The sequence below is a fragment of the Nansenia antarctica genome (assembly GCF_963989245.1).
Source record: "Nansenia antarctica genome assembly, chromosome: 2".
Classification (NCBI taxonomy): Eukaryota; Metazoa; Chordata; class Actinopteri; order Argentiniformes; family Microstomatidae; genus Nansenia; species Nansenia antarctica.
In genome coordinates, this window is record NC_137675.1 from 62,899,923 (window position 1) to 62,972,011 (window position 72,089).

General features: G+C 45.5%; 3 protein-coding genes and 3 pseudogenes across 6 annotated transcripts; 3 read left to right on the top strand and 3 right to left on the bottom strand.

The window, feature by feature from the left end:
* Nucleotides 1-21,542: 21,542 nt before the first annotated feature.
* On the top strand, nt 21,543-22,034 carry LOC308152004 (transcription factor MafG; the record flags this gene model as incomplete). Its single annotated transcript, XM_080524907.1, has 1 exon — nt 21,543-22,034. The coding sequence occupies one exon, from the start codon at nt 21,543-21,545 to the stop codon at nt 22,032-22,034; it is 492 nt and encodes a 163-aa protein (XP_080381033.1).
* An 859-nt stretch (nt 22,035-22,893) lies between these two features.
* Nucleotides 22,894-25,820, top strand: LOC308150407 (activating transcription factor 7-interacting protein 1-like; the record flags this gene model as incomplete). Its single annotated transcript, XM_080523245.1, has 1 exon — nt 22,894-25,820. The coding sequence occupies one exon, from the start codon at nt 22,894-22,896 to the stop codon at nt 25,792-25,794; it is 2,901 nt and encodes a 966-aa protein (XP_080379371.1). The 3' UTR covers nt 25,795-25,820.
* A 2,278-nt stretch (nt 25,821-28,098) lies between these two features.
* On the top strand, nt 28,099-30,606 carry LOC308150408 (activating transcription factor 7-interacting protein 1-like; the record flags this gene model as incomplete). Its single annotated transcript, XM_080523246.1, has 1 exon — nt 28,099-30,606. The coding sequence occupies one exon, from the start codon at nt 28,099-28,101 to the stop codon at nt 30,604-30,606; it is 2,508 nt and encodes an 835-aa protein (XP_080379372.1).
* A 31,709-nt stretch (nt 30,607-62,315) lies between these two features.
* Nucleotides 62,316-63,410, bottom strand: LOC308150409 (tripartite motif-containing protein 16-like protein; annotated as a pseudogene). Its single transcript has 2 exons — nt 62,624-63,410; nt 62,316-62,378 (listed from the first exon to the last, which is right to left on the bottom strand). The product of its transcript is annotated as a tripartite motif-containing protein 16-like protein (transcript).
* Nucleotides 63,411-63,944: 534 nt separating this feature from the next.
* Nucleotides 63,945-66,457, bottom strand: LOC308150410 (tripartite motif-containing protein 16-like; annotated as a pseudogene). The gene is made up of 2 exons: nt 65,380-66,457; nt 63,945-63,953 (listed from the first exon to the last, which is right to left on the bottom strand). The product of its transcript is annotated as a tripartite motif-containing protein 16-like (transcript).
* A 534-nt stretch (nt 66,458-66,991) lies between these two features.
* LOC308150412 (tripartite motif-containing protein 16-like) lies at nt 66,992-69,504 on the bottom strand (annotated as a pseudogene). Its single transcript has 2 exons — nt 68,427-69,504; nt 66,992-67,000 (listed from the first exon to the last, which is right to left on the bottom strand). The product of its transcript is annotated as a tripartite motif-containing protein 16-like (transcript).
* Nucleotides 69,505-72,089: the final 2,585 nt, after the last annotated feature.

Consider the following 72,089-nt stretch of genomic DNA (forward strand, 5'->3'; position numbering starts at 1 on the left):
TACAGCTTCTACCACAGGGCCGTCCAGGCCCTGAACACAGCAAAGACCTAAGTTCTGGGCCCTGGACAGTCTGGACGGATTGTATGGCAGCTGCTGGACTGAAAAAAAAATCTGGTGTAGTGCTGAGGCACAAACATGTACATTTCAAGCCTGCAAACTGTGACACTTTAAATAACGTGAAACAATACTATTGTGCAATATGACAACCCTAGTCGTCTATCTGTACAGTATAGTACAGTGGATTGTGTACATAGCCTTTATTTATGTAAACCAGCTCCTTCCCTTCTTGTGATTTTTTTTTGTACGTTTTTTTTTTCTTTTTTTTTCCCTAACACCAGGGGAGCCACCCCTCCTAAATTTCGTTGTTTGGTACCTGTACTGTAGCAATGACAATAAAGTCCATTCATTCATTCATATAAGAGCCATTTATGAACAGCACACACACATCTGGCAGAGGTACTGAAGGAGGTAGTGTCAGAATGGAAGTTGGAGAGGCCAGGAAGCACAATTCCAGACACAACAGATAATGCTAGAAATATTGTCAATGAAATCAGTGAAGCTGGACTGGGCCCCCAAATTGGATGTTTGCACACAAAATTAATTTAGCAGCACAAAAAGCAACAGGAATCAACCAGGTGTCCAGGGTGCTAGGCGGTCATAAATGTTGTGTCTTTCTTCCACCATAGCACAACAGCTGCACATATTGCAGAGAAAATACAATGAATATCAATACAAGCTGGCATGTCCTAATGTGATGTTGAAAGCTGCTTATGTGAATACAAGTACAGTACAGTTAATTTTCTAAATGCTGCACCTTAACAGATGTTTATTTTATTATATTCTTTATTGAGAGAATATTCATTTTGATTTACATTTCAGTAAATTGTACTATATTATTAAGCATACTAGTGGAGCCTACTATGTGCCTTGTGTCATTCTGTTTATCTGCAGACTAAGCAGCCATTTGGCACTAGTTTCTGTAAAAGTTCTATAAAACATTTGGTTCTTTAAAAGTCTTTATTTTTGTATTGACTGATGCACTTTATTTATTTATTTTTTGATATTTTATTTATGCATTTTCAATTTACAGGGATAGACAAGATGCACTTTATTTTTGACACTTTTTTGATCTAATTACTCTTAAGGGCTCTGAGTCTGCACACAGCGTGCGATTTCTGTTGCGCGTCAACATTCCATTTTGAAGTTTGAATGGAAGTCTATGAGAACATCGCATTTCAACACACACGGCCCCGATTTTAATCGCACGGCGCACATTCGATTCCATTCATTTTGAATGGGACAAAGCACACGGCGTGCGAGTTTTGTCGCACTGTCAAATTTGTGCTTTTTCCCATTCAAAATGAATGGAATCGAATGTTCGCCGTGCGATTAAAATCGGGGCCGTGTGTGTTGAAATGCGATGTTCTCATAGACTTCCATTCAAACTTCAAAATGGAATGTTGACGCGCAACAGAAATCGCACGCTGTGTGCAGAGCCCTTTAGGTGAGCCTTTTTTGTTTTCATAAAAGGAGGCCAGATCTTGGCTAAAAAAAGCATTGTGCACTGTCTATAACAGATTCTGTTTGTTAGAGGAAATAATAAATGAACATTTGAAGAGTCAGAAGTGTTCTCTTTGTTGTGTTAACAATAGTGAGATTTGGTGAGATCACTATGGAATATTAAATCATCAATCTTTGCTCACTACATAGCCTTTCTTACCTTCAGGTGTGCATGAACTACAGGTTATCAACTGTGAAATTATATCTGTTCTCATATCGGTTATCATATCGGTTATCGGCCATGAGAAGCGGGTAAACATCGGTATCGGTATCGGTTGGGAAAAAATGCATATCGTGCATCCCTTATATAAAGGATTCAAGAGCGTCCTCAATGACATCGAGAGAGCTTACGCAACCCCATTCGCAGCCATCCAGCTCCCTCAGGAACAACTCTGCATCAAAGCGTTTGAAGTTCCTCTTGGTTATCACCTGAGATGTAGTCTTTTTTAACCTCAACCTATCTCTCACACAGGCAACAGGACAATGATCACTGACTCCCAGGTCAAAGACACCACTAGTATATTTGCTAGCCTTATTTGTTAAAATTAAGTCTAATAATGTAGATTTCGAGTCATCGTTGAGGTTTGGTCTAGTTGGTTCTAAAATCAATTGTGAAAGGTTTATGCTGCAAGCAAGATCTTTAAGCTGCGAGGAAATACCACTCAGCCAGTTAATATTGAGATCACCCAGAACAAGTACTTCATTGTCAGTATATTTTGAAAGCAGGTTAACTAGGGTGTCAGTGGCGTGAGAATCGGCAGAGGGAGGGCGATAGGTACCAACTACCGTCAGAGGGTCTGGGCCATGATGGATTTTCAGAGCCAGAAATTCAAAGCAGTCAGGAATAGAAATTGCATGTAAAATGGAAACTGAAAAATGTGACTTAACATACCAATACCACCCCCCCTGCCCAAACGATCCATTCTAAAGAGATTATAATCCTGAATATTCACGTCAGAGCTATCAACATTCATCCTGAGCCAGGTTTCACCCAACACAACAATATCCAGTGGCTTTCTTGGGTTTTTATCCTGTTAGTTGACCTTGTATGTAATATGTACTTTCATGTACCTACTACTGCAAATCTTCTAATAAAGTTTTCAATCAATCAATCAAAATCCGGGGAAGTTTGTTCAATTAATACAACCACGTGATCAAGATTTTTACGCAAACTACGGATATTCCAGTGAATTGTACCAAGTCCTTTCCGCATTTTAAAACTTGCCGGGGTAAGGGTAGGGAAATGGGTGACTGATTGATGTTGTGTGGTATGTTGTCTGTCTATTAATTAGATTGCGCATGTTGACACCACGTAATAGCCTACGGTCCTGCGAGGCGCGCACCGGGACATTAAAGACTACTGGGATATATTGATGTTACGTCCTCCCTCAGATGTAAGACTAGGGAGGAGGGAGGACTGCAACATAGCCTGTGTACCAGCACTGGTGAAGCAACTGACCGTGTGTGTGGTGCTCAAATACGGTCAGACCGACAACAAGGTGTACCTTAAAGAAAATGATTTATTTGCCAATGGTGAAGAAATACGCTCCTCAATGTCAATGAAGTGTTTAATGACAAAGATGAAAACGCCCTGCAAATATACAAACAATAGAAGCATGAATTGAGATAAAGTATAAGCAGGGTAAATGTAATATATATAACTTAACCAGAAACATTCGAATAACCAACTTACAGGAATAGGTGGACAGCTCAATAGACGGCCACCGTAACATGAACGTCTGACACTAAACAAATAATAACATGGCCGACTCCTGACTGAGCCGGACAGCATAGCAAACGAGATACTGCCACCTAGTGGACAGGCGGTATACCCTTCATCCCCCCCAGTCCGGAAAGCTATAAACTGAAATAGGTAACCGGACTCAGTCCCGCGTCCAACGGCCTGTTTCGGGCTCGTAGTGCTTGGGTGGCTCCCTTGTACGGCTAGGCCTCGTAGGACGGGGCAGCGACAGTGGCGACTGCGACACTAGAAGCGAAGCGTTCGGGGTGGCATCAGTGGGTACAGGGTCGCCCTGGGACCCGAGGCCAGGGGCCGCCTCACCAGCAGACGCCGGCAAGGAGGGACCCAGGGCCGCGCCACAGGGTCCATCCGCCAGCTGCTGGACGATCCCCTGGGGCACCACCGGGCACGGTTGGACAGGTAGGGAGCGGTGTACCAAGGGCGCAGGTGGAGGGGACATAGCAGCTGGCTGGTGAGGAGCATAGGGGGTGTAGCCACGGAGGAACCGCCGGTTGTGTAAAGTCAGGCGTCCAGACCCATCAACCTTAACCCGATACTGATCGTGATCACGTGACTCCACCACCACCCCTGACCTGTCCCACTTGTTAGGGCTAGGGCCCTGCTGGTTCTGGAGGAACACCCTCTCACCAAGTGCCAATGGGCGGAGTGGCTTCGAGTGAGCCTGCAGGGACTCAGTGGTACGGGACATCCGGGTCCGAAGGGCATCCTCCTTTGCCGCCCATGCTTGGCGCCAGAGCGGTCGGATATGTGGGTTCGAGAACTTCTCAAGCCTGTTGACGAAGGAAAGCGAACCTCGAAGGGGGTGACCGAAGATAATCTGCGCCGGTGAGAGGTTGCAGTCGGGGTCAGGCGTGTTGCGTAACTGTATCATGGCACGCAGAAAGCGGTCATGATCGAGACTGCCAGTCGGGCCAGTGTTGGACATCAGGAGGCGCTTCGCAGACTTCACTGCAACTTCCGCTCTTCCGTTTGACTGTGGGAAAGCAACAGAGGACACACGGTGTTTGACGCCCCACAAACGGAGGAAGTCCTGTGTCTGGCCTGCTGTGAACTCTGGACCACCGTCGCTCGAAAGTCCCTCCGGCACGCCAAAGGAGCCAAAGAACGCACGGAGGTGGCGAACCAGCCCAGCTGAGCCTCCCATATCAGTGCCTGCTGTGGAGCATAGGACCTCCACCCAGCCCGATAGTCGATCTCCGATAACCAGGAAGTGACGACCTCCATAGTCAAAGAAGTCAGCAAACACCGCCTCGAATGGGGTGGACGGTGGCGAGGATGGCAGGGGGGGCGTGGCTGCTTGTGACGGAGCGTTCCGGTTACAGTCCGCACATCCGTACCTGGCGGCTCGGATGTCCTCTGACATCCCTGGCCAGTAGACTATGGCACGGGCCTGTTGCCCCATCGCCGAGATCCCTTGGTGGGCGGCATGGAGGTGTCGAAGGACGCTGTCGCGGAGGGATGGAGGGACCACGACGCGGTCATGATATAGCAGGACGCCGTCCTGTGCGTAGATGGACTCACAGACTGGTGATAGACTCGCCAGGGCTGGGTCGTTCATATCAACCCTGTCCCCATGTTCGATCAGGTGCAGAAGGTGGCTGAGGCATGCATCACTTGCTGTTTCTCGTGCAAGGACGGTCCAAGAGACGGCTCCGAGCTCTTGTGCATCGGCGCGGATGGAAGCCATAAGTGCTGACTCCACGGCGTCAGGCACGCCCGGCAATCCCAGTGAGAGGCCGTTCGCTGAGCCTGATGGAGACGGATGTCTTGAGGTTGCGTCAGCGGCATAGTTGCTCTTTCCAGGCAGGTGCACAATGTCGAAGCGCCATGGGAGGGTACGCTGCTTGAGTCTAAACAGGCGTGAGTTCGTTATCTCATCTAGCGTACGGTCGCCAAAGATCTTCACCAGGGGCTTATGGTCCGTAACTACGACGAGGTTGTCGCTCCCCTGCGTGAAGTACCGTGCTTGCTCCAGACCCCAGGCCACGGCTGGGGTCTTCGATGGCCGCATAGCGCTGTTCAGCCGGGGACAGGAAGCGTGAACCAGCGAGGGTGATCCTCCATCCTCCCGGGCAGCAGTCTGGTATGCCCGAGGCGCAGCTACAATGTTGTTGGAGCAGGAAGTAACCAATACCGCGCTTGGACCAGGCAGGGCGGAGGCAGGTGCGCTTCTGCATGTCGTAGATCTCCACGCCCTCACGGATAGCCCCGACAATAGCACTTTTGGACGTTTGGAAGGCTTCCTCCAGTTCGGGTGACCATGAGAATTTACAGCGTGGGCTGAGGAATGGCTTAAATGGAGCCATCGTGTCGCGCAGCTGGGCATAGTTCGACACCTGGTTGACAAGGCCGAACCAGCTCCTGACATCCGTCGTGGAGTCCGGGGTGGGGAAGTCTCGGATAGCGTCCAAGTACTTGGGGAGTGGCTCGATAGTAGTGTCCGACACCCTGAAGCCAGCGAACTCGACGTCCCTCTCCGCAAACTGGAACTTGTCCGGGTTCAACACGATGCCTGCCCGGCCGACACGAGTAAGGAAGTCGATGGTCCTCCACCAGTGCTGCTCCAGGTCGGTGTCATAGTGGATGGTGTCATCCACACAACGTTCCTTACGCTCATAGTCCGAGAGGACCGCATCGAAACGGCGGTTGTAGCCATCCCCCGACGATAGGAAACCTTGTGGCGCCCTGGTGTAACGCCAGCGGCCAAAGGGCGTGATGAATGTGGTCAGATGACGATCCGATTCACGCAGGGGCACACTGTGGTAGCCATTCCAGGCGTCCGTGACAGTCTTCCAGGTGTCCTTTGGGATACGACGTGCGAGGTGGAATGGGGACTCGGTGGCGAAAGTCTCACGTAGGCAGAACTTGTTGAGAGGTGAGAGGTCCACGGTCCTGCGGGGGGAGCCATTGTGCTTCCGAGTGACCACCATACGATGGCACCATGTCACTGGTTCGCCGTATGGCACACGTTCAATGACACCGAGGGCCTCATCCCGGAGAAGGTCATCGTGGACTCTCTGCTGCCAGTGTAGAGGCACAACGGCCGCGGTGTGGCATGCTCTCGGCGTGGCTGCGGGGTCCACATGCATTTCAATGGGCGGCCCTTCCATGCACGGCAGCGCCCGATGAGGGCAAGTGTTGAATGTGGATGAGGCGTATCTCCCGAATAGCCAATCCTTCATCCGGCTGTTGTTCTCTGGTGTGACAGGGAAGGGTAGCGCCGTAGGGCGTTCCGGAGGGACCGTACGCTGGGGACATGAGCACTGGGCGCTGTGGGGGTTACTCGGGTCGCCGCAGCCGCCGTTGGTGGACCTCGTAGCATTGACGGACAGGGGCTGGTTTGGCGTGTAAGACCCACGCTCGTCGTTGGGCCCCCCTACGATGTCACCTGATGGGAAGTCCATAGACAAGAGGCCGAGGTTGAGCAGCGACTCGTAGGATAGGTACATGGCCCGGACTGAGCTGCTCACGTACACCATGGAGCGGCAGGACGCCACTCCACCGCTGCTGGAGGCTGTCGAGAGTCTAGCGAAGAATGCGCCTTCGACAGCTATGGGGGAGCGGTTGGCGGCCGACATGCTGAGATGGACGGGACGCAGGTCGTCACGTGAGAATCCGCAGGCAATGAACTCCTCTAGGGACCAAAGGTCCGACTGTGCACCAGTGTCCGCGATGGCGGATACCCTCGCCCCGTTGACCGAGCCACGGTCGCCGGTGCCTGCACTCGGTCCGACAGGCATGTCAACCGAGATAGTGATCAGCGCTCGGGGATGGTCTCTCAGCCTGGCCCTTCTCCATTCGCCCTTGGAGAAAATGTGGTGCTCAAGTCTGATGGGCGTGGGGGCGTGGCGTTGGTGGTGACTCCCACGACGTTGGCCAGGGCGGGCATCAGACTGAACCGACGAGATCTGGGAGATCGGTTCTGACTCCACGGCGGCCTGTTGACTGCTGGCAGATGGCTGCGGTCGCCCCTTGCGTCGGCGGGCCCTATAACAGTCGATACAAAGCTGGTGGGGCTTGGTATTCCATCCGCGGGATCCCTCTGTGAAGACATTAAAGGTTCCCTTACACTCTGGGCACGGGGCTCGTTTAGCCACGTCCGCTGGGCCTGGGGTCGGGGTGGGGCTTGCCTGTGGACTCTTTTTTAAGCGCTGGAATGACGACATGGCCGAAAGGGCGGATGACGGGAGAGCATTGCGGGCCATCTCTTTACTTTCTACGAGTGCAACCACGTCATTCACTGGCATTTTAAGGATGTCTGGCGTCCCTAGTACCTCTCGACGAATGTCCGAATCAGAGATGCCATTGACTAGAACGTCGCGGATGATGTGGTCGGTATAGTCCACATCCTCGCCACACCCACATACTGTAACATAGGCGCATGTCTCCGCTTTCCCCCGTACTCTGGCAGTGAAGGCGCGGAATGTCTCATCACGCTCCTGGCGTAGCTGGAGCAGCTCGGTGCGCAGGACACATGTGGCGACTGGGATGACTGCTAGTGAACGTAAGGCGGCAATTAGGTGTGGCAAAGGTTCGGAGGCGGCGTTGGGGTTGACTTTCAACAGGCTGTCACCAAGTTCAGGCCCAGCGCACTGAAACAACTGGAAAGGGGCCTCGGCGGCTCCTATGCCTGAGCCAGTGCAGAAGACGTCCCAACGACGGATGAACACGTTCCATTCCTCAATCGATACGCCTACGTCGACTTTAGGCCGATCCAGTTTCGGGCCTCGGGGGGTCAGCGCGGCTGTGACAGGCGATGTGCGTTGATGGGCAAATCCATGATTCGTCAACAGGGCAATGGCGAGTGCTTCGGACACGTTTTCAGTTCCGAAAGCGCAGCCAGGGACAGAGCATGCAACGACGACCATGGCTTCCTGGCGTTTTCATGAAGAAATACGCTCCTCAATGTCAATGAAGTGTTTAATGACAAAGATGAAAACGCCCTGCAAATATACAAACAATAGAAGCATGAATTGAGATAAAGTATAAGCAGGGTAAATGTAATATATATAACTTAACCAGAAACATTCGAATAACCAAGTTACAGGAATAGGTGGACAGCTCAATAGACGGCCACCGTAACATGAACGTCTGACACTAAACAAATAATAACATGGCCGACTCCTGACTGAGCCGGACAGCATAGCAAACGAGATACTGCCACCTAGTGGACAGGCGGTATACCCTTCAAATGGTAATAATAATAATAAAGTGAAAAACATGGACATCCATGGACATACAAATAAACATGAAACAGGGGGGGAGGATAATACAAAAACTAAACCGGGGAAAATAAACAGAGGGTAGGAAGGGAGGGAGAAGGCTGCGAACGGTGTCACAATAAAGCCACAACCCTATGCTTCCCTACACCTCTAATCTAGCATATCTACCTAGGTACAGAACTGCTAACTAATCTACCCGGAACCTAAATCTAACTGCTACAAAGGATGAGTGACATCCGCTCGTTCTTACCTAGTGTGTTTAGACAAACAGTTATCTACGTGATGTGGTGTAAACCCCAGGGTATCTTACCTAGCCCTCTCCCATGATAAGGCAACCGGGGACCATAGGTAAACCAAACAAACACTAGACACCTCTATCTTTGCTACCCGCCTGCATATGTCTGTGTGTGCTTCAATGTCTGGATGCTGCTGTGCCTGTATGTTGCTGTGTCTGTATGCTGCTATGTCTGTATATTGCTATGACTATTTGCTCTTCCTTTGTCCCCTTTGTACTGTTCTTATCTCATGTACTGTATTGATGTTGCTGCCATTTGTGCTTGAATGTCTTGTCTCCCCGGCATGTTTGTGCTTGCTCCAATTGTGCTTGATATGTTTGTATGTCCTGCTCCATTTGTTTGTGTTTGCTGCAATTGTAATTTTTTAAACTAATGTATTTTATTTTAGGGAGCCTATTGTCAACTGGCCCGGGGACTACAGCTGGAAATTAGCCATGTAGGCTAAAGCTGCTCCATTTACTGTTGTTACAGTTAATTAATGGGGACTGTCCACGACATCATAAACTAATAAACAAACAAACAGACAAATGTAGCAACCAACTAATATACTAACAAAACAGAATGAAACAGAATTACTCAAAATAGAATGAAACGAATGAAACAAACATAACCTCACCCCTCTAACCTCTAACCTACACAAGTAACAAACAGCCACATATATAGGGAACAGGTAGACAGGTGATTGGTTGACAGGACAGGAACACAGGTGGACTTGATGATGGATGATTAACAGGGAGACAATCAAGGGATCACGAACACCTGGGAGAGAGAGAGAGACACACAGACACAAACACAAAGCAAAAACAGGCAGGGACGTAACACCTGCTATTACTTTTGCTCTTTAATTAATTATGTTTTTATAGCCTATGTAAAGCACTTTGTGACTGTTGGTCTGTGATAGGTGCTATAGAAGAAGGTAAGGACCTTCGCTTTTTTTCTATTGTCTGACTATGGTTTTGATTAACATCAATACTAGCTCTAGTTTTTAGTTTTTTTTGCTAATGTTATTGTATTCCGTGTCAGAGCAGCTTCTCTTAGCTACACCGAGTCTATGGCTGTGTTTGAAATAGCATACTAGCATACTACTCATACTAGATATGATGTAGATTTGACTATGCGAGTGCGTTCACACTGTAGCCTACAGTATGTGAAATTTTAGTATGCGAGAAATCTAGTATGGGTACTAGATTTTGCAGAAGCTTTGATGCTATTCCTACTCAACATCCCCAAAATGCATTGCGCGTCTTTTCAATCTCGTCAAACTGCGTCATACAAACTCGCAGTGTTGCCAACTTGGCGACTTTGTCGCTATATCTGCCGACTTTCCATAGCCCCATCGTGACTTAATTAGTCAAAGCGACCAGCGACAAATCTAGCTACTTTTTCTGCTCATTTAGGGAATTACTGTAAAGCATTTAACATATCCTTTGTTCCGCGATTCATGCTACAACCGAGCTCACGAGAGACGAGTAGGGATACAGTCCCCCCGGAGAGCCTAGTGACGCGAGGTTAGCCTACAGAGAAGTTAGCCTACAGAGAGGTTAGCCTACAGAGAGGTTAGCCTACAGCGAGGTTAGCCTACAGAGAGGTTAGCCTACAGAGAGGTTAGCCTACAGCAAGGTTAGCCGTCTCCTCCTCTCTCCCTCAACAAACGCAGCGGAGAGACCCCATTGTGATGCTCTGAGCAAGAGCTGCCTGCAAATGAATCAAAAGTGTTAGGATATTATATTTTTCTATAGTCCTTTTGAGCACTTAGGAATGTGGGAGTCTTCTGGGGTGGAAATCTCTGTGGCCATGGCGATTTGAGCCCAGGAGCAGAGATTACTCCCCTAGAAGCATCAGAGACACACGCCTCAGCACAGACAACAATCACTATAGTTTTGATACATCTTGACCTGGTCACGAGCAGATAGAATGGGTCTGCCGTGACTCATAGTTGGCCAATCAGCGTTCTAGGACCCATCTAGGTATGGGGCATGCCCAAGCCCAAATGAACAATCATATATGCAACTGGAACTGGAGAGATCTCACTCTCTCTGTGGCGGATATCCTTCTGATGCTGTCTCACTGAGGGTCCAGCGCTGCACACTGCTTTGTAACTCGGCCTGTGATCTTCAACAAATATAAAAAATCTCCTCCACAAAAGAACTGGGGTCTAACAAAAGCTCACGTCCAATCACAACAATGATTTTGTACAGTTCAGTATAATATTTGTAGATATTTTTTTGTTTAAATAATATTCACTCTGTCTTTTAGTTTCACACTAGAAAAATCCCTCAAACGGTTCATTCTGTCTGAGTCAGTCTCTCGCACCCTCTCAGTCAGCTTAGCTAGCTGTCATAGCTCAGCTCATTAACCATAATGGCACAGTAAAAACGTATAGCAACAACAAAAACATCTAGTTTATAAATACGTAAATAGTTAGTTTGTAAACCTGTCAGCCTTTAAAAAAAATAAAAATAATAGCCTTTCAGAATTGCATATTATGCAAATTAGTTGATTGCGTCATCTAGCTACTTCTAGCTACTTTTGGGAGCCAACAGCTACTTCCATTACAGAGGAGTTGGCAACACTCTTCAGCTGCAGCACCCCAGCTAAGTGTGATCACGGATGAGCGGTGGTATTTTCACTGTATTGGGAATTTACATGGTGAAATGCATTCTTACATGACTACATCGTCATGATTACAAAGATGCCACTTGAAATGCATGAAATCCAAGTTTATTCGTGTCTTAAGGCCAATGCACACGGCGTGCGATTTTGTCGCACCGCCGAATTCGATTCCATTGTTTTGAATGAGACCCAATGAGACAATGCACACGGCGTGCGATGCGATATTGTCGCACGACAACATTCGATTCTCCATTCACATTCATTCATTCATTCATATATTTATTTTAATCCAGTTTTTTTTCTCCAACTGCTAAGACAACAAATTAAGCTAAAGATATTGGCCCACAAATCATTTTACAACTTGTTTAGCTAATATCTTCCGATGTTTCTGTCAAACCCCGCAAGTGAAGGTATCTAAGCAACGTAAAGTAGCTAGCGAATAGAAGTGGGGAAAAAAACATCAGATCAGATATATAAATGGGTTATTTTGATAAACTGGACACATTTGTCCAAATACATGTTAACACCTGTAGAGCCAAAATGACAGCTTTTACCCAATGGAGGTATGTAGTAGTATGCCTGCTACTGGTATTGGCATACCTATTATGAATTTAGTAGGCAGTATGCAGTATATACTCATTGAGTATGCTAGTATGCCATTTCGAACACAGCCTATATTAACGTGAGCTATTAGGATAGCTTAGCTGGACCTCGAGGTTTTCAGCAGGTTCGAGCAGTTCAGCATTATAGCGTTAGCTAGCTAGCTAGATAAGTTAACTTAGGCTGTGTCCACCAACAAGCTGTATATTTAGCGAAACGGCACCAAGCTGTTGTAACTAACTAGCTTAGCTTAGCTAGTAGCTTAGCTTAGCTAGTGCTAACGTTCACCATCTCTGTAATCAGCTCTAAAATACCGCTTGCCAGTGGACACACACCTCATGTCATCATTACGTTTATAACAGCAGTTAACGTTATACTGCTTTCATTTTCAGAATGAGGGAACTTGATGTATCATAAATCATAAATGATACCACTTTTCAGGGGTTTTCTGGGTCATAGAATCAGATTCTGATGTTATTTCATTTATTTGAGGTCAAGTTTGCCCCTCAAAGTTAGCTTAAAGGTCATTTGTGGGAAAAGTCCAATATGGCTGCAGGGCTCTCAAGTCTCACGCATTGGGCGTGAGACACACGCATTTCAACCCGTTCACACGCTTACACGCCACACCTTGTATTTCACACGCCACACCTTGTATTTCTCACGCAGAGAAATTACCAGGGGCGCCCACCAAGTTGCGCCGCATTTTTTTTTAAAATAGAACAGGTAGAGAATCAAGTGAGTTCCCTCTGGTTCCCCTAGAGTTCAGAAGGCCACGCACCAGCTAATCAAATAAAAAAATATAGCTACCGAACAGCCAATCAGAAAATAATAGCATTGCTGTATCTGGGTAACATTTTGTTATTCCCGCTACAACAAACAACGTTCTGATTCCAACGACACGGGCTGACTGGAGCTATTGATTCAGATGAGGACATAGAAGAGGACACACAGAAGAGGACACACAGAAGAGGACAGATTATTTTAATTGATCATCATTCACGAAGTGGCTACAGACTGGTTGACGTGGGAGAAGACTATATCCTATGAGTACAGTAAGCATAGGTGAAAGTGGGCCGGAACGGTCCGGTGCGGCGTTCCGGCAAGACTTTCTGTGCCGGAACGCCGTTGGGGGAAGAGATGCAGCTGCCTGTCAATCAAAATCCGATTGCTGCAGACTGCAGAAGCAATCACGATCCATAATTTCCAACAAGGAAACACATGGCTGACGTTATGTTTCCTTGCACGTCTATTTTAATACCTTTGAAAAGGACACGTTAACCTGCTTTACAGTAGACCCGACGCGACGCGACGTGGTTGGGTGGGCACTGAAGGCCGATTTAAAGTTATGCGTCGAATTTACGTGCGTAGCTTACGTTCCCTACGTAAGGGCTCTCGCACTTTACACTTCTGCGTAGGCCGCGCTGCAATTACACCGTCACATCGCTAGGTGGCAGTGTGTTTTTTAAATCGGCCTTAATGGGCCATAATCGCACGTGAGTGGGCGTCACCATAGTGACGGGCCTGAGGAGAAGAAACATGCAACGAACAATAAGTCAAATGTTTAAGAGAAAGGAGAGAGATAACGAAGCAGATAATGTGGCTACAGTTAGAAGGAGAGAGCAAATTGAGGGCCAGAGGGGGGAGGCAGAACCTCTGCAAAATGAAAACCCACCCTCAGATGCAAACACAGGTGATGATGCTAACTTAGACCAGAGAATGGACATGAAGTTAGCTTACTAGCAAACTAGACAGTGGCTTACTCAGAACACAGTCTGTGTGCATACAGTACAACATTTTGTATGTATCCTACACATTGTAGGATACATTTTGAGATATTTTATTTGACTAATAATCTGTTCATTAATGTATCTGCCCACTGTTCTGACAATTCAAAGACAGAGACTGTTTGACTGTCTTTTGATGAATTTAGTTGGGAGGAAGAGGAGACTCAACAAGAAGCAGCAGGTCCCTCTCCCTACTCAGAAGAAAGAACAGGCGATGCTGCTAGCCCTCCTACTGCTTACCCTAATGTATGGAAAGAAGAACAGTATAAACAGTTCAAGGAGAAAAATGAATGGCTGCACGCTGAAAATGGAAGGCTAGGCTGTAGCCATGATGCCATGATGTAAAAGATCTGGGTGTCATGTCATCCCGTGGGGTCAACATAGCTACTCAGTGGGCTGAGGGAAAGATAGCCCCAAGTGGTAATTCAAGGGAAGTACAGCTTTCATCACTGCGGAAAAAGATCCATGAGCACAGGAACTCCACAGCGCATACTGAAGCTGTCAAGATTCTTCAGACAGCAAATAAAGACATACTTCTGAACTTAAACGCCAGTAGTCAGGAGTCTGCATTTGAGTCTACTGCCAAAGTATTCATGACAGCATACTATGTGGCCAAGAATAACAAGCCTTTCACAGACTTTGAGAGTCTGATTGACCTGCAGCAAGTAAATGCTGTTAGCTTAGGGCGTGTTTTGCACAGCAAAACAGTCTGCGTTGATATAATTGAGCATGTGTCATCACAGATGAAAAAGGAACTTCTGAAAAAGATAATAGAGGCCAACTGTAAAATCACAGTATTGGCTGATGAGTTGACCAGTGTCGGGCACAAATCAACACTCATTGTGTTTCTGAAGGCTAGTATTGATGGAGACATGGAGCCCATTGCCTTTCCATTAGACCTGGTTGAGCTGGATAGTATGTCTGCTGCTCATATCAAGGAACAGATTATGGGTTGCTTGCTTAAGAACGGCTTCACTGTTGAGTTGCTGAGGGAAGTCCTCATTGGATTTTGCAGTGATGGGGCCAGTGTCATGCTGGGAGTGAAGTCAGGTGTTGGGAAGTTGCTCCAGGATGACTTCCCAGGCATCCTACTATGGCACTGTCTCAATCACAGACTGGAGCTTGCTGTGGACCAGGCCCTGGATGTGACGGGGGGAACAAAGGACTTCCAGGCATTCCTTGACAGCCTATATTCATTATATAGCCAGTCACCAAAAAACATGCGGGAGCTGAGTGAATGTGCTCACAACCTAGACATTGCCCTCAGGAGGATCGGAAAAGTGTTCAGTGTTCGCTGGGTAGCTTCTTCATGCAGGGCAGTCTCTGCAGTTTGGCAGTCTTATCCAGCCTTGGCACAACATTTCCGTGAAGCATCAGAGGATAACACAAGGGACAGCAGAGACAGGGCCAAATTCAAAGGTCTGCTTTCTAAGTTGTGCTCCATCAACTTCCTGAAAAGTCTTGCAGTGATGGCAGATGTTCTGACTGAACTTAAGAACTTGTCAGAGATTCTTCAGGACAGACAGACCACACTCCCAAAGGCCCATGACAACATGACAATCTATATCAAACGCATAGCAAACTCAACGTGTTTCTAATTTCAACACCAACACCACGATGTGTGTGTTCAGGGATGCATGAAGCTGGTGGCGGGAGGAGAACAATATGAAACCATGAAGGTTGAGGTAGCAGCCTATAGTTCCTGTAAGAAACTCAAACCACTTTCACCCCTGACAGTAAGTCATCTCATCATTGATTTCCGTTGCTGGGGAATATATGTGTCCAGGCAGCTGGTATGTTAGCTAACAGTTTGTCCAGAGTATGTGAACTAGCCTAGCTAACCGGTTGAATCCCTGCCAGTGTTGGGCAGTAAAGAGTTACTACAAAAGCACAGCCAATGTTTCCCATTAATTATCTAGACTGTGGCGGCCTGCCAGTGTAATTGGTCCCGCCACAGTTTCATAATGAACCGAAAATACTTTTACACATCTCATAATTTCCGCGCGAGTTTCTCGTTACCACGATAACGCGCGCTGAGAGAGAGCCTGACTGAGGTAACTCTGACTCAATCACGATACTGTGAGCTTTGAGATGTAGTAGCGGAGTAGTCGCCTATACTGGAACCAGAGGCAGGCAAACCTCTTCTTCCACAGGAAACATTGCATAATACTTTGTTAACAATACCCATAATAATTTGGAATATTTTTAGTTTTTCTTTTCCCACCCCTGGCACAACCTCTCCATTGTGAAAACCTTTGGCCTACTAGGCTATTTCCTTATATTTTATCCAGAAAACAATGCATAGTATTAATTATTGCATTTGTCTATTTCAAAGATGTCAGGGAAGAGGCAAATGAGCATTCTGTGCTTCACTCGGAAAGATCAGCTCCCTAAAAAGATGGCCAGGTCAGAGGAGGAGACTGTGGAGGCAGTAGATGAGTCAGAGGAGAGGACTGTGGAGGCAGTAGATGAGTCAGAGGAAGAGACTGTGGAGGACACCATAGAGGAGACAGTGGAGAAAAAGAGAGGATTAAGTGGAGCAGCCATCTATAGGTGTTCCTTTAAGAAGGAGTGGTCAACTCGATGGCCATTCATCACAATGGGAACCACCAGCTCCTTCTACTGGTGCTCAGTCTGCAGACAAGAAAGCTCCTGTGCCCATCAAGGCGTGAGGGACATAAGCAGGCATGTGGAAGGCAAGGGACATCAAGCCAAAGAACAGGCTTTAAAGTCAGCCAGCAGTATTGCACAGTTCTACACGCCAGCAACTTCTGTTGGAGGCATGAGTGTACAAGAGGCCAAGGTACATAGCACAGGAAAACTAAAAGGCTGGTGGCAATGTTTGATGAATTGCATTTTCCTTCAAATTGTTGATTATATTACCATGAAAACTTGTTTAATATTTATGAGTTATTTAATCAATTGTTTCTGTTGCAGACCAGGAGGGCTGAGGTAAAGGTTGCTGTTGCAATGGTGCAGCACAATATTCCCTTTGCCGTTGCTGACCATTTCAGCCCCTTGTACAAAGAATGTTTTAGAGACTCCCCCACGGCTCAGAGCTTTAAGAGCACAAGCACAAAAACAACGTGCATCATAAATGATGCAGTGGCACCTAATTTCAAGAAGGAACTGGTGATGAAGATGAGAGAGAATCCCTTCACACTTGTCACAGATGGCTCAAATGATACTGGTATGAGCTTAACAACTACCAGTAATCTGTAAAAAAAAAAAAAAAATCTACATGCACACTTATACAGTTTGAACATGTAGGTTTAGTTATGCTCCTTATTGTTACAGGTCTAGAGAAGATGAATCCCCTCACAGTAAGACTATTTGACATCAACAGAGTTGTGCACAGGTTCTGTCACAGTTTAGAGTGAACACCCTTAAACCTTCCTGGCACAGAATATGTGATTCTCCAACACACACCCTCACACATAAGACCAAGACAAGTCCATATATATAAAATAATCATCTTTATTATACATTTCATTGTACACATTTACTCTAAAATCTATAGGATTTGACTAACTCTAAAATCCACCCTTCCAACCCACCCCCAGCACAATCACCCTCTCCTCCCTAAACTGACAATGTGGGAAATGAGGGGCCCTCACAGGTGGGTATACTATAGGGGGGCATAAACTAATAGCAACCGTGAATACAGGGAAAACTCACACTAGACCCTGGTAGCTTGGGGAGGGCACTGCAAAACATCAATGAGAGAACACTACACTGCAAGATCATATCTGACACTGCAATCATCAAAGGGGACACTGCGACTAAAAATAAATCTGTGCGACTAGAAAAATAATTCACGAGCACACTGCGAGTACAGATTTCAACCATTTCACTCGCATTTGCGACTAAAAATAAATCTGTGCAAACCGGGAAAATAATTCACGAGTGAAAGATTTCAGCCTACAAATATATATTTTTTTAACTACAAGTCCCACATTCCACAAGCCACAATCCGCCAACCACAGTACAGCTCTCTGTGATAACGTGTGGTGTCAACTTTCCCTGAGAAGAACACGGCTGCGCTATCGAAAGTTTGACTCAAAATGAAGAAAATGAAGCCCATTCATTTGTATTTTGCGAGTCAAAGAAACAAAGAAAAAGAGGAATCCGGTGAGGGCCCAAGTAATTCGCAAGCTGGTTCAACTAACGAGAGAGATGGGGATGAGACGGCTAGTAGCAACAGTGAGGCTGAGAACAACGTTAGTAGGCCTAACGTTACTAGCGAAGATGACACCTCAGCGTCCATTGCAGCCGGCGGAGGGAAAACATATAGATTTAATCCGAAGTGGCTGAAAATCTTCCCATGGCTAGAGTTTAAAGACAACGTCATGTTCTGCAAATATTGTAGAAGGCAGAAACAGGCTGGCAAGTCGACGTTACTATCAGGAAACCCGCATCTGAAAAGGGATAGCGTAACGAAACATAACATCTCGAAGCGGCATATCAAGTGCAGAGATCTGTACCTGTTGAGACAGGACAAACCATCGGGAACGGTGACAGCAGCCTTGAGGAGACAAGTGCTGCTGTCTGAGGAGGAGAAGAGGAGGCAGCTGAAAATAAAGATTAACATTGCATACTTCATTGCAAAAGAAGAAGAACCGTTCGTCAAATTTGGGCCACTTATCCGTCTCCACAAAAAAAACGGAATTGACATTAATCCCACATACGACAATGATGTAAGATGTGCTGAGATGATCGGTCAAATTGCTGACCTCATGAGAGAGAACCTGTCAGCGAAGCTGAAAGCCGCTAAGTATCTAGCCGTTCTAATAGACGGATACACAGACATAACACCGAATGCGAGATTGTCTACGTGCGCTTGTTGGAGGGTGGGAAGCCAGTCAATCTCCTGGTCGGACAACAGACTCTTGAACACACCCATGCCATTGGTAAGTCGTTTCTCTTTATAGGCTTTATACTTGTGTAGTTTAATCATTTATTCATAATGGAGATATAATTTAGTTTGTCAAAAAGCCTTTTTGTTTAATTGTTTTTTGTGTTGTCATTCGAGGTGTTTTGGATGCAACCAAAGCTGCATTTCACACTGTTTGCCCAGAGGAGGATGGAGGGTCATGGATGAAGAAGTGCATCTCCTTCGGGGCAGATGGCGCCTCTGTGAATATGGGCCACCGTGGGGGAGTGATTGCCCACCTGCAAAGAGAGGCAGGGGGGCATATAATCCCAATCCACTGTATGCCACATAGGTTTGTAACTGAAACAAGTTTTAAATATTGTTTTATTTGCTAGCAGAGAATGTTAAACAATACTGTGTGTGTGTGTGTGTGTGTGTGTGTGTGTGTGTGTGTGTGTGTGTGTGCGCACACGCTCTTAAGTGCTGGAATGGAATACCTAAAATTATTGTTTTCTGTTGGCACAAGATAGAGGGAGAGAAGAGATGGTGAGTTGTTTGTAAGATTCTGTTCTGACTTTCACAGGCTAGAGCTGGCAATACTGATCATCCAAAAGAAAGAGCCAATGGTGTATCTGGTGTATGATCTTCTGCATCTGATATGGAAGACGTATCACTTCAGCGGAAAATCCAAAAGAGAGCTATATCATATCGGGCAAGAGCTCGGTGTGGATATATGCAAACCGTCTAGCGTCATGGGAACTCGCTGGATCCCCCATGTCCACAGAGCCCTCAAAGTGTTCCTGCGGCATGGACAAGACAAGGACCTCGCCACTGACGAAGGCCAGTACTCCGTTGTTCTGCAGCACATGGAGCACCTGGCCGTAGCATCAACAACAGCGGAGGTTCAGGGGCGGGCAAAGAAGGTCAGTTTTACGCAGTACATTTTTAAAAATAGGGTTAGGGTTGAGTTCAAGACTCAAATTAACTTTCAGGATCAAGTAATTGACAGGTGAGGTGGCTATAAACAATTTGAACTAACACTTATTGTGTATCTACTCACTACTTAACAGATAAAGAGGGAAATGGAGAATGCACTATTTTGTGTATTCTGCCATTTTCTCTCAGACATGTTTGAGGAGCTATCCTCACTTAGCCTCACCCTGCAAAAGAATGACCTGATCCTCCCCCAAGCCACGTCAGAGTTGAGGAAGACAGTGACCAGACTTGAAGCACTAAAGTCTAGGGCAAAGGCAGGAGGCATGCTGGAGAAGATTCAGACCATGCTTGCTCAGCAGCAGGATGATGATGAGAGGAGATTCCAGGTGTGTTAGGATTAGAGTTTGTTAGGATGTAAGAGAAACCATTATGATTAAGAGTTAGTGTGAGAATCAATGTAGGCCTATGCGTTGCACAATAGAACAATTGCAGTGGAGAAGTCAACATACATTTAATTGTGTGTGTGTGTGTGTGCTATTTCTGTTAAAGGGAATAACACTGAAGGGGAATCTGACAGGCTTCACGGACCTCACCAATCCCCAGCTGAAGAAGCACATGGAGACGGCCATCAACATCGGAGTGAATGATCTCAAAGCCAGGTTTGGTGGTTTGCTGAAGGATGAGGATGTCCAGACGCCAGTGGTGTCTTTCAGAGTGCTAAACCCCGACACATGGCCAGAAGACCAGACCAGCCTTCTCACCTTTGGTGATGATGATGTGGCATACCTGGTGAGGCATTTCAAGGAGCCTCTAGAGAGGTAAGAATGTATTTGACACTGCATTGCCATATGAGACAATGTTATGTTTGCATATTTGCAAACTCACTTACTCTGTTCAATCCTGCAGATCGGGGTGTGACCTGGCTGCGGTCCAGGACGAGTGGCAGGGACTGAAAATCCTGGTCAGCCACAATTTCAAGAACAAGTCCTACAGTGGCCTGTGGGAGACCATGTTGACAAAGGACCCCTACAGGCAGGATTACAAGGTAGACCAACAGTACTGAGTGGTTATGTATGGTATCCATCTGTTGTTGGTTTTAATAAGTTAATGGTAAGAGTTAAATGAAATTGAAAGATATCATATTTTCCCTAGAACATACTGGAGTTGGTGCAGCTTATGCTGGTGCTGCCCATTTCAGCCGCCCAGTGTGAGCGAGGCTTCTCTGCGCAGAACCGCATTAAGAATTCAAGAAGAAGCAGCCTTGGAGTCTCCACCACCGAAGACCTGATGAGGATCAGCCTGGAGGGGCCTTCTGTCGAGGACTTCGATCCCACTCCTGCCGTGGACCGCTGGCTGACCTCTAAGCGTGCCAGACGGCCAACATACAAAAGCATATGGACAACTGATATCCTCTGCGTCTAGTAGGGCTGTAGGCATGGGCCAATGTGTGATTTTGGTGCAAAAATTGCAAAATCACTAATAAAAATGTGTTATTATAAAAAATTTCACTGTGCTCCTAAATGTCTTTGTGTGCCCCTAAAATGTTTCATTTAGGAGCACATGTGCTCCTAGTGAAAAAGGTTAGCGTAGAGGCCTGGCCCCATCGCCTCGGCCATAGGGCCCCTCATCCCCGGGGGCAAGGTGGCTGCTACCAGCGTAATCACCATTGTCAAGTCCAAAACGGTGGCTAGGTCGTAGTATCTGGCAGGGCGGCAGAGAGAGTCGTCAGACTTCACTTTATAGTCAGTGCATGCTGGTGTGTCAGTCATGAATACTGCTTCTTAGTACATGTGCTGTCCATTTTATCACTTAATAGTGGACGTCAAGAGCTAGGGGAAAAAAAATCTTCTTAAACTTTGACCAACCAGCGGTGCAGTTGGAAGTGGCTCTCGGGGCATGACTACCACAAACAAGGGAAACAAAGCCTTGAAGGTGAAGCGGGAGCCAGGGGAGAATGGGACCAGCCTCACAGATGATGAGCTGGTGACCATGTCTGTGCGGGAGCTGAACCAGCACCTGCGGGGCCTGACCAAGGACGAGATCCTGCAGCTGAAGCAACGCCGTCGCACCCTCAAAAACAGGGGTTACGCTGCCAGCTGTCGTGTCAAACGTGTCACCCAGAAGGAGGAGCTGGAGAAGCAGAAGGCCCAGCTACAGCAGGAGGTGGACAAGCTGGCCACGGAGAACGCCAGCATGAAGGTGGAGCTGGACGCGCTGCGCTCCAAGTACGAGGCCCTCCAGAGCTTTGCCAGGACTGTGGCACGTAGCCCCGTCACCTCTGCCAGGGGCCCCATCGCCTCGGTCATAGGGCCCCTCATCCCCGGGGGCAAGGTGGCTGCTACCAGCGTAATCACCATTGTCAAGTCCAAAACGGTGGCTAGGTCGTAGTATCTGGCAGGGCGGCAGAGAGAGTCGTCAGACTTCACTTTATAGTCAGTGCATACATAGTGGAGCACAGGATTGGATATGTGTCTTTTGGGCCCAAACACATGTCTTTCGGTACTACATTTATCCATGCTAGTAATGCTCTCACAATTGGCCTCTGCACTAACGGAGCAACACTGTACGCAGAAATGTACACGTGACACGTCCTCTATATTTCACGCGCTGGAATTGAGGTTAAAGGTCCTGTGAATCAAGGTAGACCTTTTGATGCCCAGTCCTAATTGATGTCGCTCCATTTGGCATTGGAGTAAAGCTCTTGATTGATTTGTGTTGTACATTATACTTTTAAATGTGTTTTTGTTATTTATGAGCGTCTGTTTCCTCAAGATTGGCCATGTCAAGTCTCCTCCGTCCCAACACTGGATTTGAATGTTGAAATAAAGTTCTCACAACAAGCCACAAGAAGTTGGCCTTATGCTTTGCCCTTTCCTGAGCCTAAACAAGGGACTGCGTAATCCTGAGTTGAAAGCCTGTGCCTGTTATTATGCACTGACTAATATGATGATGAGAGAGATGGTCTCAAACTCTTATGTTCTGGATGTCTCCACTCGGTGGAGCCAATCACCATCAAGATACCAAAACAGACGCAGCTGCAGAAGGAGGAAGTGACAAAGAGAGGACCCATGATACAAATCAGAGTAGTTTATGTGATTTTAGTTGATTGTCTGTTTAAAAAACAAACAACTTTCTGTTGACAAGTTGTGCAGTTGTGTCACAGACTTTTATGAACTTGTGATTAGTCAATATTGGAGCTTTTTGGTGCCAAATCCATGATCGAAAACAACACTACCTCTAGGTGAAAATGGAAGTTGCCGTGGCGGAGGAGAAGAAGAAAATCTTCAGAGCGAGGAAGACCATGAAAATAAGCGACCGCCAGCAACTGGAGTCTCTCCACAGCACCTTGTCGTCCCCCGTCCCTACTCAGTTAAATCCCTCGCCCCCCCCTTCTCAGACCCCTCTAGTCAACGGCACGCATACAGCAGATGGACAGAAGGGGGCAGACAAGATTCAAAATGACACGGACCTGAAGAGCTCTCGCTCCACATCTCCTCTCTCCCAGGCCTCTCGCTCCCCACCCCTGATGTTGACCCTATCGTTGTCTCCCTCCCCACCCTCCCAAAGTTCGAATGCCAAAGAAGGCACCCCTCCCTCACCCCCGTCGCCATTCCATTCCCTAAACAGCGAACTGAAAAAGATGGAAGAAGAGGGGAGGAAAGAGTGTCCTGTGTCCCCTTCAAATGAGACTGGGAAAGGACAGAACAAAGAGCTGACCACAAAGATGGAGGACAAGAAGAAAGAAGAGAAAGAAGCCACTGGCGCGAAAAAAGAGGAGACGAGCGCTACAACAGAGGACAAAGCCGTGGATTCTGCTAAGGATTCTCAGTCCTCTCAGTCCGCTGTTTCACCTGGCACGTCTGCCAAAGAGTCCGGGAAGGACAAGGGGATGAAGGGGACGAAGCAGGATGACATTGTGGCCATGGAAACGGACAAGGACAGTACAGAGAACAAGGCCCCTGAGGAGAAGTCCTGCTCACCAAAGGTTACCGTCACAGCCGCCCCTAAGGCTACCAAGGCAGCCCCCAATCCCTCCCCAACCTCTGCCCCCGAGGCTGATCAGGACATGGAGGAGGAGGAGGAAGAGGACAAGGGAGAGAAGGATGATAAACAAAAAGCGAAGGAAGGATTAACTGTAAAGGTGGAGAAGAAAATGAAGGAAAAGTTGGAAGTCGACTCCTCCAGTGTGAAAAAGGAGATAAAAGTGAAAGCGCAGGTTCACGCAGAGTTTAATTCTACCACATCTCATCCCTCATCCACTTCTTCTTCAGCCACAGTTGTGAAGGAGGAGAAGGGCACTGTGTCTGGACTGAAGCGTCCTACACCTGAGGGCAACGTGAAGGTGGAGAGAGAGGGGAAGAGGCAGAGGGTGGACGGCGTGGAGTTAGAAGCACAGCTGGAGCTGAAAATCACTGCGAATGCGGGCAGTCGCCTTAAACTTGAAAAGGTCGTACAGCAGTTGGTGGAGGAGCGGTTGCGGGTGCTGCAACTGACTGTCTTCGACCAGAATTTACAGGAGCTGAAGGAACGCGTGGAGAAGATTGACAGTGCCACCAAACACCAGAGCACCTGTAACACATTACAGGCCAAGATTGCAAGACTAGCAAAAAAATTTGGAGAGGCCAACCAGGCCTCAGAAAAAAAAGAAAAACAGGAGCAGGTGCTCACATCCCCTGTTGCCAAGGCTGCACCTGTGACAACCACCACTCCCACACAACGGCTAGTGAGGACCACTATGGAGGTAAAGCAAACGCCCACAGCCCTGGGTCCCACCAACACTACAGTCTCTCCAGCTCAGTCCAAGCAGTTGCCCACCGCCACCACTGCCATGGTGTCGCAGACCCCCTTCCTCCACCTGATCCCCACCACCTCCAACACGTCCTCCTCGCTCGCCACCGTCTCCTCCCAGGGCCAGACAGGCACCCTGCTGCTGAAAACCATGTCGGGCGGCAACATGGTGGGCCAGGGCCAGCCCCTCCTCATCCAGCTGCCCCTGTCCGGCGTCAACGGCCAGCCCGGGACCCTGGTCAACATCCCTGTCTCTTCTTTCGGCTCGGTCAACTCCCTCAACAAGGCCATGACCACCACCCCCGGCACCACCTACATCCTCAAGGCGGCCCCCTCCACCGCCATCATGTCCACCACGGTCTCCGGCCTTCAGGCCTCCAACACCCGCCTTTCCCCGGCCCAGGTGACCCTGGCCCGGGCGGTGTACCAGGGGGGTGCGGGGGGTATTAGTACGCCCAGTGCGGGGGTGTCAGTGACTACAGCGAGGGCGCCGGCGATGTGCGCCCCCGTGGCGGGGGTGGTGTCGTCCTCGTCGTCCTCGTTGTCTTCGGCTTCAGGACCGGCAGCTACAGGCTCGGCCGCTCCAGGGACTCCCTCTGGGACCGCCATGACGTCCAAGACAGATAATCAAGCTACAGGGTCTATCCCAACCAAAACTACTGGCCAGGGGCCTCGTCTCAAAAATTCCTTCATAGATCTCACTGAGGATGATGACGACGTGCAAGTGACTGGTGTAAGTAAGGCCAAAGTGACAACAGCGTCCTCTTCGGTTACCCAACGTACCCCTGGGCCTCCCCCACTGATCAGCACTCCTACTGGTACTACAGCAAGAGCATCTCCTCAAAGTTCCGTGAGCAGTTTTCAACTCACGGTCCACCATCGCCCCCCTCTGGACTCCCCATCGAAAGCACGCCTGGGAAACACTACCAACACTACTAGAGCCCCCTCCACTGCCCTGCCCCCCTTACCCACCGCCCCCCCGAACCCCACACGCCTGCCCCTGGAGGCCACCCAGACCTCGCCCCCCCAGCAGCCTCAGCTGAAGCTGGCCCGGGTGCAGAGCCAGAACGGCATTGTGTTGTCCTGGTGCGTGGCGGAGACGGACCGCAGCTGTGCTGCCGTGGAGAGCTACCACCTGTTCGCCTTCCACCAGGAGGCCAGCGGCCCGTCCTCGGCCCAGCAGCACTGGAAGAAGATCGGGGAGGTGAAGGCCCTCCCGCTGCCCATGGCCTGCACGTTGACTCAGTTCGTCTCTGGATCCACGTATTACTTTGCCGTTCGGGCGCGTGACGTCTACGGTCGCTTCGGACACTTCTGTGAGCCTCAGTGCACTGATGTCATCAGCCCCGCCTCAAGCTAAGGAAGGGGAAAAGGGTCATTTCACAGGACAGGAAAGTTGAAAGGACTGTTCATTTCTTTCCGTATGGTTTTAGGAGGCTTGAGTGTTGACAAATACATGTATGAACACACACACGCACACATTCGGAAACACCTAAATGTATACTGATGGACTCAAGACTACTCCGATTGGGTAATAGGATTTGGCAATGGTTACTGCTGTGCCTACATACGTATTGTATATTTTTTGTGACTTATGAAGCTATTGTACATAAGTGGATTACCGCCCCCCCCCCTCCCCTCCGATATTTATGTTGATTTCTGGTTTGGATGTTATTTAGCCTGTTGTTCACTGTTCTGCTTCACTTTGTCTCAGTCCTAACATTCCTCCTCATTGAAACCAATCGTGATCAAAAAAACTAATCTGCAAGCAACTGAATCAACCTTCAACCAATCAGAACACTGAACCAAACCATCGAACCAGACCCATTTTTTGTCGAGTACGCTGATTGGTCCAGCTGTATTTCAGGTTGTCGAGTGCCCGTCTTTCGGCTAAATGCCAGATTGAAACAGATGATCAGGCTTGTTTCATCAGACTAGATGTTATTTGCTTTTCTTTTTGACAGGAATCTGTCAAATTGATCCACAACATAAATTGAAGTATTGTGCCGGAGTTGGGAATGCCACATTCTCCAATATCAGAGAACCTGAATGTTTTTACAGTATCTTAAAATGTTTTGGAGGTATAATTCTAATCTGCAAAACATTGAAAACATAATTTGTGCTTTATAGAGAAAAGATGTTGAAACGGTTTTGTTCAAGAATATTGCAAATGTTGTTTTTGTGTAATTACATGTGGACTGGCCGGTCACATATTTCCCAAAAAATACTCCAAGTACGAGGCCCTCCAGAGCTTTGCCAGGACTGTGGCACGTAGCCCCGTCACCTCTGCCAGGGGCCCCATCGCCTCGGTCATAGGGCCCCTCATCCCCGGGGGCAAGGTGGCTGCTACCAGCGTAATCACCATTGTCAAGTCCAAAACGGTGGCTAGGTCGTAGTATCTGGCAGGGCGGCAGAGAGAGTCGTCAGACTTCACTTTATAGTCAGTGCATACATAGTGGAGCACAGGATTGGATATGTGTCTTTTGGGCCCAAACACATGTCTTTCGGTACTACATTTATCCATGCTAGTAATGCTCTCACAATTGACCTCTGCACTAACGGAGCAACACTGTACGCAGAAATGTACACGTGACACGTCCTCTATATTTCACGCGCTGGAATTGAGGTTAAAGGTCCTGTGAATCAAGGTAGACCTTTTGATGCCCAGTCCTAATTGATGTCGCTCCATTTGGCATTGGAGTAAAGCTCTTGATTGATTTGTGTTGTACATTATACTTTTAAATGTGTTTTTGTTATTTATGAGCGTCTGTTTCCTCAAGATTGGCCATGTCAAGTCTCCTCCGTCCCAACACTGGATTTGAATGTTGAAATAAAGTTCTCACAACAAGCCACATCCAGTCTAGCCACAAGAAGTTGGCCTTATGCTTTGCCCTTTCCTGAGCCTAAACAAGGGACTGCGTAATCCTGAGTTGAAAGCCTGTGCCTGTTATTATGCACTGACTAATATGATGATGAGAGAGATGGTCTCAAACTCTTATGTTCTGGATGTCTCCACTCGGTGGAGCCAATCACCATCAAGATACCAAAACAGACGCAGCTGCAGAAGGAGGAAGTGACAAAGAGAGGACCCATGATACAAATCAGAGTAGTTTATGTGATTTTAGTTGATTGTCTGTTTAAAAAACAAACAACTTTCTGTTGACAAGTTGTGCAGTTGTGTCACAGACTTTTATGAACTTGTGATTAGTCAATATTGGAGCTTTTTGGTGCCAAATCCATGATCGAAAACAACACTACCTCTAGGTGAAAATGGAAGTTGCCGTGGCGGAGGAGAAGAAGAAAATCTTCAGAGCGAGGAAGACCATGAAAATAAGCGACTGCCAGCAACTGGAGTCTCTCCACAGCACCTTGTCGTCCCCCTGTCCCTACTCAGTTAAATCCCTCGCCCCCCCCTTCTCAGACCCCTCTAGTCAACGGCACGCATACAGCAGATGGACAGAAGGGGGCAGACAAGATTCAAAATGACACGGACCTGAAGAGCTCTCGCTCCACATCTCCTCTCTCCCAGGCCTCTCGCTCCCCACCCCTGATGTTGACCCTATCGTTGTCTCCCTCCCCACCCTCCCAAAGTTCGAATGCCAAAGAAGGCACCCCTCCCTCACCCCCGTCGCCATTCCATTCCCTAAACAGCGAACTGAAAAAGATGGAAGAAGAGGGGAGGAAAGAGTGTCCTGTGTCCCCTTCAAATGAGACTGGGAAAGGACAGAACAAAGAGGTGACCACAAAGATGGAGGACAAGAAGAAAGAAGAGAAAGAAGCCACTGGCGCGAAAAAAGAGGAGACGAGCGCTACAACAGAGGACAAAGTCGTGGATTCTGCTAAGGATTCTCAGTCCTCTCAGTCCGCTGTTTCACCTGGCACGTCTGCCAAAGAGTCCGGGAAGGACAAGGGGATGAAGGGGACGAAGCAGGATGACATTGTGGCCATGGAAACGGACAAGGACAGTACAGAGAACAAGGCCCCTGAGGAGAAGTCCTGCTCACCAAAGGTTACCGTCACAGCCGCCCCTAAGGCTACCAAGGCAGCCCCCAATCCCTCCCCAACCTCTGCCCCCGAGGCTGATCAGGACATGGAGGAGGAGGAGGAAGAGGACAAGGGAGAGAAGGATGATAAACAAAAAGCGAAGGAAGGATTAACTGTAAAGGTGGAGAAGAAAATGAAGGAAAAGTTGGAAGTCGACTCCTCCAGTGTGAAAAAGGAGATAAAAGTGAAAGCGCAGGTTCACGCAGAGTTTAATTCTACCACATCTCATCCCTCATCCACCTCTTCTTCAGCCACAGTTGTGAAGGAGGAGAAGGGCACTGTGTCTGGACTGAAGCGTCCTACACCTGAGGGCAACGTGAAGGTGGAGAGAGAGGGGAAGAGGCAGAGGGTGGACGGCGTGGAGTTAGAAGCACAGCTGGAGCTGAAAATCACTGCGAATGCGGGCAGTCGCCTTAAACTTGAAAAGGTCGTACAGCAGTTGGTGGAGGAGCGGTTGCGGGTGCTGCAACTGACTGTCTTCGACCAGAATTTACAGGAGCTGAAGGAACGCGTGGAGAAGATTGACAGTGCCACCAAACACCAGAGCACCTGTAACACATTACAGGCCAAGATTGCAAGACTAGCAAAAAAATTTGGAGAGGCCAACCAGGCCTCAGAAAAAAAAGAAAAACAGGAGCAGGTGCTCACATCCCCTGTTGCCAAGGCTGCACCTGTGACAACCACCACTCCCACACAACGGCTAGTGAGGACCACTATGGAGGTAAAGCAAACGCCCACAGCCCTGGGTCCCACCAACACTACAGTCTCTCCAGCTCAGTCCAAGCAGTTGCCCACCGCCACCACTGCCATGGTGTCGCAGACCCCCTTCCTCCACCTGATCCCCACCACCTCCAACACGTCCTCCTCGCTCGCCACCGTCTCCTCCCAGGGCCAGACAGGCACCCTGCTGCTGAAAACCATGTCGGGCGGCAACATGGTGGGCCAGGGCCAGCCCCTCCTCATCCAGCTGCCCCTGTCCGGCGTCAACGGCCAGCCCGGGACCCTGGTCAACATCCCTGTCTCTTCTTTCGGCTCGGTCAACTCCCTCAACAAGGCCATGACCACCACCCCCGGCACCACCTACATCCTCAAGGCGGCCCCCTCCACCGCCATCATGTCCACCACGGTCTCCGGCCTTCAGGCCTCCAACACCCGCCTTTCCCCGGCCCAGGTGACCCTGGCCCGGGCGGTGTACCAGGGGGGTGCGGGGGGTATTAGTACGCCCAGTGCGGGGGTGTCAGTGACTACAGCGAGGGCGCCGGCGATGTGCGCCCCCGTGGCGGGGGTGGTGTCGTCCTCGTCGTCCTCGTTGTCTTCGGCTTCAGGACCGGCAGCTACAGGCTCGGCCGCTCCAGGGACTCCCTCTGGGACCGCCATGACGTCCAAGACAGATAATCAAGCTACAGGGTCTATCCCAACCAAAACTACTGGCCAGGGGCCTCGTCTCAAAAATTCCTTCATAGATCTCACTGAGGATGATGACGACGTGCAAGTGACTGGTGTAAGTAAGGCCAAAGTGACAACAGCGTCCTCTTCGGTTACCCAACGTACCCCTGGGCCTCCCCCACTGATCAGCACTCCTACTGGTACTACAGCAAGAGCATCTCCTCAAAGTTCCGTGAGCAGTCCTCAACTCACGGTCCACCATCGCCCCCCTCTGGACTCCCCATCGAAAGCACGCCTGGGAAACACTACCAACACTACTAGAGCCCGCTCCACTGCCCTGCCCCCCTTACCCACCGCCCCCCCGAACCCCACACGCCTGCCCCTGGAGGCCACCCAGACCTCGCCCCCCCAGCAGCCTCAGCTGAAGCTGGCCCGGGTGCAGAGCCAGAACGGCATTGTGTTGTCCTGGTGCGTGGCGGAGACGGACCGCAGCTGTGCTGCCGTGGAGAGCTACCACCTGTTCGCCTTCCACCAGGAGGCCAGCGGCCCGTCCTCGGCCCAGCAGCACTGGAAGAAGATCGGGGAGGTGAAGGCCCTCCCGCTGCCCATGGCCTGCACGTTGACTCAGTTCGTCTCTGGATCCACGTATTACTTTGCCGTTCGGGCGCGTGACGTCTACGGTCGCTTCGGACACTTCTGTGAGCCTCAGTGCACTGATGTCATCCGCCCCGCCTCAAGCTAAGGAAGGGGAAAAGGGTCATTTCACAGGACAGGAAAGTTGAAAGGACTGTTCATTTCTTTCCGTATGGTTTTAGGAGGCTTGAGTGTTGACAAATACATGTATGAACACACACACGCACACATTCGGAAACACCTAAATGTATACTGATGGACTCAAGACTACTCCGATTGGGTAATAGGATTTGGCAACGGTTACTGCTGTGCCTACACACGTATTGTATATTTTTTGTGACTTATGAAGCTATTGTACATAAGTGGATTAGCGCCCCCCCCCTCCCCTCCGATATTTATGTTGATTTCTGGTTTGGATGTTATTTAGCCTGTTGTTCACTGTTCTGCTTCACTTTGTCTCAGTCCTAACATTCCTCCTCATTGAAACCAATCGTGATCAAAAAAACTAATCTGCAAGCAACTGAATCAACCTTCAACCAATCAGAACACTGAACCAAACCATCGAACCAGACCCATTTTTTGTCGAGTACGCTGATTGGTCCAGCTGTATTTCTGGTTGTCGAGTGCCCGTCTTTCGGCTAAATGCCAGATTGAAACAGATGATCAGGCTTGTTTCATCAGACTAGATGTTATTTGCTTTTCTTTTTGACAGGAATCTGTCAAATTGATCCACAACATAAATTGAAGTATTGTGCCGGAGTTGGGAATGCCACATTCTCCAATATCAGAGAACCTGAATGTTTTTACAGTATCTTAAAATGTTTTGGAGGTATAATTCTAATCTGCAAAACATTGAAGACATAATTTGTGCTTTATAGAGAAAAGATGTTGAAACGGTTTTGTTCAAGAATATTGCAAATGTTGTTTTTGTGTAATTACATGTGGACTGGCCGGTCACATATTTCCCAAAAAATATTCACTCAAGCTTTACTGTTTAATTGTCAAAGTGTGTATTCTAGGAGTCTTTGTCTACCTTAGAGCTCTTGATTTTTATGAACGCATAGAGTATCTTGCATTGTTTATAGAAAGACTGAAAAAGAAAACATAAAAACCTGTGATATCCTTTTTGCAATTGTACCAAAAGTGGCTTACTATTGAAGTCTCATAGCTTTTTCTAGTGACTAGGCGCGTACTGTGGAGTAGCGCGTGACGTGATGTGTAAGTGACAAGTTGGCAGTGTTGTGCACTGTATACTGTAGATGTCATGCTGTGCTATAAAAAATTAAAAAAAAGACAAAAGACAAAAAAATGTAGAGCTAATTTAGGTGGTGTAAACAAGGTCAATTGTCTTCATCTGTATTGGCATCTGTGATATCTACTCCGCTAGGTGTAATTCGGAAATCTGTTCATTGTTATTACACGTTTATTATATTCAACAATGCAAGACAGATGGGTAAATGTAACTTAATAGAGGAATTGAAGGGGATTGTTGTTATCCCAACATGATAATCAGTTGACAGCCCATACCATTGTCTTCCGACGGGTTCTTCAACAGACCGTTGGGAAGCCAGAGAGATCTTGGTTGCGCTGACATGAGACAATTGTGTCCATTCGGTACTCTAAGTGGCCTCTCTCATATAAGCCGGAGTGTGTTATGTTCACTCTGCATACACGTTAGATTCCACAACACTCTGGTCTCAGACAGGGTATGTCTGAGTTCAACAGCTTATCCTGTAAGGCATCTGTCCTCTCTTTAATGAATTGAAGGGGATGATGTATTGCCTCTAAGGTGTGGTGATAAGACAATAACAGTGTTTAATCAATTGAATTGGCCATGATTTTTTAAAAATTGGTTGTAAAGGGAATCTCCTCACAAATTACGTTTTTAGTAATAAACAAAATCAGAATATTGTCTTGTGAGCAAGCATTTTACAAATCCAACAATCCTTGAAAAGCCATGTCGATTCTTAAAGGCGTCACAGTTAAAAACCGTAGGTTTTAACTAAGAGGGAGGCCAAGCAAGCAACATTGTATAGGTGGCTGGACAGCTGCTTTTCTGATTGTCTGTCAGGTTATCTTGGCTACTAATCTTAACATGGACAAAATCCTCAATGTCCTTGTTCGATTTTTTGATGATGATCTGGCCAAAATAACAACACAACACCTAGCCAGCAGGAAAGTAAACATCGCCAACTCGTCAGCCCTCATGCAGGAGCTCAAAAGATATCCTGGAGTCCAATGGTCTTGACTGGTCACTAGTCATCAGTATTCTACTTGATGTAGATCTATTGATCTATTGTTATAGTGATAGTGGCTTAATAAGTGATGCAATCAGTTTGGCCTGAAGTGATTTTATCAGTTTGTTCTTTTAAAGACATCTAAATATATTATTTTATTTTGTATTGAGTATAAAACAGTATTAATGCATTTTAACATTGAGACATATATATACCCTCCCCAAGAAAAAGTTTCAGGCACAGGATTTTTCCCCACTTTAAGCCCTGCCAATGTCTTCGACGACGAGGTCCTGCAAACACAGCGAGACCTATGCAATGCAGCTAATGGGAATTGTAGAGGAATTGAAAAAACTCTGAAGAGTTCTCACTCATTTGAATAATTCCATCATTGAAAGCCTGCAGTCTGAATAAAAATGTTGTGTGCATCAACTACATTGTGTTAATGAGCTGTTATTGATGTGCTAACTTAAATGCGTTGTATTAGCTGGCGCCTTATCCTAATCGCATTGGTCAGGGCTGCTGCTCCATCGGGTGGATTAGGGGGTTCTTGGGGATCCATCCTCATGTCCAGTGGGTTCAGCTCCAGTCCATGGCTTGTATTCAGACTCTCTTTTGACAATCTCTCAGAGATTAGGTTAGGGGACTATTCCCCAACAGAGTAAATGTTGTGGAATCTCACAGGGATGAGATTTTATCCCCCTACTATTTCTGTCCACTCAGAGTTGGAAAAAACAAAATAATCAATAATGGTAGTTTAGGAAGTAAAGAAACCAAGGAAATAAAATAAAAACACATAATACATCCAATCACAAGCAGTGTTGCCAACTTGGCGACTTTGTCGCTAGATCTGGCGACTTTCCATACACCCGTGGCGACTTAACTAGTCAAAAGCAACCAGCGACAAATCTAGCTACTTTTTCTGGTCATTTGGAGAATTACTGTAAAGTATCTAACATATCCCATCACAATGATTTTTGTAGAGTTCAGTATAATATTTGTAGATAGGCCTATGTTTTTCTTTCAATAATATTCACTCCGTTTTTTAGTTTCACTCAATAATCCCTCAAACGGTTCACTGGCAACGCTGATCACAAGACAAATTGAGGAAGGGGCGAGGGGTCTATTCTAATTAGGATAGAAATCCACAAGCTCATGAGGGAAAAATAGTTGGTAGCAGTCTGACATGGAGTAGTAGCAGCAATGTACTTAAGGGCGGGCCTGTATAAAATAGGGTGGGCCAGCAGGAAAGTAAACATCGCCAACTCTCAGCCCTCATGCAGGAGCTCAAAAGATATCCTGGAGTCCAATGGTCTTGACTGGTCACTAGTCATCAGTATTCTACTTGATGTAGATCTATTGATCTATTGTTATAGTGATAGTGGCTTAATAAGTGATGCAATCAGTTTGGCCTGAAGTGATTTTATCAGTTTGTTCTTTTAAAGACATCTAAATATATTATTTTATTTTGTATTGAGTATAAAACAGTATTAATGCATTTTAACATTGAGACATATATATACCCTCCCCAAGAAAAAGTTTCAGGCACAGGATTTTTCCCCACTTTAAGCCCTGCCAATGTCTTCGACGACGAGGTCCTGCAAACACAGCGAGACCTATGCAATGCAGCTAATGGGAATTGTAGAGGAATTGAAAAAACTCTGAAGAGTTCTCACTCATTTGAATAATTCCATCATTGAAAGCCTGCAGTCTGAATAAAAATGTTGTGTGCATCAACTACATTGTGTTAATGAGCTGTTATTGATGTGCTAACTTAAATGCGTTGTATTAGCTGGCGCCTTATCCTAATCGCATTGGTCAGGGCTGCTGCTCCATCGGGTGGATTAGGGGGTTCTTGGGGATCCATCCTCATGTCCAGTGGGTTCAGCTCCAGTCCATGGCTTGTATTCAGACTCTCTTTTGACAATCTCTCAGAGATTAGGTTAGGGGACTATTCCCCAACAGAGTAAATGTTGTGGAATCTCACAGGGATGAGATTTTATCCCCCTACTATTTCTGTCCACTCAGAGTTGGAAAAAACAAAATAATCAATAATGGTAGTTTAGGAAGTAAAGAAACCAAGGAAATAAAATAAAAACACATAATACATCCAATCACAAGCAGTGTTGCCAACTTGGCGACTTTGTCGCTAGATCTGGCGACTTTCCATACACCCGTGGCGACTTAACTAGTCAAAAGCAACCAGCGACAAATCTAGCTACTTTTTCTGGTCATTTGGAGAATTACTGTAAAGTATCTAACATATCCCATCACAATGATTTTTGTAGAGTTCAGTATAATATTTGTAGATAGGCCTATGTTTTTCTTTCAATAATATTCACTCCGTTTTTTAGTTTCACTCAATAATCCCTCAAACGGTTCACTGGCAACGCTGATCACAAGACAAATTGAGGAAGGGGCGAGGGGTCTATTCTAATTAGGATAGAAATCCACAAGCTCATGAGGGAAAAATAGTTGGTAGCAGTCTGACATGGAGTAGTAGCAGCAATGTACTTAAGGGCGGGCCTGTATAAAATAGGGTGGGCCAGCAGGAAAGTAAACATCGCCAACTCTCAGCCCTCATGCAGGAGCTCAAAAGATATCCTGGAGTCCAATGGTCTTGACTGGTCACTAGTCATCAGTATTCTACTTGATGTAGATCTATTGATCTATTGTTATAGTGATAGTGGCTTAATAAGTGATGCAATCAGTTTGGCCTGAAGTGATTTTATCAGTTTGTTCTTTTAAAGACATCTAAATATATTATTTTATTTTGTATTGAGTATAAAACAGTATTAATGCATTTTAACATTGAGACATATATATACCCTCCCCAAGAAAAAGTTTCAGGCACAGGATTTTTCCCCACTTTAAGCCCTGCCAATGTCTTCGACGACGAGGTCCTGCAAACACAGCGAGACCTATGCAATGCAGCTAATGGGAATTGTAGAGGAATTGAAAAAACTCTGAAGAGTTCTCACTCATTTGAATAATTCCATCATTGAAAGCCTGCAGTCTGAATAAAAATGTTGTGTGCATCAACTACATTGTGTTAATGAGCTGTTATTGATGTGCTAACTTAAATGCGTTGTATTAGCTGGCGCCTTATCCTAATCGCATTGGTCAGGGCTGCTGCTCCATCGGGTGGATTAGGGGGTTCTTGGGGATCCATCCTCATGTCCAGTGGGTTCAGCTCCAGTCCATGGCTTGTATTCAGACTCTCTTTTGACAATCTCTCAGAGATTAGGTTAGGGGACTATTCCCCAACAGAGTAAATGTTGTGGAATCTCACAGGGATGAGATTTTATCCCCCTACTATTTCTGTCCACTCAGAGTTGGAAAAAACAAAATAATCAATAATGGTAGTTTAGGAAGTAAAGAAACCAAGGAAATAAAATAAAAACACATAATACATCCAATCACAAGCAGTGTTGCCAACTTGGCGACTTTGTCGCTAGATCTGGCGACTTTCCATACACCCGTGGCGACTTAACTAGTCAAAAGCAACCAGCGACAAATCTAGCTACTTTTTCTGGTCATTTGGAGAATTACTGTAAAGTATCTAACATATCCCATCACAATGATTTTTGTAGAGTTCAGTATAATATTTGTAGATAGGCCTATGTTTTTCTTTCAATAATATTCACTCTGTTTTTTAGTTTCACTCAATAATCCCTCAAACGGTTCACTGGCAACGCTGATCACAAGACAAATTGAGGAAGGGGCGAGGGGTCTATTCTAATTAGGATAGAAATCCACAAGCTCATGAGGGAAAAATAGTTGGTAGCAGTCTGACATGGAGCAGTAGCAGCAATGTACTTAAGGGCGGGCCTGTATAAAATAGGGTGGGCCAGCAGGAAAGTAAACATCGCCAACTCGTCAGCCCTCATGCAGGAGCTCAAAAGATATCCTGGAGTCCAATGGTCTTGACTGGTCACTAGTCATCAGTATTCTACTTGATGTAGATCTATTGATCTATTGTTATAGTGATAGTGGCTTAATAAGTGATGCAATCAGTTTGGCCTGAAGTGATGCAATCAGTTTGTTCTTTTAAAGACATCTAAATATATTATTTTATTTTGTATTGAGTATAAAACAGTATTAATGCATTTTAACATTGAGACATATATATACCCTCCCCAAGAAAAAGTTTCAGGCACAGGATTTTTTTCCCACTTTAAGCCCTGCCAATGTCTTCGACGACGAGGTCCTGCAAACACAGCGAGACCTATGCAATGCAGCTAATGGGAATTGTAGAGGAATTGAAAAAACTCTGAAGAGTTCTCACTCATTTGAATAATTCCATCATTGAAAGCCTGCAGTCTGAATAAAAATGTTGTGTGCATCAACTACATTGTGTTAATGAGCTGTTATTGATGTGCTAACTTAAATGCGTTGTATTAGCTGGCGCCTTATCCTAATCGCATTGGTCAGGGCTGCTGCTCCATCGGGTGGATTAGGGGGTTCTTGGGGATCCATCCTCATGTCCAGTGGGTTCAGCTCCAGTCCATGGCTTGTATTCAGACTCTCTTTTGACAATCTCTCAGAGATTAGGTTAGGGGACTATTCCCCAACAGAGTAAATGTTGTGGAATCTCACAGGGATGAGATTTTATCCCCCTACTATTTCTGTCCACTCAGAGTTGGAAAAAACAAAATAATCAATAATGGTAGTTTAGGAAGTAAAGAAACCAAGGAAATAAAATAAAAACACATAATACATCCAATCACAAGCAGTGTTGTCAACTTGGCGACTTTGTCGCTAGATCTGGCGACTTTCCATACACCCGTGGCGACTTAACTAGTCAAAAGCAACCAGCGACAAATCTAGCTACTTTTTCTGGTCATTTGGAGAATTACTGTAAAGTATCTAACATATCCCATCACAATGATTTTTGTAGAGTTCAGTATAATATTTGTAGATAGGCCTATGTTTTTCTTTCAATAATATTCACTCCGTTTTTTAGTTTCACTCAATAATCCCTCAAACGGTTCACTGGCAACGCTGATCACAAGACAAATTGAGGAAGGGGCGAGGGGTCTATTCTAATTAGGATAGAAATCCACAAGCTCATGAGGGAAAAATAATTGGTAGCAGTCTGACATGGAGCAGTAGCAGCAATGTACTTAAGGGCGGGCCTGTATAAAATAGGGTGGGCCAGCAGGAAAGTAAACATCGCCAACTCGTCAGCCCTCATGCAGGAGCTCAAAAGATATCCTGGAGTCCAATGGTCTTGACTGGTCACTAGTCATCAGTATTCTACTTGATGTAGATCTATTGATCTATTGTTATAGTGATAGTGGCTTAATAAGTGATGCAATCAGTTTGGCCTGAAGTGATTTTATCAGTTTGTTCTTTTAAAGACATCTAAATATATTATTTTATTTTGTATTGAGTATAAAACAGTATTAATGCATTTTAACATTGAGACATATATATATACCCTCCCCAAGAAAAAGTTTCAGGCACAGGATTTTTCCCCACTTTAAGCCCTGCCAATGTCTTCGACGACGAGGTCCTGCAAACACAGCGAGACCTATGCAATGCAGCTAATGGGAATTGTAGAGGAATTGAAAAAACTCTGAAGAGTTCTCACTCATTTGAATAATTCCATCATTGAAAGCCTGCAGTCTGAATAAAAATGTTGTGTGCATCAACTACATTGTGTTAATGAGCTGTTATTGATGTGCTAACTTAAATGCGTTGTATTAGCTGGCGCCTTATCCTAATCGCATTGGTCAGGGCTGCTGCTCCATCGGGTGGATTAGGGGGTTCTTGGGGATCCATCCTCATGTCCAGTGGGTTCAGCTCCAGTCCATGGCTTGTATTCAGACTCTCTTTTGACAATCTCTCAGAGATTAGGTTAGGGGACTATTCCCCAACAGAGTAAATGTTGTGGAATCTCACAGGGATGAGATTTTATCCCCCTACTATTTCTGTCCACTCAGAGTTGGAAAAAACAAAATAATCAATAATGGTAGTTTAGGAAGTAAAGAAACCAAGGAAATAAAATAAAAACACATAATACATCCAATCACAAGCAGTGTTGCCAACTTGGCGACTTTGTCGCTAGATCTGGCGACTTTCCATACACCCGTGGCGACTTAACTAGTCAAAAGCAACCAGCGACAAATCTAGCTACTTTTTCTGGTCATTTGGAGAATTACTGTAAAGTATCTAACATATCCCATCACAATGATTTTTGTAGAGTTCAGTATAATATTTGTAGATAGGCCTATGTTTTTCTTTCAATAATATTCACTCCGTTTTTTAGTTTCACTCAATAATCCCTCAAACGGTTCACTGGCAACGCTGATCACAAGACAAATTGAGGAAGGGGCGAGGCGTCTATTCTAATTAGGATAGAAATCCACAAGCTCATGAGGGAAAAATAGTTGGTAGCAGTCTGACATGGAGCAGTAGCAGCAATGTACTTAAGGGCGGGCCTGTATAAAATAGGGTGGGCCAGCTTTTTAAAATTATTTTCTTTATGTTTCAGTTAATATCCATGGTCCTACTTTTGTTTGCATCCATCAAACACGTTTCCAATGCGATGTATATCAGAGGACACCCCGCACACATTGATTTACAGCTGATCAAGTACAGTAGCCTACGGTGCAAGCACACTAATGAAAGGGTGCTGGTGGAGAGAGAGCACTGGAGCAGTGTTGCCAACTTGGCGACTTTGCCGCTATATCTGGCGACTTTCCAGACCCCCATGGCGACTTAATTAGTCAAAAGCGACTAGCGACAAATCTAGCTACCATTTCGGGTCATTTGGGGAATTATTGTAAAGCATCTAACATATCCTGTGTTCCGCGGTTCACGTTACAACCGAGCTCAGGAGAGACGAGTAGCCCTACAGTCTCCCTGGAGAGAGCCTGGTGACGCGAGGGCTGCCGTCTCCTCTCTCCCTCAACACTCACTCTCTAACCCTAAGCCTATAGGTACCCACCTGTGGCGCTATCCTATCTTTCCCACCCCTCTACAGGGACCTACGGTGCTGGACTAGGTGGGGGGTTGGGGGAAACAGTACAGGTGGGTGGGGTAGGCTCTCCTCCTCAGCGCTACCCCACAACAAATCTGTCTGTAACACAGGTTATTCACTGTCTGTTTGGGGGAAACACTACACAGGACAGACGACAAAGTCAGGTGGGTGGGGTAGGCTCTCCTCAGAGGCGCCCCGTCCATAGAGGCAACCAAGGCAATTGCTTAGGGCCCCCAAAAGTCTAGGGGCTCCACTGGCTCTCCTCCTCAGCGCTACCCCACAACAAATCTAAACCAAAGAAATAAACAAAGAGTCACTATTGTCTGTGTCTCTCTAAGGAGATCCGGGTTGGGTTCATATTGAGCTGCCATTGTCTCTGAAGAGCTGTACTAATCTAATAAAATGTTGTATCCGACAAAATAAAATAAAAAGCATTTACCCCCCGCCCCCACTCTGTGCTCGCTTTGCATTCTGGGATTCAAAAAAAAAGAAAAATAATTCCTGGACCATACCATCCCGACATAAATGTATTTTTAAAAATTGGCGCCTTGTTGTGGGCGTATTTGAATCCCTGTCCTTCTATTCATAATCGTTTTCAAACCATACTATCTTGTTTTATGTAGCCATTTATGCTCTCAAAATGTTATATTACGGCCTCTGTAAAGTGAGGACTCCCCCCCCCCCCCCAACCAGGGGATTAGATTCGTCCATGTTGATAAAGCTTCTCTCGTGCTGGCGCGGGAGTCACTGCTGCCTGTGGCGTTGGCGGGGCTCCGCCTCCGAGAATCCTTGAGCTTGCTGTCCTCCTACGAAAGTAGGATATAAATCTATCTCCAGTGGAGAATCCGGACGTGTGTGTCGTCCATATCAGCAGAGTAAGCAGTGCTTACCCAACGAAAAAATAGATTTATATCATAAATACACACGTACGAAAGTAGGATATAAATCTATCTCCGGTGTAGAATTCGCCGTCGGTATCCACGCGACTGATCCCAGTCGGCTTAACCACGTGCCTCGACCAGGCAGCCAATGTCCCGCACAGGGATTCCACCTCCTGTCTGTAACATCGGTTATTCGTCCATATAGTTCGCCCACTCATGTCAATACCATGCCATGTTCTCTCTCTCTCTCTCCCTCCTAAAACTCGATGTTTCATGCCTCATCAGAACACAATGTTATGATCATGGGCGTCAGCAGCTTTTTGAATGTGGGGGGGACACTTATTTTTCGGGGGGTCTGGGGGTCCTCCCCCCGAATTTTTTTAAATAGTAGATTCAATTTCCTGCATTCTGGTGCGTTTTACACCCAAAATAATCTCCCTCTTTCTTTGTTTTTCCTTGGAGCTGGCATGGTCTGCAATTACTGACTACTATTATGTTTTGGTTTAACTCACAGAGGCCTGACACTGACACGTGGCACTTTTTAGGTACTTTATTAAATATGAAGATTCAAAAAGAATCAAAGAGTGAATTAGAAAAGAATGAGGTAACTTTGAGTCAACAAATTGAATAAAAAGTTATGAGGAAACATAAAATATGTACCTAGGCTACTCAGAGCCTATTACAATCAAACTTAGCCCTCTTCAGTGCATTGCAGAACATACAACTATAACAAACAAACAAAATCAAAGAGTGAATTAGAGCTGTCTCCACTGCCCCTGCCTGCTGCCCCTGCCTCTGACTCACTCTCATTCTCAACCACCTATATCAGGAGAAATGGGGATGCATTGAGCACTTGTTCATATTGTTTTTCTCTAATAGAACATTTGACATAGTAATACAATCATCAATACAAAAAATACAATCACAAGCATTTTAGAAATAGAAAAATAAATGGAACAGGTGTTTTCTTCTTATTTTTTAACCCTAGCTCAAGCAATCAGATGCAAAATTGATTCTTTGGGTGGGTGCAATGGCCAAATTAAATAGTGCAAATGCTCAGGGCAATGAACACGGGCAGGAGATGCAATAATGACAGGACAGGTAAGCACTGTGAGGTGTTTGTCGCCATTCTGTGCTTTTGATGACATTTCGCCTGTGTCTGTTCTGCATTTAAACATGTCTAACCGCACTAGTAATGCCTAACAAAACTGCTAGTGCCATATAGCCAGGGCTGGACTGGGACAAAAATTAGGCCCTGGCATTTTTGGCCCAGACAGGCCCACCCCAATCGGTCGGACCACACCCACCAGCACAAAAAGACTTGCCTTATATACTCGTCTTTTGATTGGGCCAGCCCAGTGTCTGTATAGAAAATTTACCAATGGGCCGCTGTCCCCGATTTATGGGCCGTTCGATGGTAGCTTTCGATGTATGTTAATATATCATGCAATAATTGTATTCATGACGGTAGTCTGGAGAAGACTCAGACCTTGACTCATGAAGCATTTGACATTGTGGATCAGTATTGTTTTCTAACTAATATTCGAGATATTGAAATACACTAATAAAGCTACTTTGTAATTTACATGTAGAAGTGGACATGGCCTTTTTACCGCCAAGGGGGTGTTTTTAGTGCAAAAGAAATGCTTGCAATCGATTCAGAATCATGAAAAACCACTAGTTTGACTAGGTGAGAGGTGAGACACGGCAGGCAAAAACATAGTTTGTTCGTGCATTGCACTTACATACACCAAACCATCCAGTTTTATTCCTATCTATATTCTGAAGGCTTTTACAGAGGGGTTTGTTAATATATCATTCATAGCCTTATTTATGTAACATTTTATTCCTAAAAACATGCAGAATATTTACTTTTTATGGCTGTTGACAGTATTTTGTGATTTATGGAGTGATAAAAAGAGATATCCCAAATCCCCTGTGTAAAAGCTCTTGACTCTAATATGTCAACAAGATGAAACAATATTTTTTAACCTTTATGCAATGTTCATATTTCTGTTCTTGAATGTTATGTTATGCAGATTAGTGCATATTTAATTAGACAGTGCCTCGTTTGCATATTTAAACATAACAGTTTCAGAAAACTTTTGTCTTAATGTTTTAATGAACTTTCAGCAGCTGTCACGAGTTTTCCTATGGGAGTTGAATTTAAATATGTGTATGTGTTCTTAGACACCTTTACAAACACATTGGTGAAGACATTTCTTGGTAAGGAATTTGTTCCTATATTTTTTTATATTTCCCTGACTATTTTGGGTGCCATGTTATACTTTCCACAGAGGGGTTCTACACGGAACACAAAAGGTTTCTAAAACATTCTCTTTTTTTCTTCTAAGACTTTAGGGTTGAGTGCTTGGAGGTTACAGCTGGAGCTTGGGTTAGGGCTGGAGTAAGGGTAGTTAACTCACCTACTGTAGAATCACTATCAGAACCGCTTCTTCTCACGGAGAGAGAATAGCAACAAGTAGTAGTCAGCTAAAAATCACTAATATTATTGCTGAGGCATATTTTGCTCATGAGAGTAGAAAAAAAAGCTCTTCCTTTGCAACTGAAAGAAGGAGATTTTCCAGGGAAAGGCAGAGTGAGTGACATTTCATACAATATGGCCTACTCTAACTGTGTGAAAGCCTGCATAGTTATACAATTAGGCAACTCGACAACTTTCAGTGTGGAAACATTTGCTCACATCCAGCACATTTGGCTTCAAACAGCACTTGTGGGTCAGAGGTTATTCAACTGTCGTGGAACCAATTACCAGCCGGCTTTCTTCCTATTCAGAACCGGCGAGGTCATTTCACTGAGCACAGTATGGGAGATCCTCACAATTCACATTTTATGACGGGAGCAAACCGTGCAACAGAAAATCCCACAAGGTAAAATCCCAGCGTAATTAAACTATGAAAGATATGGCGGCACATTCCCCTGAAGTTTTACACCTAGAGGTCAAACAATTAACGGCAGGTGGCCATAATTGAGCACGAGCATTCTAGAGCTTTTCTAAAAGCCTCTCAATCTAATGTGTGCACCATCTGCAATAGTGAACAATTAGAGAGGGAGAGAGAGAGAAAGAGAGAAAGAAAGGGAAATTCCATATTATTTCATTCTGGACCAGAAAAAAGTCCTCCCTTGTCCCTCCCCCACCCAACACCATGTTTACAATCAAAGAAGTTGTGTCTGTTTAGCTGTGTCAAAAGACCACACGACACGCTCTACTGGGTTCAAAAGGACTGTCATCGTCTGCTACCTCAGACAAACAAGACTTCATCAGACTCATGATCATTGTCAACAATGGGCATGGTCACATCATGATGATTGGTCCAATGAATCTCTACTAGCCTTCTGAGTGTATTGTACCTGTCTGCAACATAAAGTCAAAGTGACATACTGCATTCAATGAATTTGACCATTCAAAGAACGAACTAACCTTCAACAGAAGAATCTTTACAGAACTTCCTTCCTTTCCTACTTTTTGTGGTAGCAAAGTCTGCACACTGTCTCTCACCCCAGACATCACTGAAGCACCATCATAACACTGATACACTAAAGTCAAGTCAACACTGATACACTAGACTCAAGTCAAGCAAGCCAATTAAATGTTCTTCTGGGATGAGTTGTGGACAAATCTTATTATTATTGATAAATTCTCGTTGTTACAGCGATCCCTGGTGCCATCACTTTTAATGCAAAGTCGGGGAGAGTCAGCTTCCTCATACACAGTATATCTTTTAAAACCATTTTGGCAAGGGTTTCAATTATTTTGTTTTGAATTACATTTTGTTGTCTATTTCAGGGATGCATTTAGCAATTTCTGCGAGTTTGGTATCTTTTTGAACAGTGTAATCAAACAGCCTAATTAAAAGACCTGCCTCCTCCTCATTCCCCTGACAGTGCCCACGGAGAGCTAGCTCATGAGAAATTGAATGACTTCGCCTGTGCTTTTAACAAGTACCTGTTCTTTTCTATGTGGGTTTGACCCGGTAGCTGCACAATACAATGCACAATATACTAGTACACAATACTAACAGGCAGTTAGGTTGCTGAACAGCTGAACCATGCGCACTGCACTTGGCACTTATTTACAACCTGCACTAAGCACCTTTTACTGTATTGTTGTGTTGTTTGTATACCCAACACCATGTCTGACAGCTGATGAACGAACTGTGCTGTGGGGACTACATTGATGCAGCCACACACATGAACATTCAGCATGTGTGTGAGACACATGGCCATGTACTGGAATGGGTTATGTAGATTATGCACTGGTGCAAACACTTAACATGTCTTGTCTGTTCTGTACAACATTGGAATGTCCTCAGTGTGAGTACACACAGTACTTGTGTTTGTGAGTAGCTTTATGAGAATCACAATTTGAGCACCCCCCCCCCCCCCCCCCTCATTAATCACCTCCATATAACGTGTGAAAACTCTGGTCAGTCATTATCCTTCCTCTCTGATCATCATAATAACTGCAACATAATATAAAATAATAAAACCAGCAGCCAAATACCCTGAAATTCTGCTGACCAAATCAGAATAAGGGAGAGAGCACATCATTTTTACATGATACATTGTAAATATACATGATACATACTAGGTTAGGGAAATCAGGCCAATGGGTCTCACTTTAATTATTTTATTCTCTGAACTTTGAAACACAGTATTTCAGAAACAGAACAAAAACACAGCTTTGTTGCAGAACACTAACATGTATAACAACAATAAATAACAAATGATAGACAACAGAGATTCTGTGAATGCCTTGGTTACTCTCTGAATCCCCTTGTCACAAAGCTGTGAAGTTAACTGAACAGCATCAAGTCCTCCTTACACATAGCACTCTTGAATCTGAAGCCCTCGATGATCAACATGTCACCTATCTCCTCTATGCTGCCTGGCTGACCTGTCCAAGACAAACAACAACACGGTGAAGCACATATATTAGTGCTAGGATGAGATATAGACTACAGTGGAACATTTGGTATTCAATCAGTTAACTCTCATAGAGGATTGTCTTCCAGTTGATATTGAAATTATCTCACAGAGCCAAACCAAGCAATACTCAGCCACACAAGCAGATTCAGTGAAAGAGTAACATTCTCAATGAGAGTGCGATAAGACAGAGTAAGCCGGCTTATAGCATTTTTTTATCAACCTAAAAGTTGTTGCAAAAAGATACAAGATTTACACGATTTTACTGTATCAAAGCCCTAAGGAGATAGTTAGGCCTAGTCAAACACAAACCTTTCCCTGGCTGTCTTGAAGTACACTGCCGTAACATCTTCTCACTGTCTCTCTTCATTCTCAATGTCTGTCTCTCTTGATAGGGCACTGCACTGACACATTAAACACAGCATGTCATGGACACAACACACAGGTCGATAGGTGTTAGATAAGATAACCTGTTGGACACTGAACATGGACAGCCTAAAAAACACTAAAACCATAACAATACTGTATGTGTCAGGGATTTACAAACATCCATATATGAGTTTCTTGAGGCAAAAAAACACTGAAAGTCACAAGTAAAGTTTCTCTGGTTTAATTGACTGCAGTTATTTGGACTTACGTTCTCTCAGGCTTGAAGTGGCAAATCAGTAGCCTGTCCTCACATTCCATATCACTGATCTTTGCTGCTTCCATTATAGCCACCTCATAGGACTTCCTGAAGTCCTTCTTTCCTCCCAGGCCTTTGGGCTACATTGGAGAAGATACACAATGTTTTCAAAACCCTTGAGATAACATGTTTCACCGTGTATACTGAATGTTAATCTTTACAATAATTTTGTATCATCATCATCATCGTCACTGGAGATATATACTTGTTTAGTCAACAAAGTTGTATGGTAGAGCTCTACGTTCTTCACTGTAGCCCAGTATCTTGTGTGAGGTTTCCCCAGAAACTCAACATGGTACTTTTCCAGATCCCCTTCTCTGTCTTTCATCACATATTCCCCAGATTCTGGGTCTGCACTCAGGATGGCTGGCCACCTGTAGAGGAACAATGCCATTTATCTCATACTACATAACTGCATAGGCCTATTCAGGCTATGAACAGTATTTCTGACACACATAGACCTAATCTCTCATCAACATACCATGGCCACATGTATGCTTTCACCAGGACCAAGCTCCCAGCAGGCATGGTGGAGTACACTACCTTCACGAGTTTCTTGAACTGTGAGTTATCAGGGAAAGGGGCCTGCGGCATGCTACAGTGGCTAAAGAGTGGGTCTGGGTTCATGTGGCAGTGCCAAGGTCCGTCGAGGTCCAACTCAGCCCCTCCATCGTTAACCTTGGGTACCATCCTCCACTTCAGGCAGCTGGGTGACTCACACTGCACCCATGTCTTGTCCATGTGGTAGGATAACTCATTCTCATTGCCATTCAGGTCAGGGAGATTCATATTTATATAATTGTGTTTATCTTCTGAACTGGGTTATCTGCCAAAAAGAGACACATATCTTGTAATACTGAAGTTTTATCATCTTGATCTGACTCACAAGTGTTTTCTGGTCCAGCATGACATCTCTATCTCTCTCTATTGCTCTCTCACTCTCTCTCCTTATTCACTAAGATTGGAGAAAACACTACAAACCATAAACAAATTATAATTCATATAGCTAAAGCCTTCAACCGTTGTCCTGCCCTACAAATATGCTAGCTACATATTTCCCTAATAACACATTAGCTACAGGCAAGGGTGGCAAAGGTAAGAGATAAGAAGTGTCACAGGACCTTTTATAACACCATATAAAAAGCATGATAACACCTTATAACAGATGTATAAATGTAAAAAGTCGACATTTATTTTAAGGGGGACCGAAACGAATACTTCGCCAATTGTGCTAGATAGCTTGGCTGGCCAGTTGGCGGGCTTTCAGAACAATAGCGTTCAGAACGCTGTCGCCGCTAGCCTGAAAGGCCCAGGCATTTCAACCAAGTGGTCTCGCAACTTTGCTAGCTAGATACATGTAATAATATTATTATAGTTATATTATAAACTAGTTAATAACATCTGGCTACTAGTTAGCCTACATGTAATAATATCTGGCTACTATAGCTGATCTAGCTCGTATTTGGTTGCTAGTAGGCTATGCTAATTCTATTGCTAATACAGAGAATGTCTCATAAGGTGCTAACATTCTTATCAGAAAAGCTGGCTGTGTTTGACCTTGGGAGAACGCAATGTTGCTGTTTGGCCACTCACGGGAAAACTTGGATGACTTTGACTTACTTTTCTCTTCTTAGAAAAAAAAAATCCTTATATCCATCTTGGTGGATGATCTAAATATCGTCTTGCCTCAGTCTGAATGTTTTGAATCTGCGTGCGTGTCTGATGCTGCGTGCCGTTAAAAACAGAAGTAAAACGCGGAGTGGATTTCTGGATATGGGCAATCCCCTACTCATAAAGTGGAACGGATTTGATTGTGAAGCAATGAAAATAACGCTGACCAGTCATGCAACATATTTTTGATGGCAAATGTGGGGGGGTCCAAACGACCTTGTTTCAAAGGTGGGGGGGACACGTCCCCCCCCAAATATATGGTGGTGACGCCCATGGTTATGATCTTCTAAAAAAATATCATTCTGCCAGAGTGGGGTTTTTCTGTGTCAGTGAAGCGTCTCTCCTCTCCGCGTCAAATTTGTGAACACAAACTCTGTGGCCATTTTAATGCTAGTCACAGCTAATAAAAGAGAGAAAGTGTTTTTATTGATTCTGCATATCCTCATTTCCAGTGAAAATAGCTGCCATCTTGTTGTTCCATTTTTGTTTATCCCACCCCTTCATCACATTGATTGGTTTCTTGAAAACCAAACATGCCCCCCCACCCCCAAACCCTACTGTTACCTCTGACCTCATCTGCCATTAAACCCTCTCCCTCTCCCGCTCTGTACTGTACAAACACACGTTTATTACAGCCCTCGTTCTCTCTAGCCCAGCGCCAGGGAGGGGGCTGAAGGTAGAGGGAGTTCTGTTGGCTGTCTGGAGTGTCTGGGGGAGAAGAGTAGACCAAGACAGACTGACAGGCCTCAGTATCCAGAATAGATACTAGGGCTGCACGATATGGACGAAAATGCATATCACGATATTTATGCCAGATATCTCGATATCGATATTAGTACGATATTACTAGTTTTAAATGTAGAAACAATGAAAAATAAGCAATCTTCAAAAAAACTAACAGCATAATACCAAATGGACGTGGAAAAGTGCAATTTTATTGCTCAGAACAGACCACTGTCAAATGTGTCAACATGAACACCATGTTAAACATACTCAAGTCTGAGTGCAAGTGCTTGGACAACAGTGCAAGGCAGCTCTACATCTCTAAAACAGTATAAATATGTACAGTTACACAACATTAGTGCAAAAAAACTGGGTTCGTGCTTGGCTCTCCTCGTACAGTGGTCTGTGGTTTTTCTCAAGGTGGTGAAAAAGGTTGGTTGTGTTTCCATTCTTCGTCCCGACTATGCGGAGGCACGACCTACATAAGACATCGTTCTGGTTCACGTCCTCCTTCCTGAATCCAAAATATCTCCAAACAATGGAGGTGGACTTATTTTTAGGTATGAGATTTGCAATCGTGTTGTCAAGGACATTCATATTTATTTTGTTTTCGCGCCGCTGTGTGTCACTGTTGCGTGACAGCAGCACATTTTTTGCCTCGCTCACGGCCAAGCTCGCTTATTGGTTGGCATTGCTGTCGATCTAAGGAAACCATGAAATGAGGTTTGTGGTTGGCTGTACGTTTAGGGAAAGCGTAAAAACGTATGTTTTGATTGACTGAGCTGTACATGCTGGGGGAGTTTTATATCGTCAATATTGTTGCCTTTCACAATATTCATATTGCGCATGCGAACATCGCGATGACGATACGATAACGATATATCGTGCAGCCCTAATAGATACACAACAGTCTTCTGTCCATACAAGCACATGTACATACAGTAGATGATGGTGCAGCCAGCAGACCCCCCCCCTTCTTCTTTAGGGCTCCTGCCTCCTTTAAACTCCTCCCACACTGGTCCCAGTCGGCTTTAGCTCCACCGCGAGTCTGTCGTCGGCAACCACCACTCCGTTATTCACTGTCTGTAACATAGGTTATTCACTGTCTGTAACATAGGTTATTCACTGTCTGTAACATAGGTTATTCACTGTCTGTAACATAGGTTATTCACTGTCTGTAACATAGGTTATTCACTGTCTGTAACACAGGTTATTCACTGTCTGTAACATAGGTTATTCACTGTCTGTAACACAGGTTATTCACTGTCTGTAACATAGGTTATTCACTGTCTGTAACATAGGTTAGTCGTCCACACAGTTCTCCGAATTGTCTAACTTTGGTCAGTTTTAAGTTACACAAAGAAACACGTGATCATCAAACAACTAATTCCGTTGTTTAGAAACATTCAAAGCCAACGACGCGTAACCATGGTGACCTTAACATAAGCAGTAGCGTCAGTGAGAGGGTTCCATTCAAACAGCATCGACTGGAGGGACCGTAGCCATTTCCTGATCTTACGCCGGGTGCACACAGGGACATTGCGTTGTGTTACGTTGCGTCGTTCTGGCGCAACCTGGTGGGATGGACTTGACGTACTTCAACGTGCGCTGCAGACGCAACAATGCTAGCGAAGTTTCCCACAGAAGTGGGGGAAAAAACGTCAGATCAGATATATAAACGGGTTATTTTGATAAACTGGACACATATATATGGTTACTTTCTCGCCTGAAAACATAGAAAAACTTCATAAAATGACATATTAACACTTGTAGAGCCAAATTACAGATTTTAGCCAATGGCGGCCAAAATTGAGGATTTAAAATCTGAGGCGAGAGCTCTGGGCAAGAAACTACTTCCGGTTGTTTTGACGGATCCAACGCAACGCAAAAAGCAGAATTTTTTTCACTGATTGCTGCACCCTGACGGTCAAGAAACGCAATGCAGAGCAACGCAACTGATCAACGCAACGGCCCCATTGAGATGAATGACTTCCGGTGCAACGCAACGCAACGCAACGGCCCTGTGTGTGAGAAAAGGTGTCCTCTTTAGTATAGTGGTCAGTATCCCTGCTTGTCACGCAGGAGACCAGGGTTCGATTCCCTGACGGGGAGCCACTTAATGTGATGGCTATCATGTCTGTCAAAATGATCAAATTAGCCATCGTCCTGGCATGAGTGGGTGTTGGTTTCAACGCACCTGTTTGTTTGTAGTTCCTCCGTTTGCAACAAAGACTCTGGACCTTTCCATGAATTGAAGTGGTCTTGTAATCCAAAGTCCAAATAAAAGTAACAAAAGAAAGTAATATATGTTGCCGCGGTGTGGTATGTACGCGTGTGTCAATGTTTGTTTGTATGTGTGTCACTTCTGGGTCGGGCCTATCCCCGATCGGAATTCAAAAGCCAAGTTATCAAACAAAGTTGTCAAACAAAATAACTTGTATCAAACCAAAACTTGTATCAAACAAAACAATAAATCTTTTCTAATGTGGTGCTGGTGGTTTCTCGTGATGGTTGAAAAACTGTGTCGCACCCTCACGTGTCAGGACTCATCCAGCCCAAGCAAGGAGAGATCACTTCCTTATATCAATTATGTCCTTAGATTGGGCGACACCCATTTTCAAAATAAAAGTCTTTATGGGCCAAAGTACCACTTTAAAAATACCATTCAAGTGGCTTTTTATAAATAATAATATAAAGCTTTTTTGGCTCCAACATTTTTTTTTTTTTTTCAATCTGATGATTTCTTTAATGTTAATTGATGATACATGATCATTCAGGTTCATTTTCAATCCCACATATCCAGTAGCTGGCTGTTCTACTGGGCTTCAAATAGATCAGAAAGACTGGACCAACATAATTCTGTACAACTGAACAGAACAACTGGTCAACTTTGTTGACGATGAGGAGAGTAGTTAATATTAGAGAGGGAATAGATCAATAGGTAATAATCAATAAGAATACATGTAGGACACATGTATCATGCAGCATTTCTATTGGTCGTGAAAAAACTGTTCCACAATAACATCAAATACGTACATAATGATAAAGGTATAACACAATGACTTGAGGAGTGAAGCTGAAAGCCCTGTTCCTATTGGATGCTGCTGCCTGTTGTCTTCAGAGGTCAAATCTGACCAGAGATGATGATCCTCTGACTGGTGACATCATCAATAATCTCACATTGTAGACTTGACAGAGAGAGCTCAATCTGAGAGTCAAGCCTCTACAATTAATAGAAGGGTTAAGTCATTAAACCTCTAAAGACTAAACAGGGAAAGATATTTAGACAGAATAGTAGGTTATGATATGATAAAGCATCACTCTTATAGGGACCTCTACTCCAGCTCACACAGCTCAGCACTGGACCCAAAATAAACCCCAAACCCAGGATAGAGGGGTTGAGTGAATGTGGTCTGGACTCTGTGGAGGAGGGTCATTGTGTCAGAGGAGATGCTGTAGAAGGACAGAGTACCTGCCCTGTGATCCAGGTACACTCCTTGGTTACAAAAGCATCAGTTTGTAGGAAGTGCTGTCAGGTTCTCAAAATATGTAATGAACGGTTGCCAGTGCAAGTAGAATTTTTTTGTTGAACCTCTAAGCGTGAACTTTTCTAACTTTAGGAAGTGCATTATGTCTGTAAGCCACATGGCTATTGAAGGGGGAGTTGGAGATTTCCATCCTAGTAAAATTCTACGCCTTGCCAGCAGTGTAGTAAATGCTACTATATTAGAATCTTTGGTGGTTAGGAGACTGAAATCTTGTGGAACTCCAAATATGGCTATCTGGGGTGAGGGTTCGAGATTAACAGAGAAAACCTCTGTCAGTATCTTAAAGATAGTAGTCCAGAAGGTTACCAGCCTAGGGCATGACCAAAACATATGGGTAAGATTGGCTGGGGATAAAGCACATCGTTCACACTTGTCCTCTACATCAGGATATATCGCTGCGAGTTTAGATTTGCAAAAGTGAAGCCTATGGAAGACTTTGAATTGAATAAGGCCTAATCTGGCACAAGAGGTTGAGGTGTTAATGCGGTCTATCGCTCCATCCCACCACTCGTCAGTGAAGTTTACATTGAGTTCAGTTTCCCATTTGTTCCTATTTTTGGTTAGAGAGTGTGTGTCGAGACAAGTGAGAGAGTGGTATATATTTGAGATAAGGCCTTCTTGACCTGGTGTGAACGCCATAAGATTTTCCCAGGGTTGGTTGTGTGGCATTTCGGGGTAAGAGGGGTATTGGGTTTTCACAAAGTCTCTGATCTGGAAATAACGAAAGAGATTACTCCGGGGCAAGTCATATTTAGTGCATATCATCTCGAAACTACAAAAAATGTTATTCTCAAAGAGGTTCGAAAAGTTTGTAAGGCCTCTGTCCTTCCAGAGCAAGAAGGCGGAATCCAAAGTGGAGGGAGGGAATAGATGATTTTTATTTATAGGACCATTAATGGAGCTGTCTGCAAACTTAAAGTGGAGACGAAACTGGGCCCAAATCTTAAGGGTAGCTAACACCACTGGGTTGCAGGTAAATTTGGAGAGGGATATAGGCAATTTGGAGTAAATCATTGCAGGAGGGGAGGATATATAGCAAGATTCAGCTTCCAGCAAGCACCAGTCTGTCAAAGGAGAGTGAAGCCAGTAGTTTATCTTTTGAATATTGGCAGCCCAGTAATAGTAAATGAAATTAGGCAAAGCCAATTAGGCAAAGCCAAGCCAGGTACACTCCTACTCTGGAGGACTGAGGGCCTGATACTGCAGTCTCAACATTATTGTGATAGAAACTATAACCACCACTAGAGCAGTTTAACACCCAGGACTTGGTATTGAATCCTAATGCAGCGTCAGCACCTCCCCCTGCTCTGCTGATGTCTTTATATGAGACTGCTGTACGAACCAACACCCCACTCCACTCAACCTCCCAGTAACAGCGTCCAGACAGACCCTCTCTACACAGCACCTGATCCTGGCCAGTGAATCTCTCTGGATGATCAGGATATGACTGGGCTTGGTTCATAAATGTCACCTTCCTGTTCCCCTCAGACAGAGAGAGGTGGCTGTTTGCTGTGTTTGGGTCCAGTGTGAGCCGACGGGAATATCGGAAGAACTGGGCTCTGGTCCTGGGCTCTGGTGGCAGGAAAACATCCACTGCATTCACTGTAGTTGAGATCTTGGGCCACTCCCCCTTAAAGACGTCCTCTAGTTTCTCTCTCAGCTCAGACACAGCCTCACTCACATCTCCAAACAACTGAAGAGGACCCTCAATGATGCTGGGGAAGTCTGAACATACACTGGGACAGGAGAGAGACTGACAACTCTGGAGGAAATGGATGTGATCCTCTGTGTGTGAAAGCTGCTCCAGCTCAGCTATCTCCTGCTCCAGTCGCTCCAGGACTCCTTCAGCCTGACTCACTGCTGCCTCCTGCTGGGCTCTGATCAGCTGCTTCACAGCAGAGAGCCTTCTCTCAATGGAGCGGATCAGTTCAGTAAAGGTCCTCTCACTGTCCTCCACTGCTGTCTGTGCAGAGCGTCTGAGAGACTCCACAGCCTGTTGGATCTCCTTCAGTTCCTTCTCTCTCTCCTGGACTCTCTGCTGGACTTTCTGCTGACTCATCCCCAGCTGCTTCTGTTTCTCAGTCCGACAACTCATTGCGTACGCTGGCCACTGAGATCCGATTAGCCCATACATTTTGACGTCCCGCATCCTGAGCAGCGGTGCAACCATTGAGTGGCCCATTTACCACCCATCCCAAAAGGGTTTTAACCGCATACGGTCCATCTTCTTGGCTATTTATGACCTGCCAGGGTTCCATTGCTTTTGGAGTGTTCACTCCAATCAAAAGCTCCACATCAGCATCAATTTCTGTCAAACATACTTCGTTCAGGTATGACCATTTCCGGATATCCCTAGAAGTTAAAATAGTGTCTTTGGTGACTGGTATCTTTCTCTGGGTGTACACCTTTGGCAGTGCAATGAAAGTGCCACCTTTGATGTTGCCTACTTCAAGTCCAGTAATCTCATAGCTTTCAACCAGCTTTTCCTGACCCATGGTCCTCAAGAGGATCTTGGTTCTTTTACTTTTGGCATCCAGCTGTCTCATAAGTTTCTCAGTACAGAACGTTGCTGAACTGCCTGGGTCCAGGAAAGCATAAGTTATGATAGTCTTGTTACTTTTTTCAAGTTTCACTTGAACTGGAACAATAGCAAGAGTACATTCTTTACTAGCCCCAGTATGTTTTCTGGTTTTCATAGAAACAAGTGCACTACCAACTGTGGTCTTTTCATGCTTTGCTGCAGTGCTCCTCGCCTCTCTCGAATGATCTCCTGAACTGTCATCTTCCCTCCTCTCCATGTGAAGCATTGTCGGGTGCCTTCTCTGACAGTTTTGACATGTCATTCTTTGTTTACAGTCTTTACTGAGGTGTCCTTTAGTCAGACATCCAAAACATAGTCCATTAGTTTTCACAAACTCTACCTTAGCGTCATGTGGTTGTGCTTTTAGTCGCTGGCAGTTAACTATGGGATGTTTCTCTTCACAATATATACACAAGTCATTAGTGCCATTGCTCTCTGGCCTTCTTTCTTTCTCAACAGCTGTGCCTTCACTCGCTGCTGTCATTGTGGTAGCAAAGCTGCTGCCATAGCTTCCTACTTTTTTCTGTTGTTTGAAGTCTTTGGTTTTTGAGGTGTTTTTGTCGACTGTAGGGTCTTGTATGTCTCCAAACAAAGGATCTAAAACAATTGTGGCTTGTTTTTCAATGAAGCCAACTAGGTCTTTGAATCTAGCTCTGCCATGACTATTCTCAAGTATATTGCAGGCAATAGACCTCCATTTATCCCTATACTTGTAGGGCAACTTAGAAACAATAAGCCTGAGGTTTGATGGGCTATCAAGCTCTTCCAGATAGTGCAAGTCTTGCATGGCATTGTTGCATCCTCTCAAATACAGTGCATAGGCCTGTAGTGACTTTCCATCTTCAGCCTTTATGCTTGGCCAGTTCAAGGCCTTTTCCATGTACGCACTGGTTATCTTGATTTCATTTCCAAAATTATTTTCAAGTAGCTTCTTAGCTTCAGCATAGCCTCTGTCTGGTTGCATATGCATGCAGCTACGCACCAAGTCTCGTGACTGTCCAGTGGTGTACTGTTCCAGGAAATAAAGCCTGTCTGGATTGCTACTTGTCTTGTCCTCAATACAATGTTCAAAAGCACGCATAAAGGGTAGGAAATTCATTGGGTCTCCATCAAATGTATTAATTTCCCTCACAGGAAGTAAAGCAAGTTTCTGCTGAGTAAGAAGGATTTCAGCGATGTCATGTTTTTGCTCTACATTGGACACGGTGTCTTGATTGATAAGATTATCCATTGTTGACTGATTATTCATTGTTGACATTTGATCATGTTCTCTTTTACTGTGCAATGTGTTAGTAGGCTTTGGATGCTGCCTTTGAATAACAACCTTTTGAAGTGGGGTTTTAGGCACTGTTCCTATATTAGCATATGATTGTTCAAGATTCATAGACACAGATTGTCCCTTTTGCATATCATCATAATAGGCATTCATGTCATCATGTTCTTTTACACTTGGTATAGAAGATGTTTCAAATGTCTGAATGACTTTTAATTTGGCGGTGGAGGCGACAATGTCGCCTGTGGTCTGGACTCTGTGGAGGAGGGTCATTGTGTCAGAGGAGATGCTGTAGAAGGACAGAGTACCTGCCCTGTGATCCAGGTACACTCCTACTCTGGAGGACTGAGGGCCTGATACTGCAGTCTCAACATTATTGTGATAGAAACTATAACCACCACTATAGCAGTTTAACACCCAGGACTTGGTATTGAATCCTAATGCAGCGTCAGCACCTCCCCCTGCTCTGCTGATGTCTTTATATGAGACTGCTGTACGAACCAACACCCCACTCCACTCAACCTCCCAGTAACAGCGTCCAGACAGACCCTCTCTACACAGCACCTGATCCTGGCCAGTGAATCTCTCTGGATGATCAGGATATGACTGGGCTTGGTTCATAAATGTCACCTTCCTGTTCCCCTCAGACAGAGAGAGGTGGCTGTTTGCTGTGTTTGGGTCCAGTGTGAGCCGACGGGAATATCGGAAGAACTGGGCTCTGGTCCTGGGCTCTGGTCCTGGGCTCTGGTGGCAGGAAAACATCCACTGCATTCACTGTAGTTGAGATCTTGGGCCACTCCCCCTTAAAGACGTCCTCTAGTTTCTCTCTCAGCTCAGACACAGCCTCACTCACATCTCCAAACAACTGAAGAGGACCCTCAATGATGCTGGGGAAGTCTGAACATACACTGGGACTGGAGAGAGACTGACAACTCTGGAGGAAATGCATGTGATCCTCTGTGTGTGAAAGCTGCTCCAGCTCAGCGTCTCTCCTCCTCAGCTCAGCTATCTCCTGCTCCAGTCGCTCCAGGACTCCTTCAGCCTGACTCACTGCTGCCTCCTGCTGGGCTCTGATCAGCTGCTTCACAGCAGAGAGCCTTCTCTCAATGGAGCGGATCAGTTCAGTAAAGGTCCTCTCACTGTCCTCCACTGCTGTCTGTGCAGAGCGTCTGAGAGACTCCACAGCCTGTTGGATCTCCTTCAGTTCCTTCTCTCTCTCCTGGACTCTCTGCTGGACTTTCTGCTGACTCATCCCCAGCTGCTTCTGTTTCTCAGTCCGACAACTCATTGCGTACGCTGGCCACTGAGATCCGATTAGCTCATACATTTTGACGTCCCGCATCCTGAGCAGCGGTGCAACCATTGAGTGGCCCATTTACCACCCATCCCAAAAGGGTTTTAACCGCATACGGTCCATCTTCTTGGCTATTTATGACCTGCCAGGGTTCCATTGCTTTTGGAGTGTTCACTCCAATCAAAAGCTCCACATCAGCATCAATTTCTGTCAAACATACTTCGTTCAGGTATGACCATTTCCGGATATCCCTAGAAGTTAAAATATTGTCTTTGGTGACTGGTATCTTTCTCTGGGTGTACACCTTTGGCAGTGCAATGAAAGTGCCACCTTTGATGTTGCCTACTTCAAGTCCAGTAATCTCATAGCTTTCAACCAGCTTTTCCTGACCCATGGTCCTCAAGAGGATCTTGGTTCTTTTACTTTTGGCATCCAGCTGTCTCATAAGTTTCTCAGTACAGAACGTTGCTGAACTGCCTGGGTCCAGGAAAGCATAAGTTATGATAGTCTTGTTACTTTTTTCAAGTTTCACTTGAACTGGAACAATAGCAAGAGTACATTCTTTACCAGCCCCAGTATGTTTTCCGGTTTTCATAGAAACAAGTGCACTGCCAACTGTGGTCTTTTCATGCTTTGCTGCAGTGCTCCTCGCCTCTCTCGAATGATCTCCTGAACTGTCATCTTCCCTCCTCTCCATGTGAAGCATTGTCGGGTGCCTTCTCTGACAGTTTTGACATGTCATTCTTTGTTTACAGTCTTTACTGAGGTGTCCTTTAGTCAGACATCCAAAACATAGTCCATTAGTTTTCACAAACTCTACCTTAGCGTCATGTGGTTGTGCTTTTAGTCGCTGGCAGTTAACTATGGGATGTTTCTCTTCACAATATATACACAAGTCATTAGTGCCATTGCTCTCTGGCCTTCTTTCTTTCTCAACAGCTGTGCCTTCACTCGCTGCTGTCATTGTGGTAGCAAAGCTGCTGCCATAGCTTCCTACTTTTTTCTGTTATTTGAAGTCTTTGGTTTTTGAGGTGTTTTTGTCGACTGTAGGGTCTTGTATGTCTCCAAACAAAGGATCTAAAACAATTGTGGCTTGTTTTTCAATGAAGCCAACTAGGTCTTTGAATCTAGCTCTGCCATGACTATTCTCAAGTATATTGCAGGCAATAGACCTCCATTTATCCCTATACTTGTAGGGCAACTTAGAAACAATAAGCCTGAGGTTTGATGGGCTATCAAGCTCTTCCAGATAGTGCAAGTCTTGCATGGCATTGTTGCATCCTCTCAAATACAGTGCATAGGCCTGTAGTGACTTTCCATCTTCAGCCTTTATGCTTGGCCAGTTCAAGGCCTTTTCCATGTACGCACTGGTTATCTTGATTTCATTTCCAAAATTATTTTCAAGTAGCTTCTTAGCTTCAGCATAGCCTCTGTCTGGTTGCATATGCATGCAGCTACGCACCAAGTCTCGTGACTGTCCAGTGGTGTACTGTTCCAGGAAATAAAGCCTGTCTGGATTGCTACTTGTCTTGTCCTCAATACAATGTTCAAAAGCACGCATAAAGGGTAGGAAATTCATTGGGTCTCCATCAAATGTATTAATTTCCCTCACAGGAAGTAAAGCAAGTTTCTGCTGAGTAAGAAGGATTTCAGCGATGTCATGTTTTTGCTCTACATTGGACACGGTGTCTTGATTGATAAGATTATCCATTGTTGACTGATTATTCATTGTTGACATTTGATCATGTTCTCTTTTACTGTGCAATGTGTTAGTAGGCTTTGGATGCTGCCTTTGAATAACAACCTTTTGAAGTGGGGTTTTAGGCACTGTTCCTATATTAGCATATGATTGTTCAAGATTCATAGACACAGATTGTCCCTTTTGCATATCATCATAATAGGCATTCATGTCATCATGTTCTTTTACACTTGGTATAGAAGATGTTTCAAATGTCTGAATGACTTTTAAATTGGCGGTGGAGGCGACAATGTCGCCTGTGGTCTGGACTCTGTGGAGGAGGGTCATTGTGTCAGAGGAGATGCTGTAGAAGGACAGAGTACCTGCCCTGTGATCCAGGTACACTCCTACTCTGGAGGACTGAGGGCCTGATACTGCAGTCTCAACATTATTGTGATAGAAACTATAACCACCACTATAGCAGTTTAACACCCAGGACTTGGTATTGAATCCTAATGCAGCGTCAGCACCTCCCCCTGCTCTGCTGATGTCTTTATATGAGACTGCTGTACGAACCAACACCCCACTCCACTCAACCTCCCAGTAACAGTGTCCAGACAGACCCTCTCTACACAGCACCTGATCCTGGCCAGTGAATCTCTCTGGATGATCAGGATATGACTGGGCTTGGTTCATAAATGTCACCTTCCTGTTCCCCTCAGACAGAGAGAGGTGGCTGTTTGCTGTGTTTGGGTCCAGTGTGAGCCGACGGGAATATCGGAAGAACTGGGCTCTGGTCCTGGGCTCTGGTCCTGGGCTCTGGTGGCAGGAAAACATCCACTGCATTCACTGTAGTTGAGATCTTGGGCCACTCCCCCTTAAAGACGTCCTCTAGTTTCTCTCTCAGCTCAGACACAGCCTCACTCACATCTCCAAACAACTGAAGAGGACCCTCAATGATGCTGGGGAAGTCTGAACATACACTGGGACTGGAGAGAGACTGACAACTCTGGAGGAAATGGATGTGATCCTCTGTGTGTGAAAGCTGCTCCAGCTCAGCGTCTCTCCTCCTCAGCTCAGCTATCTCCTGCTCCAGTCGCTCCAGGACTCCTTCAGCCTGACTCACTGCTGCCTCCTGCTGGGCTCTGATCAGCTGCTTCACAGCAGAGAGCCTTCTCTCAATGGAGCGGATCAGTTCAGTAAAGGTCCTCTCACTGTCCTCCACTGCTGTCTGTGCAGAGCGTCTGAGAGACTCCACAGCCTGTTGGATCTCCTTCAGTTCCTTCTCTCTCTCCTGGACTCTCTGCTGGACTTTCTGCTGACTCATCCCCAGCTGCTTCTGTTTCTCAGTCCGACAACTCATTGCGTACGCTGGCCACTGAGATCCGATTAGCTCATACATTTTGACGTCCCGCATCCTGAGCAGCGGTGCAACCATTGAGTGGCCCATTTACCACCCATCCCAAAAGGGTTTTAACCGCATACGGTCCATCTTCTTGGCTATTTATGACCTGCCAGGGTTCCATTGCTTTTGGAGTGTTCACTCCAATCAAAAGCTCCACATCAGCATCAATTTCTGTCAAACATACTTCGTTCAGGTATGACCATTTCCGGATATCCCTAGAAGTTAAAATATTGTCTTTGGTGACTGGTATCTTTCTCTGGGTGTACACCTTTGGCAGTGCAATGAAAGTGCCACCTTTGATGTTGCCTACTTCAAGTCCAGTAATCTCATAGCTTTCAACCAGCTTTTCCTGACCCATGGTCCTCAAGAGGATCTTGGTTCTTTTACTTTTGGCATCCAGCTGTCTCATAAGTTTCTCAGTACAGAACGTTGCTGAACTGCCTGGGTCCAGGAAAGCATAAGTTATGATAGTCTTGTTACTTTTTTCAAGTTTCACTTGAACTGGAACAATAGCAAGAGTACATTCTTTACCAGCCCCAGTATGTTTTCCGGTTTTCATAGAAACAAGTGCACTACCAACTGTGGTCTTTTCATGCTTTGCTGCAGTGCTCCTCGCCTCTCTCGAATGATCTCCTGAACTGTCATCTTCCCTCCTCTCCATGTGAAGCATTGTCGGGTGCCTTCTCTGACAGTTTTGACATGTCATTCTTTGTTTACAGTCTTTACTGAGGTGTCCTTTAGTCAGACATCCAAAACATAGTCCATTAGTTTTCACAAACTCTACCTTAGCGTCATGTGGTTGTGCTTTTAGTCGCTGGCAGTTAACTATGGGATGTTTCTCTTCACAATATATACACAAGTCATTAGTGCCATTGCTCTCTGGCCTTCTTTCTTTCTCAACAGCTGTGCCTTCACTCGCTGCTGTCATTGTGGTAGCAAAGCTGCTGCCATAGCTTCCTACTTTTTTCTGTTGTTTGAAGTCTTTGGTTTTTGAGGTGTTTTTGTCGACTGTAGGGTCTTGTATGTCTCCAAACAAAGGATCTAAAACAATTGTGGCTTGTTTTTCAATGAAGCCAACTAGGTCTTTGAATCTAGCTCTGCCATGACTATTCTCAAGTATATTGCAGGCAATAGACCTCCATTTATCCCTATACTTGTAGGGCAACTTAGAAACAATAAGCCTGAGGTTTGATGGGCTATCAAGCTCTTCCAGATAGTGCAAGTCTTGCATGGCATTGTTGCATCCTCTCAAATACAGTGCATAGGCCTGTAGTGACTTTCCATCTTCAGCCTTTATGCTTGGCCAGTTCAAGGCCTTTTCCATGTACGCACTGGTTATCTTGATTTCATTTCCAAAATTATTTTCAAGTAGCTTCTTAGCTTCAGCATAGCCTCTGTCTGGTTGCATATGCATGCAGCTACGCACCAAGTCTCGTGACTGTCCAGTGGTGTACTGTTCCAGGAAATAAAGCCTGTCTGGATTGCTACTTGTCTTGTCCTCAATACAATGTTCAAAAGCACGCATAAAGGGTAGGAAATTCATTGGGTCTCCATCAAATGTATTAATTTCCCTCACAGGAAGTAAAGCAAGTTTCTGCTGAGTAAGAAGGATTTCAGCGATGTCATGTTTTTGCTCTACATTGGACACGGTGTCTTGATTGATAAGATTATCCATTGTTGACTGATTATTCATTGTTGACATTTGATCATGTTCTCTTTTACTGTGCAATGTGTTAGTAGGCTTTGGATGCTGCCTTTGAATAACAACCTTTTGAAGTGGGGTTTTAGGCACTGTTCCTATATTAGCATATGATTGTTCAAGATTCATAGACACAGATTGTCCCTTTTGCATATCATCATAATAGGCATTCATGTCATCATGTTCTTTTACACTTGGTATAGAAGATGTTTCAAATGTCTGAATGACTTTTAATTTGGCGGTGGAGGCGACAATGTCGCCTGTGGTCTGGACTCTGTGGAGGAGGGTCATTGTGTCAGAGGAGATGCTGTAGAAGGACAGAGTACCTGCCCTGTGATCCAGGTACACTCCTACTCTGGAGGACTGAGGGCCTGATACTGCAGTCTCAACATTATTGTGATAGAAACTATAACCACCACTATAGCAGTTTAACACCCAGGACTTGGTATTGAATCCTAATGCAGCGTCAGCACCTCCCCCTGCTCTGCTGATGTCTTTATATGAGACTGCTGTACGAACCAACACCCCACTCCACTCAACCTCCCAGTAACAGCGTCCAGACAGACCCTCTCTACACAGCACCTGATCCTGGCCAGTGAATCTCTCTGGATGATCAGGATATGACTGGGCTTGGTTCATAAATGTCACCTTCCTGTTCCCCTCAGACAGAGAGAGGTGGCTGTTTGCTGTGTTTGGGTCCAGTGTGAGCCGACGGGAATATCGGAAGAACTGGGCTCTGGTCCTGGGCTCTGGTCCTGGGCTCTGGTGGCAGGAAAACATCCACTGCATTCACTGTAGTTGAGATCTTGGGCCACTCCCCCTTAAAGACGTCCTCTAGTTTCTCTCTCAGCTCAGACACAGCCTCACTCACATCTCCAAACAACTGAAGAGGACCCTCAATGATGCTGGGGAAGTCTGAACATACACTGGGACTGGAGAGAGACTGACAACTCTGGAGGAAATGGATGTGATCCTCTGTGTGTGAAAGCTGCTCCAGCTCAGCGTCTCTCCTCCTCAGCTCAGCTATCTCCTGCTCCAGTCGCTCCAGGACTCCTTCAGCCTGACTCACTGCTGCCTCCTGCTGGGCTCTGATCAGCTGCTTCACAGCAGAGAGCCTTCTCTCAATGGAGCGGATCAGTTCAGTAAAGGTCCTCTCACTGTCCTCCACTGCTGTCTGTGCAGAGCGTCTGAGAGACTCCACAGCCTGTTGGATCTCCTTCAGTTCCTTCTCTCTCTCCTGGACTCTCTGCTGGACTTTCTGCTGACTCATCCCCAGCTGCTTCTGTTTCTCAGTCCGACAACTCATTGCGTACGCTGGCCACTGAGATCCGATTAGCTCATACATTTTGACGTCCCGCATCCTGAGCAGCGGTGCAACCATTGAGTGGCCCATTTACCACCCATCCCAAAAGGGTTTTAACCGCATACGGTCCATCTTCTTGGCTATTTATGACCTGCCAGGGTTCCATTGCTTTTGGAGTGTTCACTCCAATCAAAAGCTCCACATCAGCATCAATTTCTGTCAAACATACTTCGTTCAGGTATGACCATTTCCGGATATCCCTAGAAGTTAAAATATTGTCTTTGGTGACTGGTATCTTTCTCTGGGTGTACACCTTTGGCAGTGCAATGAAAGTGCCACCTTTGATGTTGCCTACTTCAAGTCCAGTAATCTCATAGCTTTCAACCAGCTTTTCCTGACCCATGGTCCTCAAGAGGATCTTGGTTCTTTTACTTTTGGCATCCAGCTGTCTCATAAGTTTCTCAGTACAGAACGTTGCTGAACTGCCTGGGTCCAGGAAAGCATAAGTTATGATAGTCTTGTTACTTTTTTCAAGTTTCACTTGAACTGGAACAATAGCAAGAGTACATTCTTTACCAGCCCCAGTATGTTTTCCGGTTTTCATAGAAACAAGTGCACTACCAACTGTGGTCTTTTCATGCTTTGCTGCAGTGCTCCTCGCCTCTCTCGAATGATCTCCTGAACTGTCATCTTCCCTCCTCTCCATGTGAAGCATTGTCGGGTGCCTTCTCTGACAGTTTTGACATGTCATTCTTTGTTTACAGTCTTTACTGAGGTGTCCTTTAGTCAGACATCCAAAACATAGTCCATTAGTTTTCACAAACTCTACCTTAGCGTCATGTGGTTGTGCTTTTAGTCGCTGGCAGTTAACTATGGGATGTTTCTCTTCACAATATATACACAAGTCATTAGTGCCATTGCTCTCTGGCCTTCTTTCTTTCTCAACAGCTGTGCCTTCACTCGCTGCTGTCATTGTGGTAGCAAAGCTGCTGCCATAGCTTCCTACTTTTTTCTGTTGTTTGAAGTCTTTGGTTTTTGAGGTGTTTTTGTCGACTGTAGGGTCTTGTATGTCTCCAAACAAAGGATCTAAAACAATTGTGGCTTGTTTTTCAATGAAGCCAACTAGGTCTTTGAATCTAGCTCTGCCATGACTATTCTCAAGTATATTGCAGGCAATAGACCTCCATTTATCCCTATACTTGTAGGGCAACTTAGAAACAATAAGCCTGAGGTTTGATGGGCTATCAAGCTCTTCCAGATAGTGCAAGTCTTGCATGGCATTGTTGCATCCTCTCAAATACAGTGCATAGGCCTGTAGTGACTTTCCATCTTCAGCCTTTATGCTTGGCCAGTTCAAGGCCTTTTCCATGTACGCACTGGTTATCTTGATTTCATTTCCAAAATTATTTTCAAGTAGCTTCTTAGCTTCAGCATAGCCTCTGTCTGGTTGCATATGCATGCAGCTACGCACCAAGTCTCGTGACTGTCCAGTGGTGTACTGTTCCAGGAAATAAAGCCTGTCTGGATTGCTACTTGTCTTGTCCTCAATACAATGTTCAAAAGCACGCATAAAGGGTAGGAAATTCATTGGGTCTCCATCAAATGTATTAATTTCCCTCACAGGAAGTAAAGCAAGTTTCTGCTGAGTAAGAAGGATTTCAGCGATGTCATGTTTTTGCTCTACATTGGACACGGTGTCTTGATTGATAAGATTATCCATTGTTGACTGATTATTCATTGTTGACATTTGATCATGTTCTCTTTTACTGTGCAATGTGTTAGTAGGCTTTGGATGCTGCCTTTGAATAACAACCTTTTGAAGTGGGGTTTTAGGCACTGTTCCTATATTAGCATATGATTGTTCAAGATTCATAGACACAGATTGTCCCTTTTGCATATCATCATAATAGGCATTCATGTCATCATGTTCTTTTACACTTGGTATAGAAGATGTTTCAAATGTCTGAATGACTTTTAATTTGGCGGTGGAGGCGACAATGTCGCCTGTGGTCTGGACTCTGTGGAGGAGGGTCATTGTGTCAGAGGAGATGCTGTAGAAGGACAGAGTACCTGCCCTGTGATCCAGGTACACTCCTACTCTGGAGGACTGAGGGCCTGATACTGCAGTCTCAACATTATTGTGATAGAAACTATAACCACCACTATAGCAGTTTAACACCCAGGACTTGGTATTGAATCCTAATGCAGCGTCAGCACCTCCCCCTGCTCTGCTGATGTCTTTATATGAGACTGCTGTACGAACCAACACCCCACTCCACTCAACCTCCCAGTAACAGCGTCCAGACAGACCCTCTCTACACAGCACCTGATCCTGGCCAGTGAATCTCTCTGGATGATCAGGATATGACTGGGCTTGGTTCATAAATGTCACCTTCCTGTTCCCCTCAGACAGAGAGAGGTGGCTGTTTGCTGTGTTTGGGTCCAGTGTGAGCCGACGGGAATATCGGAAGAACTGGGCTCTGGTCCTGGGCTCTGGTCCTGGGCTCTGGTGGCAGGAAAACATCCACTGCATTCACTGTAGTTGAGATCTTGGGCCACTCCCCCTTAAAGACGTCCTCTAGTTTCTCTCTCAGCTCAGACACAGCCTCACTCACATCTCCAAACAACTGAAGAGGACCCTCAATGATGCTGGGGAAGTCTGAACATACACTGGGACTGGAGAGAGACTGACAACTCTGGAGGAAATGGATGTGATCCTCTGTGTGTGAAAGCTGCTCCAGCTCAGCGTCTCTCCTCCTCAGCTCAGCTATCTCCTGCTCCAGTCGCTCCAGGACTCCTTCAGCCTGACTCACTGCTGCCTCCTGCTGGGCTCTGATCAGCTGCTTCACAGCAGAGAGCCTTCTCTCAATGGAGCGGATCAGTTCAGTAAAGGTCCTCTCACTGTCCTCCACTGCTGTCTGTGCAGAGCGTCTGAGAGACTCCACAGCCTGTTGGATCTCCTTCAGTTCCTTCTCTCTCTCCTGGACTCTCTGCTGGACTTTCTGCTGACTCATCCCCAGCTGCTTCTGTTTCTCAGTCCGACAACTCATTGCGTACGCTGGCCACTGAGATCCGATTAGCTCATACATTTTGACGTCCCGCATCCTGAGCAGCGGTGCAACCATTGAGTGGCCCATTTACCACCCATCCCAAAAGGGTTTTAACCGCATACGGTCCATCTTCTTGGCTATTTATGACCTGCCAGGGTTCCATTGCTTTTGGAGTGTTCACTCCAATCAAAAGCTCCACATCAGCATCAATTTCTGTCAAACATACTTCGTTCAGGTATGACCATTTCCGGATATCCCTAGAAGTTAAAATATTGTCTTTGGTGACTGGTATCTTTCTCTGGGTGTACACCTTTGGCAGTGCAATGAAAGTGCCACCTTTGATGTTGCCTACTTCAAGTCCAGTAATCTCATAGCTTTCAACCAGCTTTTCCTGACCCATGGTCCTCAAGAGGATCTTGGTTCTTTTACTTTTGGCATCCAGCTGTCTCATAAGTTTCTCAGTACAGAACGTTGCTGAACTGCCTGGGTCCAGGAAAGCATAAGTTATGATAGTCTTGTTACTTTTTTCAAGTTTCACTTGAACTGGAACAATAGCAAGAGTACATTCTTTACCAGCCCCAGTATGTTTTCCGGTTTTCATAGAAACAAGTGCACTACCAACTGTGGTCTTTTCATGCTTTGCTGCAGTGCTCCTCGCCTCTCTCGAATGATCTCCTGAACTGTCATCTTCCCTCCTCTCCATGTGAAGCATTGTCGGGTGCCTTCTCTGACAGTTTTGACATGTCATTCTTTGTTTACAGTCTTTACTGAGGTGTCCTTTAGTCAGACATCCAAAACATAGTCCATTAGTTTTCACAAACTCTACCTTAGCGTCATGTGGTTGTGCTTTTAGTCGCTGGCAGTTAACTATGGGATGTTTCTCTTCACAATATATACACAAGTCATTAGTGCCATTGCTCTCTGGCCTTCTTTCTTTCTCAACAGCTGTGCCTTCACTCGCTGCTGTCATTGTGGTAGCAAAGCTGCTGCCATAGCTTCCTACTTTTTTCTGTTGTTTGAAGTCTTTGGTTTTTGAGGTGTTTTTGTCGACTGTAGGGTCTTGTATGTCTCCAAACAAAGGATCTAAAACAATTGTGGCTTGTTTTTCAATGAAGCCAACTAGGTCTTTGAATCTAGCTCTGCCATGACTATTCTCAAGTATATTGCAGGCAATAGACCTCCATTTATCCCTATACTTGTAGGGCAACTTAGAAACAATAAGCCTGAGGTTTGATGGGCTATCAAGCTCTTCCAGATAGTGCAAGTCTTGCATGGCATTGTTGCATCCTCTCAAATACAGTGCATAGGCCTGTAGTGACTTTCCATCTTCAGCCTTTATGCTTGGCCAGTTCAAGGCCTTTTCCATGTACGCACTGGTTATCTTGATTTCATTTCCAAAATTATTTTCAAGTAGCTTCTTAGCTTCAGCATAGCCTCTGTCTGGTTGCATATGCATGCAGCTACGCACCAAGTCTCGTGACTGTCCAGTGGTGTACTGTTCCAGGAAATAAAGCCTGTCTGGATTGCTACTTGTCTTGTCCTCAATACAATGTTCAAAAGCACGCATAAAGGGTAGGAAATTCATTGGGTCTCCATCAAATGTATTAATTTCCCTCACAGGAAGTAAAGCAAGTTTCTGCTGAGTAAGAAGGATTTCAGCGATGTCATGTTTTTGCTCTACATTGGACACGGTGTCTTGATTGATAAGATTATCCATTGTTGACTGATTATTCATTGTTGACATTTGATCATGTTCTCTTTTACTGTGCAATGTGTTAGTAGGCTTTGGATGCTGCCTTTGAATAACAACCTTTTGAAGTGGGGTTTTAGGCACTGTTCCTATATTAGCATATGATTGTTCAAGATTCATAGACACAGATTGTCCCTTTTGCATATCATCATAATAGGCATTCATGTCATCATGTTCTTTTACACTTGGTATAGAAGATGTTTCAAATGTCTGAATGACTTTTAATTTGGCGGTGGAGGCGACAATGTCGCCTGTGGTCTGGACTCTGTGGAGGAGGGTCATTGTGTCAGAGGAGATGCTGTAGAAGGACAGAGTACCTGCCCTGTGATCCAGGTACACTCCTACTCTGGAGGACTGAGGGCCTGATACTGCAGTCTCAACATTATTGTGATAGAAACTATAACCACCACTATAGCAGTTTAACACCCAGGACTTGGTATTGAATCCTAATGCAGCGTCAGCACCTCCCCCTGCTCTGCTGATGTCTTTATATGAGACTGCTGTACGAACCAACACCCCACTCCACTCAACCTCCCAGTAACAGCGTCCAGACAGACCCTCTCTACACAGCACCTGATCCTGGCCAGTGAATCTCTCTGGATGATCAGGATATGACTGGGCTTGGTTCATAAATGTCACCTTCCTGTTCCCCTCAGACAGAGAGAGGTGGCTGTTTGCTGTGTTTGGGTCCAGTGTGAGCCGACGGGAATATCGGAAGAACTGGGCTCTGGTCCTGGGCTCTGGTCCTGGGCTCTGGTGGCAGGAAAACATCCACTGCATTCACTGTAGTTGAGATCTTGGGCCACTCCCCCTTAAAGACGTCCTCTAGTTTCTCTCTCAGCTCAGACACAGCCTCACTCACATCTCCAAACAACTGAAGAGGACCCTCAATGATGCTGGGGAAGTCTGAACATACACTGGGACTGGAGAGAGACTGACAACTCTGGAGGAAATGGATGTGATCCTCTGTGTGTGAAAGCTGCTCCAGCTCAGCGTCTCTCCTCCTCAGCTCAGCTATCTCCTGCTCCAGTCGCTCCAGGACTCCTTCAGCCTGACTCACTGCTGCCTCCTGCTGGGCTCTGATCAGCTGCTTCACAGCAGAGAGCCTTCTCTCAATGGAGCGGATCAGTTCAGTAAAGGTCCTCTCACTGTCCTCCACTGCTGTCTGTGCAGAGCGTCTGAGAGACTCCACAGCCTGTTGGATCTCCTTCAGTTCCTTCTCTCTCTCCTGGACTCTCTGCTGGACTTTCTGCTGACTCATCCCCAGCTGCTTCTGTTTCTCAGTCCGACAACTCATTGCGTACGCTGGCCACTGAGATCCGATTAGCTCATACATTTTGACGTCCCGCATCCTGAGCAGCGGTGCAACCATTGAGTGGCCCATTTACCACCCATCCCAAAAGGGTTTTAACCGCATACGGTCCATCTTCTTGGCTATTTATGACCTGCCAGGGTTCCATTGCTTTTGGAGTGTTCACTCCAATCAAAAGCTCCACATCAGCATCAATTTCTGTCAAACATACTTCGTTCAGGTATGACCATTTCCGGATATCCCTAGAAGTTAAAATATTGTCTTTGGTGACTGGTATCTTTCTCTGGGTGTACACCTTTGGCAGTGCAATGAAAGTGCCACCTTTGATGTTGCCTACTTCAAGTCCAGTAATCTCATAGCTTTCAACCAGCTTTTCCTGACCCATGGTCCTCAAGAGGATCTTGGTTCTTTTACTTTTGGCATCCAGCTGTCTCATAAGTTTCTCAGTACAGAACGTTGCTGAACTGCCTGGGTCCAGGAAAGCATAAGTTATGATAGTCTTGTTACTTTTTTCAAGTTTCACTTGAACTGGAACAATAGCAAGAGTACATTCTTTACCAGCCCCAGTATGTTTTCCGGTTTTCATAGAAACAAGTGCACTACCAACTGTGGTCTTTTCATGCTTTGCTGCAGTGCTCCTCGCCTCTCTCGAATGATCTCCTGAACTGTCATCTTCCCTCCTCTCCATGTGAAGCATTGTCGGGTGCCTTCTCTGACAGTTTTGACATGTCATTCTTTGTTTACAGTCTTTACTGAGGTGTCCTTTAGTCAGACATCCAAAACATAGTCCATTAGTTTTCACAAACTCTACCTTAGCGTCATGTGGTTGTGCTTTTAGTCGCTGGCAGTTAACTATGGGATGTTTCTCTTCACAATATATACACAAGTCATTAGTGCCATTGCTCTCTGGCCTTCTTTCTTTCTCAACAGCTGTGCCTTCACTCGCTGCTGTCATTGTGGTAGCAAAGCTGCTGCCATAGCTTCCTACTTTTTTCTGTTGTTTGAAGTCTTTGGTTTTTGAGGTGTTTTTGTCGACTGTAGGGTCTTGTATGTCTCCAAACAAAGGATCTAAAACAATTGTGGCTTGTTTTTCAATGAAGCCAACTAGGTCTTTGAATCTAGCTCTGCCATGACTATTCTCAAGTATATTGCAGGCAATAGACCTCCATTTATCCCTATACTTGTAGGGCAACTTAGAAACAATAAGCCTGAGGTTTGATGGGCTATCAAGCTCTTCCAGATAGTGCAAGTCTTGCATGGCATTGTTGCATCCTCTCAAATACAGTGCATAGGCCTGTAGTGACTTTCCATCTTCAGCCTTTATGCTTGGCCAGTTCAAGGCCTTTTCCATGTACGCACTGGTTATCTTGATTTCATTTCCAAAATTATTTTCAAGTAGCTTCTTAGCTTCAGCATAGCCTCTGTCTGGTTGCATATGCATGCAGCTACGCACCAAGTCTCGTGACTGTCCAGTGGTGTACTGTTCCAGGAAATAAAGCCTGTCTGGATTGCTACTTGTCTTGTCCTCAATACAATGTTCAAAAGCACGCATAAAGGGTAGGAAATTCATTGGGTCTCCATCAAATGTATTAATTTCCCTCACAGGAAGTAAAGCAAGTTTCTGCTGAGTAAGAAGGATTTCAGCGATGTCATGTTTTTGCTCTACATTGGACACGGTGTCTTGATTGATAAGATTATCCATTGTTGACTGATTATTCATTGTTGACATTTGATCATGTTCTCTTTTACTGTGCAATGTGTTAGTAGGCTTTGGATGCTGCCTTTGAATAACAACCTTTTGAAGTGGGGTTTTAGGCACTGTTCCTATATTAGCATATGATTGTTCAAGATTCATAGACACAGATTGTCCCTTTTGCATATCATCATAATAGGCATTCATGTCATCATGTTCTTTTACACTTGGTATAGAAGATGTTTCAAATGTCTGAATGACTTTTAAATTGGCGGTGGAGGCGACAATGTCGCCTGTGGTCTGGACTCTGTGGAGGAGGGTCATTGTGTCAGAGGAGATGCTGTAGAAGGACAGAGTACCTGCCCTGTGATCCAGGTACACTCCTACTCTGGAGGACTGAGGGCCTGATACTGCAGTCTCAACATTATTGTGATAGAAACTATAACCACCACTATAGCAGTTTAACACCCAGGACTTGGTATTGAATCCTAATGCAGCGTCAGCACCTCCCCCTGCTCTGCTGATGTCTTTATATGAGACTGCTGTACGAACCAACACCCCACTCCACTCAACCTCCCAGTAACAGTGTCCAGACAGACCCTCTCTACACAGCACCTGATCCTGGCCAGTGAATCTCTCTGGATGATCAGGATATGACTGGGCTTGGTTCATAAATGTCACCTTCCTGTTCCCCTCAGACAGAGAGAGGTGGCTGTTTGCTGTGTTTGGGTCCAGTGTGAGCCGACGGGAATATCGGAAGAACTGGGCTCTGGTCCTGGGCTCTGGTGGCAGGAAAACATCCACTGCATTCACTGTAGTTGAGATCTTGGGCCACTCCCCCTTAAAGACGTCCTCTAGTTTCTCTCTCAGCTCAGAC